The sequence below is a fragment of the Eubalaena glacialis genome, chromosome 11 (genome assembly GCF_028564815.1).
Source record: "Eubalaena glacialis isolate mEubGla1 chromosome 11, mEubGla1.1.hap2.+ XY, whole genome shotgun sequence".
Lineage (NCBI taxonomy): Eukaryota > Metazoa > Chordata > Mammalia > Artiodactyla > Balaenidae > Eubalaena > Eubalaena glacialis.
In genome coordinates this window covers 43,996,208-44,051,697 of record NC_083726.1, presented here as the reverse complement: position 1 = coordinate 44,051,697, position 55,490 = coordinate 43,996,208, and the positions used below count along the sequence as shown (strand labels likewise).

Genomic DNA, 55,490 nt, shown 5'->3' with positions numbered 1-55,490 from the left:
TTTGTCTGGTTTTGGTATCAGGGTGATGGTGGCCTCATAGAATGAGTTTGGGAGTGTTTCTTCCTCTGCAATTTTTTGGAAGAGTTTGAGAAGGATGGGTGTTAGCTCTTCTCTAAATATTTGATAGAATTCACCTGTGAAGCCATCTGGTCCTGGACTTTTGTTTGTTGGAAGATTTTTAATCACAGTTTCAATTTCATTACTTGTGATTGGTCTGTTCATATTTTCTGTTTCTTCCTGGTTCAGTCTTGGAAGGTTATGCCTTTCTAAGAATTTGTCCATTTCTTCCAGGTTGTCCATTTTATTGGCACAGAGTTGCTTGTAGTAGTCTCTTAGGATGCTTTGTATTTCTGCGGTGTCTGTTGTAACTTCTCATTTTTCATTTCTAGTTTTATTGATTTGAGTCCTCTCCCTCTTTTTCTTGATGAGTCTGGCTAATGGTTTATCAACTTTGTTTATCTTCTCAAAGAACCAGCTTTTAGTTTTATTGATCTTTGCTATTGTTTTCTTACTTTCTATTTCATTTATTTCTGCTCTGATCTTTATGATTTCTTTCCTTCTGCTAACTTTGGGTTTTGTTTGTTCTTCTTTCTCTAGTTCCTTTAGGTGTAAGGTTAGATTGTTTACTTGAGATTTTTCTTGTTTCTTGAGGTAGGCTTGTATTGCTATAAACTTTCCTCTTAGAACTGCTTTTGCTGCATCCCATAGGTTTTGGATCGTCGTGTTTTCATTGTCATTTGTCTCTAGGTATTTTTTTTTTAATTCATTTATTTTATTTATTTATTTTTGGCTGTGTTGGGTCTTCGTTGCTGCGTGTGGGCTTTCTCTAGTTGCGGTAAGCGGGGGCTACTCTTCATTGCAGTTCGCGGGCTTCTCATTGCGGTGGCTTCTCTTGTTGTGGAGCATGGGCTCTAGGCGCACGGGCTACAGTAGTTGTGGCACGTGGGATTCAGTAGTTGTGGCTCGCGGGCTCTAGAGTGCAGGCTCAGTAGCTTTGGCTCATGGGCTTAGTTGCTCCGCGGCATGTGGGATCTTCCCGGACCAGGGCTCGAACCCTGTCCCCTGCATTGGCAGGCAGATTCTTAACCACTGCTCCACCAGGGAAGCCCTCTAGGTATTTTTTGATTTCCTCTTTGATTTCTTCAGTGATCTCTTGGTTGTTTAGTAACGTATTGTTTAGCCTCCATGTGTTTGTGTATTTTACGTTTTTTTCCCTGTAATTCATTTCTAATCTCTTAGTGTTGTGGTCAGAAAAGATGCTTGATATGATTTCAATTTTCTTAAATTTACTGAGGCTTGATTTGCGACCCAAGATGTGATCTATCCTGGAGAATGTTCCATGCACACTTCAGAAGAAAGTGTAATCTGCTGTTTTTGGATGGAATGTCCTATAAATATCAATTAAATCTATCTGGTCTATTGTGTCATTTAAAGCTTCTGTTTCCATATTTATTTTCATTTTGGATGATCTGTCCATTGGTGTAAGTGAAAGTCTCCCACTATTCTTTTGTTACTGTCTATTTCCTCTTTTAGAGCTGTTAGCAGTTGCCTTATGTATTGAGGTGCTCCTATGTTGGGTGCATATACATTTATAATTGTTATATCTTCTTGTTGGATTGATCCCTTTATCATTATGTAGTGTCCTTCCTTGTCTCTTGTAACATTGTTTATTTTAAAGTCTATTTTATCTGATATGAGTATTGCTACTCCAGCTTTGTTTTGATTTCCATTTGTATGGAATATCTTTTTCCATCCCCTCACTTTCAGTCTGTATGTGTCCCTAGGTCTGAAGTGGGTCTCTTGTAGACAGCATATATATGGGTCTTGGTTTTGTATCCATTCAGCAAGCCTGTGTCTTTTGGTTGGAGCATTTAATCCATTCATGTTTAAGGTAATTATCGATATGTATGTTCCTATGACCATTTTCTTAATTGTTTTGGGTTTGTTTTTGTAGATTCTTTTCTTCTCTTGTGTTTCCCACTTAGAGAAGTTCCTTTAGCATTTGTTGTAGAGCTGGTTTGGTGGTGCTGAATTCTCTTAGCTTTTGCTTGTCTGTAAAGCTTTTGATTTCTCCATCAAATCTGAATGAGATCCTTGCTGGGTAGAGTAATCTTGGTTGTAAGTTCTTCCCTTTCATCACTTTAAGTATATCATGCCACTCCCTTCTGGCTTGTAGAGTTTCTGCTGAGAAATCAGCTGTTAACCTTATGGGAGTTCCCGTGTATGTTATTTTTCATTTTTCCCTTGCTGCTTTCAATAATTTTTTTGGTCTTTAGTTTTTGCCAATTTGATTACTGTGTGTCTCAGTGTGTGTCTCCTTGGGTTTATCCTGTATGGGACTCGCTGCGCTTCCTGGACTTGGGTGGCTATTTGCTTTCCCATGTTAGGGAGGTTTTCGACTATAATCTCTTCAAATATTTTCTCGGGTCCTTTCTCTCTCTCTTCTCCTTCTGGGACCCCTATAATGTGAATGTTGTTGTGTTTAATGTTGTCCCAGAGGTCTCTTAGGCTGTCTTCATTTCTTTTCTTTCTTTTTTCTGTATTCTGTTCCACAGCAGTGAATTCCACCATTCTGTCTTCCAGGTCACTTATCCATTCCTCTCCCTCAGTTATTCTGCTATTGATTCCTTCTAGTGTAGTTTTCATTTCAATTATTGTATTGTTCATCTCTGTTTGTTTGTTCTTTAATTCTTCTAGATCTTTGTTAAACATTTCTTGCATCTTCTTGATCTTTGCCTCCATTCTTTCTCCGAGGTCCTGGATCATCTTCACTATCAATATTCTGAATTCTTTTTCTGGAAGGTTGCCTATCTCCACTTCATTTAGTTGTTTTTCTGGGGGTTTATCTTGTTCCTTCATCTGGTACATAGCCCTCTGCCTTTTCATCTTGTCTATCTTTCTGTGAATGTGGTTTTTGTTCCACAGGCTGCAGGATTGTAGTTCTTGTTGCTTGCTGTCTGCCCTGGAAGAGCACTTCTGATGGCTTCTGTCTCCACCCAAACTGCGGCCAAGTCATGAGATGTTATTTCTAGCATGTAATGAATGTTGTGGACTAATAGATCCATGTCTACCATGTTAGCTTTTGTGCTACCAAAAAGAATTGAACCCACCTCCCACTTCTCTCATTTTTAAGGATGATTATTTCCAACTCCAATTATCATCACTTCTCTTTTGGTTAGTGGTATTAGTGGCTATGGCGTTGCTTATACAAAATCACAACATAGTGGAAAGCGAAGAATAAATTGATCAAATTCAGCCCATAGTCAAGGAGAGAGGAAAGAGATGTGTAAATAAGTTGTTAGTATTTAAGCTCCATGCAGGTGAGGACCAAGTCTACCTTGGAGCCCAGGTGATAACAGACATAAGTATCTGAATGGAACCTGGGGTCATTCCTAATTTCAAAACAATCAGAGTAATTGCCCCCAATTCACTCCCCCAAAAGTTGATATTATACTTAAGCACACCTGCAATGTACTAGCACCCTCTTCCTACCTGGGATTCATGGACTAGGGTGGGACACAAGCGGCAACCAACCTGAATTGACCCAACAATCTGGGTAAAGACTAAGTCCAAAATGAGAGGGCTGGAAAAGGTATAAACTGAAGCAATTCCACCGAGAGAACTCCCTTGAGATGGCTTCAGACAGGACGAGCAGGAAGGAGACAGTTCCCAGCAAAGGCTCTGGCCAGCCCAGGCCCGCGTCTGCAGGCTGCCGGGCAACAGGTGTCTCTACGCTGGGCCTCCGAGCCCTCTCTCACTTCCAGGGAAAAAAAGGTCGTAGGCGAGTCCCCCTCTCCTTTCGCCCCAGCTCCCGGCCCCCAGCTGCCATTCCTTCTGCCAGTCCTTCTGCGGCCGGGCCTTCGCCGCAGGAGCTCCCGCTGCCCCAGCAGTACTCGCGGAAAAGCCCGAGGCATGAACTCTTCTAAGTCAGGGCCTCCGGAGCCTTCTAGGGTACCAGAGCTCCACAGTGCCTCTAAACCTCGGCACGGATCTGGAGCGGACTCACTCATCTGCGCTTGTCCTGCGCAGGGAGAGAGACAAAGCCCGGCCCGGATCCACGGCAGTTGTGCAATTCTTCATTTAAGTGAATTCTATTTAACATATTTTATAGGGCACATTACCGGGTGTTCAGGTCCCAGCTGGATGTTTTGAGAAGGAAAGAAATTAAGGCGTATGCCGTGATGTCCACTCTCCAGGAGCTTGCAATTATTTAAAAAGACAAGACTGCAGTATATATAGAGAGAGAGAAAGAGAGGGAGATAAGAGAAATATATTACTTTAAATATATGCACATTTACACATATACATAAATGATCACATATATAATTATATATATAATTACAAATTAAAATACTGATAGAATGGAAAGGGGAAAAGCCTGGGAATCAGGAAAGCTTCCTTTTCTTCTTTGCTCTGCACACAATGTCTTCAGGCATCAACTCTTCATCAGTAAAAGGAAAGGTCTGGTTTGAGATATTTCTAAGGTTCCATTCTACTCTAATATGCTGTAACTTTCCTGAACTACTCATCCAAGTGTCAGATACCCAAATTAGAACTAAGATCTTTTGAAGCCTAATCCAGTTCTCTTCCCACAAAATCAAGTTGTTTTTCTAATCTGCTGTTGTTTTCAAAATTAACTCCTGTCAAAATGTGTGTATCAAAATATATAAACAGCTCATGTAGCTCAATATCAAAAAAACAAACAATCCAATCAAAAAATGGGCAGAAGACCTAAATAGACGTCTTTCCAAAGAAGACATACAGATGGCCAAGAAGCACATGAAAAGCTGCTCAACATCACTAATTATTAGAGAAATGCAAATCAAAACTACAATGAGGTATCACCTCATACCAGTTAGATTAGGCATCATCAGAAAATCTACAAACAACAAATGCTGGAGAGGGTGTGGAGAAAAGGGAACCCTCTTGCACTGTTGGTGGGAATGTAAATTGATATAGCCACTATGGAGAACAGTATGGAGGTTCCTTAAAAAACTAAAAATAGAATTACCATATGACCCAGCTATCCCACTACTGGGCATATACCCTGAGAAAACCATAATTCAAAAAGACACGTGCACCCCAATGTTCATTGCAGCATTATTTACAATAGCCAGGTCATGGAAGCAACCTGAATGCCCATCAACAGATGAATCAATAAAGAAGATGTGGTACATATATACACAATAGAATATTACCCATAAAAAGGAACAAAATCAGGTCATTTGTAGAGACGTGGATGGACCTAGAGACTGTCATACAGAGTGAAGTAAGTCAGAAAGAGAAAAAAAATTATTGTATATTAATGCATATATGTGGAATCTAGAAAAATGGTACAGATGAACCAGTTTGCAGGGCAGAAATAGAGACACAGATGCAGAGAACAAACGTATGGACACCAAGGGGGGTAAAGTGGTTGGGGGATGGTGGTGGTAGTGCTGTGATGAATTGGGAGATTGGGATTGACATGTATACACTGATGTGTATAAAATAGATAACTAATAAGAACCTGCTGTATAAAAAATAAATTAATTTAATTAAATTTTTAAAAAAGTGTATCTAAATTTGCAAATTGGAACCAGTTTTTGGAGTGAGAATACAAATGCATTTTTAAAGCATAAAATGAGTGAAGTCAATGGGTATAAGGTAATCACTCCTACTTCTTCCCTATACTCTATAAAATTTCATCCACCTATTACCCCCATACAGAGAGAAAAGCAAAAATAAACTGAAAAAAAATGAAACCAAAAACTTTAAAAAAGTAATCAAAGACCTTAAAAACTTCTAGTGCCTGACTAATTCTGCCCATTCCACAAATAGATATTCAAGAAAATAACATTAAGATATATCCTTCCCTGCTCCTGGCACTTAGGTTTAGTACACCTAAATTGCTTCAGCATTTCTGAATACAGAAAACATCTAGTGTAGAAGCAGTAATCTTGGATGATGTGTTGATCATATAAATTGTACTTTTTTGCCAATTTTCAAAACAATTCATTACAAAAGTTCTTTTGTTATTACTGCCAATTAATTTCTCTATACACAAAGTAAAACTAAATAGCCATATGTTAACCTCGACTATTTGCAGATCCAAAGTAAATTGTATTTGAAGCTCAAAGAGCATCCATTGAACACCTACTATTTGCAAATATAACCAGTGTTAGAAAAAGTAAAGAATATATGCCTAGCCAGTATTGCCTTCTAAATTATTTATTGAGTCTAAAATATTTAGTGAGGCCCTAGTATGTCTATGACAAATAAGATATGGTTTCTAAAGAAGCTTACAGTTGTATACAACATTTTTAGAAAGTAAAAGAGTGATCGTTTCTTCATTAATTCATTCAACAATATTTACTGAGGGTATAAGGGTTCAGTACCTGCTCTAGGTGCTATAAATATTAGCAGTGAAGGAAACAAAGCCACTCTTTTATTGAAGGTTACAATCTAATAGAGGTGACAAACATTAAATAAATAAATAATGTCAGGTAGCAATTAATACAGTGAAGAAAAATATAAGAGGTTAATGGGATAGACACTGACAGTAGGAGATGTTGTATGATCAGGTATGGTTTCCTTGAGGGGAATTCGCAGGCAAAGGGAACAGCAAGTGCAAAAGGCCTGAGGAGAGAGCATCCTTGTCAAGCTGATGGATGTGGCTGAAGCAGAGTGAGCCAGGGGAGAATGTAGGATATGGGCCAGAGATTAGCCATGGTCAGATTAAGCAGTGCCTTGTGAGCCACATCTAGACTTTCAATTTTATAAGTGTGACAGGAAGTCATTAGAGGGTTTTGAAAAGAGGGGCACTTATGTTTTAAAAGGAATAATCTAGCTTTTCTATTGAAAATAATTTGTAATGAAGCAAGAATGAATATAGAGAAACTGAGAAGGATACTACCGCCTTTGTTCCAGTAAGAGATGATGGTGATTCTAACCAGGGTGTTGGCTGTCCACAGCATGGGAAGAAGTGTTTGGATTATTTTAAAAGTAGAGCCAACAGGATTTGTAAATTGACTGAATGCAGTATATGAGGGGAAAAGAAGAATAAAGTAATAAGATAGGTACATGAAGTGTTTAGAGGAATAAGAGGGTGTGATGGTTAATTTTATGTGTCAACTTGGCTAGACAGTGATGACCAGTTGTTCGGTCAAACACCAGTATAGATGTTTCATGAGGATAGTTTTTAGATGTGATTAACACTTAAATCAATAGACTTTGAGTACAGCAGATTACTCTTCATGGTGTGGGTGGGCCTCATTCAACTAGTTGAAGGCCTTAAAAGCAAAGGCTGAAGTTTCCCAAAGAAGACTGGATGTAGAGGCAAAATAGAAATTCAGTCCAATATAAAAATTCAGCCTGAGTTTCTAGCCTGCAGACTGAAGACTGCAAAATCAACTCTTAACTGAATCTTCAGCCTGTCAGCTTGCCCTACAGATTTGGGGCTTGCCAGCCCCCGCAATTGTGTAAGCCAATTCTTTAAAATGTGTATGTGTGTGTGTGTGTGTGTGTGTGTATGTGTATAAAGAGAGGTTGGGGATATATGTTCTATTGGTTCTGTTTCTCTGAACAACCCTGACTAATACAGAGGGGAAAAGAGAAATAAAATATTGTAATAAGATATAGGAAGCTAAAGTGTTTTAATGATTGGAGATTCCTTCTAATTAGAGGACTTCATAAAAGGAACTAACATTTAATTGGAGTCTTAAAGGGTTTGTCTATTAATTTTCTCAGCAAATATTGAACTCCTCTGTTGAGATGCTGGGGATACAGTAGTAGAAAATAATAATAATATGCAACCCCTGCCTATTCAATTGAGGGGGAACATGATAACAATATAGATAAATAAATTATATCACAAAATGTGAGGGTAAGGGTTATGAAGAAATATAAAACAGAAAAAGGCCAATAGGAAGTGATAGGTATAGGATGGGTAATATAAAATACCACTCTCAAGTATTTTGAAAAGATGTAAATTGAGCAAATATTTAATAGACCCATGTAACTTTCTGGGGAAAAGAATTTAGGCAAATGAAACAAGAGCAAATGCCCTGGAACAGGAGCATCTTAGCTTTTTCCAGGAGTGACAAAGTAGCCAAAGTGTCTGAAAGAGAGAAAAGGAAGGGGAGAGAAGTAGGAGATGAGATCAGAGAGGGGCTGCATTGTTTAGGACCTTGAAGTTTAATGTGAGGACTTGGGATTTTGCTTTGGATGCCATAGGAAGCCATCAGTTCGAAGGTTTTGAGCAGTGGAGTGACACGATCTGACTCACATTTAACAGAATCACTCTGGATGCTGTGTTGAGAATAGTATTTAAATATTTGAATATGAAGATAAGTATACATAGAGGCAACGGTATGAGGTCCTAGAAATACTCAGAAATACTCTCTTATTTTCCTGTAGAGATTTTTTTTCACATTTAAGTCTTAATATGGAATTTATTTTTGTGTAAGAAAGAGATTAAATCTTACATTTTTCCATAGGGATAAGTAATTATATAAGAATATTTTTAAAAAGTCCTTATCACCTAACTCATCAGAAATGCCATCTCTATTATACACAAGTTCTGGGATGTATATGTGGATACTTCTTGACTCTTTTTTCTCTTTATTTTATCTATTTCTTCATCTGTGTTCCAACAGCAAAGGTTTTATATCACATAGTTCATATTCTCTGACCACAAATGTAATGAAATATAATCAATAACCAAAAAAATGGCTTAAAAACCCATCTGGAGAAATCTAAGGAATTTAAGGAATCAAGGAATAAGTCATAATGGAAATTTTGAAATATTTATAATTAAATAGCAATAAAAGCAATACACTCTCAAACCTTATGAGTTGCAGCTAAGTTGTAATTGAAAGAACATGAATAACCTTAAATACATACATGAAGACAGGAAAAAAGTACAAATTCTTTCTGATTTCTTGACTTCTCTTGGAATGATTATTCTTCATCTGTCATTTTCCCTCTACTGGTTTGGTATTCTTTCTTTTAATAGTCATTCTTAAATATTTAATGTGTGCATTACTTAACGAAGTCAAAAGTTGCTCATTATCTCTCCTCTTCTCCCAGTAATACAAGTACCTTAGAATAGTTCAATTATAATCACTAAGCTCTCCCATATTCCACATGATTATTGCCTATATTATAGTTCTACCTTTATTTTTTTTTGCTTTGTTTTTTGGTTTTTTTTTTAATTAATTTTTATTGGAGTATAGTTGCTTTACAAGTTCCACCTTTATTTAAAGTTCTTCCTTGAACACTCTTCCTCCAGTATCCACATGCTTCCGTCTTGCATCCCCTTCAAGCATTTTCTCAAAAGGCACCTTCTCAAAGACATCCACACTGATCACCCCGTTTGAAATCACCATCACCCCCACCCTCACCCCAGTGTTCCCAAACTCCTTAGCCTAATTTATTTTTTCCATAGACATAATCACCATTTTATCATACTGTAGAATTTATTTATCATGCTTATTATTTATTGTCTGTCTCCCTTCACTAGAATTCCAGGAAGGCAGATTGCTTTGTTTTATTTTTTATGGTTGTAATCTCAAGGACCAAGAAGAATGCCTGGTACATAGTAGACACTCAAAATATTTAAGTATACTAAAGACTATATAAAATCACTCTGACTGCAATCTTGGGAGAAGACTACAGGGGATTAAGAGTGGGAGTAGGAATATCCACTAGGAAGTCATTGTAATTATCCATGAAATCAAGGAGGTGCCATTTCAAATGGTGATCAGTGGTCAAAGTCTGAAAACATAAAGACAAAGCCAACAGAATTTACTAAGGGACTAAATGCCTCCAAAGTCTGGGGCCTAAGCAGTCAGCAAAATGGAGCTGCCATTAACTGAATTAGGGAAGATTATGGGAGGATCAGGATTGGGGTGTGGATATCAGAAGCTCAGTTTGGACTATGTAAATAATGCTAAAGTCACATATATTGCAATTTTCCATTGGCATATAGTAGACCAGAAGTATTTTCTGTATTGCTCCATAGAATTTCCAATAGGATCCTTTTATTTTTCCCCATTTTATAATTTAATTTTCTGCTTTCTATTAAAAAAATGACTAGTTGTATCAATTTTTTTTTCTTTTAGAGGCAAGGTTAACTGACTACTAGAATTGGCTAGAATATCAGTAAATGTAAATATATATGTTCATTTGAATTAAATGACATTGTAAACAACCTCAAATAATCAAAGACATTTATTTGAAACACAGAAATACTGAAAAAATGTCATTTAATGTCACAGGGAAAAAATGCTGTTTTTTATTGAATAACAATATTACATATAATAGATTTAAAACATTAAGCCAAATGAAGTTGATTCATATTGCAGTGTCGGTAAAATAAGCAATCAAATGTACTCTGTCCTAGTCTTTAGCATCCCAACTAAAGCAGTCCTTTAACTGAAGTTTACTAGTCACCAAGCAGTAGGTCTGTTCCAAATTTAAGTATCAAGAAGGAAAGATTTTGCCCACTTTTCCACACGTCTATGTTTATCTTTCTAGGCAGTCTGTCTCTTCAACTGAGACCACAGAAGCAAATTATTAAATAATTAAATGTTTGACAAGGTAATAATTAAGGATCTCTATGTCATCGAGTATACAAAATGCCTATTCTTGCTTTATTCCCAGTCTCTGAGGAAACGCACAACATGATGCTGCGGTTTATTTAAAACAATGAATTTTTTAAAAGCTATACACGGAAGCTGAGTCTATGAAACTACTCTATAGGGCTTTGCCCAGGCTCGGTCCATTGTCAGCATCCTACACGTGTTGTCCTTTTATACACATGTGCTGCCTGCATGTTGCAATTTGGATTACAATCCAGGTGCCCTCTGCAGTGGTTCCAGATTGGATCCACAGTAAGCACCTTGGATGGTTAAAACTGCACCACAAAGAGACTCAGGGCTTTATCCCTCAGCCCAGGGCTTTGTGGCGGGCCAATCCTGCAGCCTGCCCAGCCTCCCTGCTTGGAGCCCAGTATTCCGTGCATCCCCGCGCTGGCCTCGAGGCCACGCAGGAAACTAGAGCCAGCGGAAGAGCGTGGTCCCCAGGAGCCGGGAAAGCCAGACTGAGCCGTTACCGGTCCGTGCAGTCACGGCGTTCTCTGCGTCCCACCATGATTTTAGGGAAGAAATTGAGCTGCTTATGGACCTTAGGTCTTTGTCTGGTAGCCAGTAAATCGCCTCCCAAAGTCCCCTCCATCACAAATCAGACGTTTATAGACGAGTCCGTGAAAGCTCACAACGAAGCGCGTGGCAGAGTCCAGCCCACTGCAGCCAACATGAAACACATGGTGAGGAAAAACCCGGGCTAGAATCTTACTTCTCTGGTTCATCCTAAGGTATCTGGGCGATAAGTTTCATGGACTCATTTGTATGAATTCAGTCTGGACCTTTTGCATGCAGCTAGAAATCACACCTTGGCTGGGCTATCTCCTCCAAGGTAGTGATAAGAGTGGATGAGAAAGGAAAACTTGGAGCTGTTCCTGGCCTAGACTTAGCTCCCTTTTACGCAGGTTTGCTGGGGCCAGTGGGGTGGCAATCGTTGTGGATACTCTTAGCCTAGTGACTGTCCCACACATAAACAATATGCAATGGTAACACATAGACAAGACAACTATAACAAACACTTCTAATCAGAAAGTGGAAGAATGGGAGCTACACAGCAATCATTGGTTCAGAGCAATTCTGAAATCTTTAGGGTAGATATTATGAAGACCTGCTATACTGGGAGTCAGAAAAGTTATTTGATTAGAGGTGATAGGCGTTCCCTTGTCCATTGTTTTCTGTGATCACTATCTTCTCCCTTAAAAATGTTCTTCCTTATCCCTCATTCTTCTTGGACCAGTCTGAAGTGGGCCTTGGGAAATATGCCATCTTTGAGGGCTACACAGCCTTCTCAGACTGCTTTCTGCCCACAGAAGTTTAAGGTCTAAGAGTCATTAAAATATCTTGCATTCATTGCTTTTTCATAACAGGTTTACAGTATCTTTGGGAATACACCTCTCTCCAAAACTCTGAAGGTCTTTCAGCTATATACCTCCAGTCAGTTCCAAGTACCAATACCCATGCTTAAAGTATAGTTTGGAGAAATTTTCAAATCTTTATTTCTTTGTTTTCTCACCCTGGTGCTTTTCTTTTTCATCTTAATGCCAGTTACCTTGAAACATGAATTTTGGGGAAATGGGTACAGTCTTAAACTGTTCCATTTGCTGAGGCAATTTTTAATCAATTAAGAGGATTTCCTTGGAATCACATACTTCATCTTCTCTTTGCCCTGAGGCTTTTAATCACATGAAAGTTTTACAACATTGGTCTCAAAGCCTTTTATATAGAAGCAGCTCCTTTTCCATTTCTCAAAAGCCCCACATTTCTTGATTCTCTCTTTCTGCTTCCAAACTGGCCGGTGTTTTAAATACTTTTATAGTATCTTCTTGAACCCACACTACAACCTACAAATACTATTAATTATCTGTTTTCCAACCTCTGCTTAGAGCTTCAAGTTCAATGGACTCATGATCTTCCCCCTGAGTAATAGATCACATTTTTTCAGATATTTTGGCTCTGAATCACATGGTTTGCCAACATTCCTCTGACATAAGTTTCCTCACTGCTCGCCAACTAACTGGTAATCTCTACCACATAGCTAAGGCAAGCTTGCCACTAACATTTGTGGGCTAGAAGAAGTACAAAAATGGAAGCCCACATATAGTCTCATTGTTGGCTCAGTAGTTAAATTTTTATTTAGTAAAGAATATGTGGTTTCAGAGATTTCATCTAATCTGCTCAGATCTGGATTCGGTCAGGATAATTTTCCTCATTTTCATTGATGTTATTAACTAAATTTCCATTTCTTCTAAAATAATCAAAACTGTCCATTAAAATTATAGCTACAATTTTATAGTTATAACTACAGGGTTAGGGTTAGGGTTAAAGTTATAACGAATGGTCATCAATTTTAGTATTTTAAATATTTTTTAATTTTTTGGAAAATTTAATTGTCTTCTTAAATATTTTTATAAGAATAAGATTATTTACTACTCTAGTGCTCATATCCATCTACTGGCCAATGTGAAGAACTGATGTCATGCTTCACTTAGGTGACATAAAAAACTACATTTATCCCTACTTAACAGTAATAGAAACTTGTTACCATTGCAAAATGTCTCCTTATCCCTGAAATGGGAATATGAAGAGAGAAGTGAGGAAACAGATCTTCAGTAGTACTTCTAAACAATATTATATTATGCATGAATCTACTGCTTTCATGCTGAAATGAAAGATTTGACAAGTTGAGCTTTTCTCTTAACCTAAGAGCTTCCATGGTTCAAATCTTTCTTGGACTCTGAAGCAGTGTCTGTCTCCAGTGTCATCAGCAACAATATTCACAAGCCTTTTTACTATTCAGATACAGACACCTTTTGCTTTAAAAACATGTGGCAAAAGATGCAGACATTCAGTGTTGCAGGTCTCATTGAACCCGTGCTAAGGTTATAATGAGGAGAATCTTTCTCCTCATTTTAAAATAAAGTGTGTATGTGTGTGTGTGTGTGTGTGTGTGTGTGTGTGTGTAATATGTGATGTCCTATAAAGTCTGGACCCAGAGCAGGGATCCTTCCTACCTAGGTCTCAAATGGTATGAGCTTGGATTTTTATTATGGCTGCACTGCACTTCCAGCAATAAGTTTTACAGGAGGCTAGGCTGAGCTCTGATATGAAATAAACCCTGAAATCTCAGTGGCTTAATGAAACAAAGTTTAATTTCATACTTAACACAGGTTGTAGAGAAAATGAGTTAGGATTCAGCCTCTCTGGCTGGGGCAAATGAGTGCCCCCAAACTCAGCTAGCTCAGTGACAGGCAGTATAACAAGAGCTCCCAAGGTCATTCATTGGATAATTGCTTTACCAATGTGAAGAATAAGAGGGTATCTACTGATCCTCTTGCTATTCTAATGTAAGAGCTTTAGCATTCTTTTGCTTTCTTTTCATCCCCATTTTTTATTAAATTAATGACTCATTCAGATTGTTATTCTTCTGAACTGCAAATGTTTGTTATGCTGGTGGTAACTAATTATAACACAAATAAATTTTAAGATAAGTTTTGGTGAGGTTGTGGAGAAATTGGAACCATGGTACACTGTTAGTGGGAATGTAAAATTGTGCTGCAGCTATGGAAAAAAGTATGGAGGTTCCTCAAGAAATTAAAAAATAGAACTATGATATGATCCAGAAATCCCACTTCTGGGTATCTATCCAAAATAAATTGAAAACTCAGGATCTTGAAGAGATATCTGCACTTCCATGTTCATTGCAGTACTATTTGCATTAGCCAAGATATAGGAACAACCCAAGGGTCCATCAAAAGATGACTGGATAAAGAAAATGTTGTATATACATACAATGGAATATTATTCAGCCTTAAAAAAGAAGGAAATCCTGCCATTTGTGGCAACATGGAAGAATCTGAAGGACATTATGCTAAGTGAAATAAACCAGTCACAGAAGGACAAATACTGTATGATTCCAGTTATTGGAGGTATCTAAAATAGTCAAACTCATAGAAGCAGAGAATACGGTAGTGGTTGCCAGGGGCTTGGAGGTGGAAAAATTGGGGAATTGTTATTCAAAGGGTACAAAGTTTCAGTTACATTAGATGAATAAGTTCTAGAGATCTGCCAAATAGCATGGTGCCTATTGTTAACAATAAGGTATGGTGCACTTCAAAATTTGTGAAGAAGGTAGATCTCATTTTTTAAGTGTTTTTACCATAAAAACAAACAAAACACAAAGGGAGGGACTTCCCTCGTTGCACAGTGGTTCAGAGTCCACCTGCCAATGCAGGGGGCGTGGGTTCGAGCCCTGGTCCGGGAAGATGCCACATGCCACGGAGCAACTAAGCCAGTGAGCCACAGCTACTGAAGCCCACGCACCTAGAGCTGTGCTCCGCAAAAAGAGAAGCCACCACAAGGAGAAGCCTGTGCACCACAACGAAGAGTAGCCCCCGCTCACTGCAACTAGAGAAAGCCCCCACGCAGCAATGAAGACCCAAAGCAGCCAAAAATAAAATAAATTAATTTATTTTAAAAAAAAGAAGCACACAAAGGGATATAAGTAAATACTGGGAAGTGTTGATTATGTCTGTTACCTTGATCGTGGTGATGGTATCATGAGTGTTTGCATATGTCCAAACTCATCAAATTGTACACATTTAATATGTACAGTTTTTTTGTGTATCAATTATACCTCAATAAATCCATTTTAAAGTATTATTTTTGTCATTTGCATTATTTAGTATATTCCTTTCAGGAATTTTGAATAGTGACTACTATGCTATATATTTTTATTGCTGAACATTTTTTTTATCCTCTCTGTGTATAGAATAAATTCTTCAGTAGCATACAATACATCCCAGTATCCTCCTGCTCTCAACCCTATGCACAATATAATGTTTCTTGCCACAGCATAAGCAGAAGCATCATGATTATCTGAGCATATCCTTAAAAAGTAGTGTGGGAACTCTCCATCAGATGAAACTATTATAAATATCTTTGTGTTTAGTTTCTATTTTGAAGAATTTCTTGGTAGGCTTTCTTCTTCTTCCTTGTGTAGAGGAACTTGTTATATAGGTGTGATTCATAGTATGAGTGTTTGTGATTACAAGATCTTCTAGAATGTACTTGAATTATTAGTTACTAGGCATAAGACAAGTGATTAGGCTTTTTAAAGAGATTCATGTCTATAAGTCAAATTCTTCCATTTACAAGTTAAGGCAGAATACTGCTCAATAAAAAATTTCCCTTAGGGCCAGAGACTTAATAGCAATTAAGTTTTAAGTGAAAGCATTGCCAGATCTGAGAGGTCGTTAAACTTTTTTCTAGAAAAAATTTTAATTACATTGTTCAATCAAAACAAATGAGCTATAATTATAGACTCCTTGGGAATTTTAAAATGCAAATATATGTTTTTAGTTATACATACATCTAGGGAATTATAATTTGTACATGTTATGTATGTTTGAACTGGTTTGAAATACATGTTCTGAATAAATATAATTCCTTAGCCATCAGATATTAATTCTTACTTTTTCAAGACCATAGTCTTTACCATTTGGATAGTAACAATTCTATATCTTAATTAGAATGACAGAATAGTTTTCTTTTGTACCACACTTTGGATAGAGGATGACTTGGTACAAGCTATTTCATGGTAGAACTGTACTTTAATTAATATTTTTTCTTTTAAAATATATACCAGATTAAAGCTAATCATTTTTCCCTTTTAAAGCAGAGAAATCTCCCAATGATCCAGGCAAAAGACTAGGATTCTCACAGGCTTAATGGGAGGTAAAGTTTTCTAGAGGCTATAGATATGCTGAGATATCTTGGAAAAGAAATGAATTGCATAAAAACTATAGCTAAGAATATGTTAGGTGAAAAGAACTGGCTTGAAAACATTTCTTTGCTGTTGTTGATTTCTTGGTTTGGTTCTGAACTGTATCTGCGAGAAAAAAATGGAGGCTCTGTCTTTGTGGTATTTTACCTGTTTCAAGTTCATATAATTTTGGTGGAGGTTGGTATATCAGAACTCATCACTCAGTCTATTCATTTTTCAGAAGAGTAAATTATATACCATCCTCTGAAAACTACTGAAGTCTCTCTTGAATACTGAAAACAAAATTTTTGATACGACAATTTTTGCAGTTTGAAAGAAAATTAGTGATTAAAATGTCAAAAGAAGAATATAGGAAATTAACCAATGAGATTAATAGCATGAATTTAAATCTACAATCCTAAAATGGAAACATAATGGCATTTATTTATTTTCATTAAATCAACTTCAGTGTAATTTTTAGTCCTCACATTGACAAGGGAGTTAAAAATGTGATCTTTAACATTTTTGGACTTATCTTCCCCCATTGTTACACACACACACAAAATCTGAAGTCTTTGTTCCAAACGATAAAGGAAGCATCTTTAGGAATCAAGTCAATAATAATTATTATCCTTCCAAACTAGTGACCACTGGGATGCCAGTGACATTGTCCTTCCAGGTTTGGACATGCTACTGCTTCCATGGTAGTCCTATGCCACAGAAATCATGACGAAGGCTGGAAGAACCATATTAGATACCCTACCTTCCGAGTCCAATGTCCTACCATTCCCTCTGAGATCTTTTTGTATGCTCAAGGCTACGATTCTGATACTGGTAGCAGCCTTTATTTTTAGCTGCTCAAGGTTTCTGCCATGCCAAAATTCTTGAGTCAAGGAATTATAGGGTATCTATCTATCTATTGGGAATGCCTTCTTTTAGAGTTGTGGAGTTAGGAATGGGAAATACAATGAGCAAAAAACTTTAAAAAATTACCTTCCCAACAAGTTGGAGTAGATCCATTTGCCCTATTCTCCCCATTAAGTATAGCTAAAAACCTTGGATATTCTATATAAAACAAATATCAGAAGACTTAAAGTTGGAGAAAAGAAAGCAGACAGATCCACTAGAGACTCCAAGACTCAAGGAATGACACAAGGTGAGTTCCCTGGATTTCCTTTTTGACTCTTGTAAATCCTGGACTGGGTATTAAAGAAGCCTGAAATCCAGAAATGTCAGTGGATGACGGAAACAAAAGCCTCAAGAAAAACCTGCCCTCTCTTGCCAGAGAATAAGGAAAGGGACAGCGTAGTAAGGCAGAAATGTTTTTTGTTTGTTTTATTTTCTACAGTAACCATCCTCTTCTGGACAAACAACATGGGGAAAAAACAAGCCTCTTATCCTTTTCAACAAAGGCCAAGTAGAGGACTTAGACTATCGTCCTTGCCTGACACTTATGAAGCACCCCTCCCACCACCTCTCCACCAGTGATGTGTCAGAGGAGAGTGAGGAGACTTCCAGCCCCCACCAGGCAGTAATGAGGTGCCCCTCTCCCTCCCAGCCAGGGTGGGGTCAGAGGAGGCCAAGCATGGAGCATACACTTTCACTACCACCCAGCAATAATGAAGTGCACCTCACAACAACCCCCCCCAACAGTGTCAATGGAGGCCATATGGGGAAACAGGACTTTCAGCCTCATCTGAGGCAATAGATACCCCTTCCTTTCCTGAGGTGTCAGCAGAGGTCAAGTGGGGAGCTTAGACTTTCATTCCCGCCTGGTCATAACAAGGTACCCCTTTCTCTCCCCATGAGATGATGTCAGCAGAAGCAAAGAGGGAGCCTGGATGTTTATCTCCTTCCAGTGGTAACAAGAAAACCCTCCCCACAGCAGGGCTAATAAAAGTGAGTAGGGATCCTGGACTTTTGCCCACCAACCAGTGATAAGTAGGACTTCCCCCCACTGGAGTAGTGTCAGTGAAGACCTGCTAAAACTGGAAGATTTACTAAGATCTAGAATCTCATAATATAAAACTCAAAATGTCAAGGATACAATTTAAAAAATTGGTCACATACCAAGAACCAGGAAAATTTCGATGTGAATGAGAAAAGACAACAGTTGTCAACACCCAAATGGCACAGATGTTAGGATTATCTGACAAGGATTTAAAAGTAGACATCATAAAAAGAATATATACATACATATATATAACTTTGCTGTACACCTGAAACATTGTAAATCAACTATACTTCAATTAAAAAAAGATATCAAAAAAATAGTCATAAAAATGCTTAAAGGTGCTATTACAAAAATGCTTAAGAGGAATGAAAAAAAATAAAATCTTAGCTAGGAAATGAAAGTTACACATTCAAATGGAAATTTTAGAACTAAAAAATAGACAAACCAAAATTAAAAATTCACTGGATGGGCAATGAAAATGGGAAAGGAAAAGACCGGTGAACTTGAAAATAGAACAGTAGGAATTACCAAATCTGAACAACAGAGAGAAAATGGACTGAAAAAAAAAAATGAACAGAACATCAGGGATCTACGAGACAATAACAAAATATTATATCTAATATTCATGTCATTGGAGTCCCAGAAGGAATTGAGAAAGATGGGGAGGGCCAGAAAAAACATTCTAAGAAATAGTGGCTGAGAACTTCCAAAATTTGGATAAAGATATAAACAATTCTGAGTAAAGGCCAAATATGATAAGCCCAAAGAAATTCATGCCAAGATACATCATAATCAAACTTCAGAGACCCTAAGACAAAAAAAGCTTAAAAGTAACTGGAGAGAAACAATACATTACAGATAGGAGAACAACAAATTCAGTGTCTTCAAATTTCTCTACCAAATCCAAGGATGCCAGAGAAAGTGGCACAACATTTTCAACTTTAATTTCAATTTCGAAAAAGAGTCAAGAATACTACATAGAGAAAATATACTTTAGGAATGAAGATTGAAATTAAGACATTCTCAGATTCAGAAAAACTAAGATGATTTATCATAATCAGACGCACTCTAAAAGAATACCTAAAGAAAGATCTTAAAATAGTATGATAATGATAAATCAAGGATTCCTGGAACATTAGGAATGAAGAAAATGCAAGGCAAAGAGTAAAACTATGAGTAAACATAACAAACTATTCCCTTATCTTTTCTAAATTATGTTTGAGAGTTAAAGCAAAAATTATAACATTGGTTATGGTGATATTCATTATATTATATTGGTTATGGAACATATATGGTTCTTGATATAGAAGAAATATTTAAGACAATTGTATTATTGGTGGAGTGAGTGGCAAAGGGACCTAAATGGAAGTAATATTTCTACACTTCATTCAAACTGGTAAAATGGTGACACCAATAGTTTGTGATAAGTTACACTTATATATTATGTAATACCTATAGCAACCACTAAAACATCTATATAAAGATATATACTGAGATAGCCTCATCCACCAGAGGGCAGACAGCAGAAGCAAGAAGAACTATAATCCTGCAGCCTATGGAACAAAAACCACATTCACAGAAAGATAGACAAGATGAAAAGGCAGAGGGCTATGTACCAGATGAAGGAACAAGGTAAAACCCCAGAAAAACAACTAAATGAAATGGAGATAGGCAATCTTCCAGAAAAAGAATTCAGAATAATGATAGTGAAGATGATCCAGGACCTCGGAAAAAGAATGGAGGCAAACATCGAGAAGGTGCAAGAAATGTTTAACAAAGACCTAGAAGAATTAAAGAACAAACAAACAGAGATGAACAATACAATAACTAAAATGAAAAATACACTAGAAGGAATCAGTAGCAGAATAACTGAGGCAGAAGAACGGATAAGTGACCTGGAAGACAGAATGGTGGAATTCACTGCTGCGGAACAGAATAAATAAAAAAGAATGAAAAGAAATGAAGAGAGCCTGAGACACCTCTGGGACAACATTAAACGCAACAACATTCGCATTATAGGAGTCCCAGAAGGAGAAGAGAGAGAAAAAGAACCCAAGAAAATATTTGAAGAGATTATAGTTGAAAACCTCCCTAACATGGGAGAGCAAATAGCCACGCAAGTCCAGGAAGCACAGAGAGTCCCATACAGGGTAAACCCAAGGAGAAACACGCTGAGACACATAGTAATCAAATTGGCAAAAATTAAAGACAAAGAAAAATTATTGAAAGCAGCAAGGGAAAAACGACAGGTAACATACAAGGGAACTCCCGTAAGATTAACAGCTGATTTCTCAGCAGAAACTCTACAAGCTAGAAAGGAGTGTCATGATATACTTAAAGTGATGAAAGGAAAGAACCTACAACCGAGATTACTCTACCCAGCAAGGATCTCATTCAGATTCGATGGAGAAATCAAAAGCTTTACAGACAAGCAAAAGCTAAGAGAATTCAGCACCACCAAACCAGCTCTACAACAAATGCTAAAGGAACTTCTCTAAGTGGGAAGCACAAGAGAAGAAAAGGACCTACAAAAACAAACCCAAAACAATTAAGAAAATGGTCATAGGAACATACATATCAATAATTACCTTAAACGTGAATGGATTAAATGCTCCAACCAAAAGACAGACGTGCTGAATGGATACAAAACCAAGACCCATATATATGCTGTCTACAAGAGACCCACTTCAGACCTAGGGACACATACAGACTGAAAGTGAGGGGATGGAAAAAGATATTCCATGCAAATGGAAATCAAAACAAAGCTGGAGTAGCAATACTCATATCAGATATACTACAATTTAAAATAAAGAATTTTACAAGAGACAAGGAAGGACACTATGTAATGATAAAGGGATCAATCCAAGAAGAAGATGTAACAATTATAAATATATATGCACCCAACATAGGAGCACCTCAATACGTAAGGCAACTACTAACAGCTATAAAAGAGGAAATCGACAGTAACACAATACTAGTGGAGGACTTTACCACCTCACTTACACCAATGGGCAGATCATCCAAACAGAAAATTAATAAGGAAACACAAGCTTTAAATGACACAATAGACCAGATAGATTTAATTGATATTTGTAGGACATTCCATCCAAAAACAGCAAATTACACTTTCTTCTCAAGTGTGCATGGAACATTCTCCAGGACAGATCACATCTTGGGTCACAAATCAAGCCTCAGTAAATTTAAGAAAATTGAAATCATATCAAGCATCTTTTCTGACCACAACGCTATGAGATTAGAAATGAATTACAGAGAAAAAATGTAAAAAACACAAACACATGGAGGCTAAACAATATGTTACTAAATAACCAAGAGAACACTAAAGAAATCAAAGAGGAAATCAAAAAATACCTAGAGACAAATGACAATGAAAACACGATGATCCAAAACCTATGGGATGCAGCAAAAGCAGTTCTAAGACGGAAGTTTATAGCAATACAAGCATACCTCAAGAAACAAGAAAAATCTCAAGTAAACAATCTAACCTTACACCTAAAGGAACTAGAGAAAGAAGAACAAACAAAACCCAAAGTTAGCAGAAGGAAAGAAATCATAAAGATCAGAGCAGAAATAAATAAAATAGAAACTAAGAAAACAATAGCAAAGATCAATAAAACTAAAAGCTGCTTCTTTGAGAAGATAAACAAACTTGACAAACCATTAGCCAGACTCATCAAGAAAAAGAGGGAGAGGACTCAAATCAATAAAATTAGAAATGAAAAACGAGAAGTTACAACAGACACTGCAGAAATAAAAAGCATCCTAAGAGACTACTACAAGCAACTCTATGCCAATAAAATGGACAACCTGGAAGAAATGGACAAATTCTTAGAAAGGTATAACCTTCCAAGACTGAACCAGGAAGAAACAGAAAATATGAACAGACCAATCACAAGTAATGAAATTGAAACTGTGATTAAAAATCTTCCAGCAGGGCTTCCCTGGTGGCACAGTGGTTGAGAATCTGCCTGCCAATGCAGGGGACACGGGTTCAGGCCCTGGTCTGGGAGGATCCCACATGCTGCGGAGCGGCTGGGCCTGTGAGCCACAATTACTGAGCCTGCGCGTCTGGAGACTGTGCTCCACAACAAGAGAGGCCGCGATAGTGAGAGGCCAGCGCACCGCGATGAAGAGTGGCCCCCACTTGCCGCAACTGGAGAAAGCCCCCGCACAGAAATGAAGACCCAACACAGCCATAAATAAATAAATAAATAAATAAAAATTAAAAAAAAAAAAACCTTCCAACAAACAAAAGTCCAGGACCAGATGGCTTCACAGGTGAATTCTATCAAACATTTAGAGAAGAGCTAACACCCATCCTTCTCAAACTCTTCCAAAAAATTGCAGAAAAAGGAACACTCCCAAACTCATTCTATGAGGCCACCATTACCCTGATACCAAAACCAGACAAAGATACTACAAAAAAAGAAAATTACAGACCAATATCACTAATGAATATAGATGCAAAAATCCTCAACAAAATACTAGCAAACAGAATCCAACAACACATTAAAAGCATCATACACCATGATCAAATGGGATTTATCCCAGAGATGCAAGGATTCTTCAATATACGCAAATCAAGCAATGTGATACACCACATTAACAAATTGAAGATGAAAAACCGTATGATCATCTCAATAGATGCAGAAAAAGCTTTTGACAAAATTCAACACCTATTTATGATAAAAACTCTCCAGAAAGTGGGCATAGAGGGAACCTACCTCAACATAATAAAGGCCATATACGACAAACCCACAGAAAACATCATTCTCAATGGTGAAAAACTGAAAGCATTTCCTCTAAGGTCTGGAACAAGACAAGGATGTCCACTCTCACCACTATTATTCAACATAGATTTGGAAGTCCTAGCCACTGCAATCAGAGAAGAAAAAGAAATGAAAGGAATACAAATTGGGAAAGAAGAAGTAAAACTGTCACTGTTTGCAGATGACATGATACTATTCATAGAGAATCCTAAAGGTGCCACCAGAAAACTACTAGAGCTAATCAATGAATTTGGTAAAGTTGCACGATACAAAATTAATGCACAGAAATCTCTTGCATTCCTATACACTAATGATGAAAAATCTGAGAGAAATTAAGAAAACACTCTCATTTATCATTGCAACAAACAGAATAAAATACCTAGGAATAAACCTACCTAGGGAGACAAAAGACCTGTATGCAGAAAACTATTAGACACGGATGAAAGAAATTAAAGATGATACCAACAGATGGAGAGATATACCATGTTCTTGGATTGGAAGAATCAATATTATGAAAATGACTTTACTACCCAAATCAGTCTACAGATTCAATGCAATCCCTATCAAATTACCAATGGCATTTTTTACAGAACTAGAACAAATCATCTTAAAATTTGTATGGAGACACAAAAGACCCCAAATAGCCAAAGCAGTCTTGAGGGAAAAAAACGGAGCTGGAGGAATCAGACTCCCTGACTTCAGACTATACTACAAAGCTACAGTAATCAAGACAATATGGTACTGGCACAAAACAGAAATATAGATCAACGGAACATGATAGAAAGCCCAGAGATAAACCCACGCACCTATGGTCAACTAATCTATGACAAAGCAGGCAAGGATATACAATGGAGAAAAGACAGCCTCTTCAATAAGTGGTGCTGGGAAAACTGGACAGCTACATGTAAAAGAATGAAATTAGAAGACTCCCTAACACCATACACAAAAATAAACTCAAAATGGATTAGAGACCTAAATGTAACACCGGGCACTATAAAACTCTTAGAGGAAAACATAGGAAGAACACTCTTTGACATAAATCACAACAAGATTTTTTTTTATCCACCTCCTAGAGTAATGGAAATAAAAACAAAAATAAACAAATGGGACCTAATGAAACTTAAAAGCTTTTGTACAGCAAAGGAAACCATAAACAAGACGAAAAGACAACCCTCCGAATGGGAGAAATTATTTGCAAATGAATCATCGGACAAAGGATTAATCTCCAAAATATATAAAAAGCTCATGCATCTCAATATTTAAAGAAACAAACAACCCAATCCAGAAATGGGCAGAAGACCGAAATAGACATTTCTCCAAAGAAGACATACAGATGGCCAAGAAGCACATGAAAAGCTGCTCAACAAAACTGATTATTAGAGAAATGCAAATCAAAACTACAATGAAGTATCACCTCACACCAGTTAGAATGGGCATCATCAGAAAATCTACAAACAACAAATGCTGGAGAGGGTGTGGGGAAAAGGGAACCCTCTTGCACTGTTGGTGGGAATGTAAATTGATACAGCCACTATGGAGAACAGTATGGAGGTTCCTTAAAGAAATAAAAATAGAATTACCATATGACCCAGCAATCCCACTACTGGGCATATACCCTGAGAAAACCATAATTCAAAAAGACACATGCACCCCAATGTTCATTGCAGCACTATTTACAATAGCCAGGTCCTGGAAGCAACCTAAATGCCCATCAACAGACGAATGGATAAAGAAGATGTGGTGCATATATACAATGGAATATTACTCAGCCATAAAAAGGAACAAAATTGGGTCATTTGTAGAGACATGGATGGACCTAGAGAGTGTCATACAGAGTGAAGTAAGTCAGAAAGAGAAAAACAAATATCATATATTAATGCACGTATGTGGAACCTAGAAAATGGTGCAGATGAACCGGTTTGCAGAGCAGAAATCGAGACACAGAAGTAGAGAACAAACATATGGACACCAAGGGGGGAAGTAGCTGGGGGTGGGGGTGATGGTGTGTTGAATTGGGAGATTGGGATTGACATGTGTACACTGATGTGTATAAAATGGATGAGTAATAAGAAAATAAATAAATAAATAAACTTTTTAAAATTAATTTTAAAAAAAGATATATACTGAAAAGCACTATGGATAAATCAAAGTAGAATTCTAAATAATGTTCAGATAATTCACAGGAAATCAGGAAAAATAAAACAGGAATGAAAAAGAGAGGGAGCAAATAAAAAATAAACAATAAAATGGTAGACATGCTTGAATTTATATCAATAAGGGTATTAAATGTAAACAGTTAAATACATAAATTAAAATAACAGAGATTGGCTGAGTGGATTAAAAACAAACAAACAAAAATGAGCCAACAATGTGCTATAACCAAGAAACTCACTTCAAATATGATATAGGTATGTTGAAAATAAAAGGGTGGAGAAAGACACATCAGATAGACATTAATCAAAATAAAATAGAAGTGGCTTTATTAATATCAAATAAAGTAAATTTCAGAGAAAAAAATTACCAGAGACAGAAAATAAGATTAAATAATGATAAAACCATCAATCCATCACAAATAAATTGTAATAAAAAATTTGTATTTCTCAAACAACAGACCTTTAACATACAGGAAGGAAAGGTGATATAACTGAAAAGAGAAATAGAAAAGTCCTCAATTACATTTGGAGATTTCAACACTCTTGTCTCAACAATCAGACACAAAGTCAGCAAGGACATAGAAGAACTTAACAATACCATTAACCAACTAGGATCTAATTGACATTTATAAAACAATAACTAGAGAATACACATTCTTATCAAGTGTCTATGAAACATTAACCAAGATTGACCATATCCTGAACCATAAAATTGCTGTAGAGCAGAAATTAATACAACATTGTAAATCAACCATACTTAAATTTTAAAAAATAACAATGAAAAAAAAATCTCAACAAATTTAAAAGAATTTGGAATATATAGAGTATATTCTCAGAACACAATGAAATCAATCCAGAAATCTACAGCACAAAGATAACAAAAAACTTTTTAAACACTTGGAAATTAAACACACTTGTAAATAGTCCATGGGTCAAAGAGGAAGTCTCAAGGAAATAGAAATATAAATATATCAATATAGATAGATATATAGATACAAATACACACACACACACACACACACACACACACACACACCAATGCAATTCAGCAAAGGCAGTGCTGAGAGGGAAATGTATAGCACTAAAGGGTTTCATTAGAAAAAAAGGAAAGCTCTTAAATGGATAACCTAAGTTTTACCTAAAGAAACAAGAAAAGAAAGCAAAATAAACATGCAGAAGGAAGAAAATAATGAAGAGGAGAAATCAATGAAGTTGCAAGCTGAAAAATAATAGAAAAATATCAGTGGAGTAAGAAGCTGATTCTTTGAAAAGATCAGTAAAATAGACAACACAAATTACCAATATCAGGAACAAATCAAGGATATTATTACAGACACTGCTCACATATACTATAAACAACTCTACACACATTTAACATCCATAAGTAAAAAAAAAAAAACAACAGTGAACTTTGATCTAAACTTTACACCTTATAATACAAAAATTAACACTAAATGAATCACATTAATTAAATGCAAAACATAAAACTGTAAGACTTTTAGAAGAAAAGTGGAAAAAATCCTCAGAATCTACAGCTAGATGAGGCTTCCTAATATGTTTGATTACTTTGATTACATATGACACCAAGATCACAAACTATAAAAGAAAAAGTCAATAAATTGAACTTCATAAAATTAAAACCTTCTGCTCTTTAAAATACCCTGCTAAGAGATGAAAAGACAGCTACAGGCTAGGAGAAAATACATACATACAACAAACAGTGTGGATGGATCTCAAGGGAATTATGCTGAGTGAAAAAAGCCAACCTCAAAATGGTTACATACTGTAGGATTCTATCTATATAATATTTTTTAAATGACAAAATTATAGAAATGGAGAACATATTAGTGATTGCCAGGGATTAGGAATAGGATGGGGGAGTGAGTGAGTATGACTTTAAAGGGTTAGCATGAGGGATAATTGTGGTGATGAAAGAGTTATGTATCTTGATTGTGGGATGGTTACTTCAATTTACATATGTGATAAAATTGCATGAAAACACAAACACACACACACAAATGAATGCATGTAAAACTATTGAAATCTTAAGGTCTGTTGATTGTACCAATGTCAATTTCTTGATTTTGGAATTGTGCTATATTTACATAAAACATTACCAATCCAGAAACTGTGTGACATTTACACAGGACCTCTGTGTACTATTTTTGTAACCTCTTGTGAATCTACAATTAATTTAAAATAAAAATATTTTTTAAAAATCATCTTGCCAATAATACCTATACTAAGACTAAACTATACCTATACTTCTGTCAAAAATTATTTCTAGACTCTGTTTTGTTCCATTGGGCTATTTGTCTACCCTCCTGCCAATATTGCAATGTCTTAACGTAGCTTTATGATGCCTTGATGTCTGGTGGAGTAAGTCCTCTAGCTTTGTTTTACTTTTTAAAGGTTGCCTTAGCTATTGTTGCTTCTTTGAATTTCCATATAAATCTTATAATCAATTTGCACCCCCCTAAAAAACCTACTTAGATTTTCATTAGGAATGTATTCAAATCAAGACCAATATTTTTTACAATATGGACTCTTTCAGCACATGAACATTTAGTATCTCTCCATTTATTTAAGTCTTTTAAAATTTCTCTTAGTGATGTTTTATAGTTTTCAGTGTAGAGATAGTTTTTATATCATTTATTAGATTTAATTATATATATTTGATATTTTTGAAGCTATTGGTTTCTGGAGTGTAAATGGAAATACAATTTTGTATCTATTCCTGGTATCTGACAACTTTGATAATTTTGCTTATTTCTAATAGTTTCATTTGTGTATTCATTTGAATTTTCTAACCCAGTCATGTCATCTGTGAATAATGAGAGATTCCAATCATTATACGTTTTATATCTTTTGTCATATATTTATAGCTCCCTATTTTATTATACTACCTAACCTCCAGAACAATTTTAAGCAGAAATAATTAGACATCTTGTTTCATTCTCAATCTTAGGGGAAAGCTTTCAATATTTTACCACTATACATTAATGCTTATTGTAGGGTTTTGATTTTCTTTTGTAGATACTCTTGATCAAATTAAGGAAATTGTATTCTTAGTGTGCTAAGAGGCTTTTTCTCTTTTTAATTATAAATGGGTTCTCATGATTTACTTATGATATATTTGCGTAACCTTCTGAATTACTAGACTGTGAACTCTGACTTATTTATATCACATTCAGATATATTTGTTGAGTGTCTCTACTGTACCAGGCCATCTGCTAGGTACTGGAAATACAAAAATGAACTGTCATAGAGTGGGTACTAAATAAGTGCTTCTGAAACAGAACTAAAGAGAAATGACTCACTGTGAACATAATAAATACCAAAGAAAAACTATATTTCATTAAATAATAAATTTAAATAAAAATTAATTTATTAGAATAACTTTAATCTGAACAAATATGCACAATTCAATGTAAATTATTTTTATCTTTCAGAGTTGGGATGAAGGTTTAGCGAAGACTGCTAAAGCATGGGCGAACAAGTGCAAACTCGGACACAACCCCTGTTTATCAAAATCATATCAATGCCATCCAACATTTCAATTTGTTGGAGAAAATATCTGGTTTGGTGCATTAATTATATTTACACCAAAATCTGCTGTTGACTTGTGGTATAATGAAACTGAATTTTATGATTTTAATCGTCTATCATGTTCCAAAACTTGTGGTCATTATACACAGGTAAATATTTCAGATTTTATTGATTAGTTCTTACGTATGCATAATTCAATCACAAGACAATTTTTTAGCATTTTCTTTAGAGTTTCTTTTGTGTATCTGAAAAACTCACCTTCGTTTGGAAGATTTTCACTGGGAATAGAATTCTATGTAGTGAGGTTTTTTTTTTCTTTAACTTTAAAATCTTACTCCACTGTCATCTCACTTGCCCTATTACCAACAAGAAATCTACTGTAATCCTTTTATTTATTCCCCTGTATGTAATGTGTCTTTTTTCTCTGACTGCCTTTAAATTTTTTCCTTCATTACAGGTCTCAAGCAATTTCATAATAATGAAACTATTCTTTTCACGTCGGGTAAATTTTATTATATTCCCAACTTTGTAAATCTTGCCCTGTTGGACGCTGGATTTCTTTATATACCTATAAATATTCTTAACTGTCTTCTGGGATGTAGTTATCTGGAATTTGTTTGTCCCTTTTGGTTCCTGCTTTTAAAATATGTTAGATGGAATTAAAGTAGTATTTAGTCTAGGGCTAATTATCTCTCACCAGTGAGGCAAGATTCTTCTACCGGATGCCCCAGAAATGATTAAATTTTCCAGTCTGGCCAGCGGGAACAGGCCCACTATCCCTATTCCTGGCCCTGTGTAAGCCTCTGTATTCTTTCCTCTAGTTTTTATAGGTGATTCTTTTCCAAGCCTGGGGTAGTTTTCACACATGCATGCTCTGATTAGTGCTCTGCTGAACTGATGACGAGTACCCCCTGCAGACCTCCACAGTTGTGTCACTTAGAAGATTTTCACCTCTCCCCTACTCCTGCTTCCTTGGTCTCCCCAGACTCTCAGCTCTGTCTCTCAACTATGTGACTCCATCAAGCTTCTCCTGACTTCTCCACCATCTCCACCCCCAGACACAGTCTGGAAACTCACTCAGTACAATAAACTGAGACAATTGTACAGCTCGCATCTTTTCCCTCCAACTCTCGGGAACATTATACATTGTTGCCTGATGTCCAGTATCTTGAAAAACATTATTTCTTATAATTTTTCCAATCTTTTGGTTGCTTTGGGTGGGAGTTTTTGGTAAGAAGAGGAAGTCACTTTTTAGCTAACCTAATCCTCGACATGGCATTGAGCTCTTAGAAAGGTCTATTTAAGCAACAGAAAGAGCTAACTTTATTCTCCAAACTGACTCATCTGCATAAGTCGAATGAACATATAGTGTCTTAAAGCAAGTCATTTTTATCAGAAATTAGCAGTTTCTATGCTCCCCTTCTAATCACTCTTTGTCCGATAACAGAATGCTATAAGTGTAGAAATCCTTCTCAGGATAGAAGTCGTTTGCAAAGAACATGGTTTGGCTTCTGCTAGGAAAACTGAGAGAATGAAATCACACCTCATGGGCTAATTTACACATATGCTTAAATAATTAGGAATTGGTGCATTCTTCCTATTGGTTCAACAACTATATCTTGCTTAATTTTCTAAACAAAATGAGCTAAAATTTCTTGCATTTACCATTTGCAGATAGTCATGTTGAAGTGGCAACCAATGTTCATATTAATGTTAAATCTAGTCACTTTAATGAAAGCAATACATTCAAACCTATACATAGTATTTATTTTTACCATTCCCAAAGCCAAAAAAGGATCAATTTAAGTATATTAAGCAAATAAAATTTCACAGTGTAGTCAGTTGTTCATGAACCAACTTTTTAAACATGATTAATTTAAAATATATGTACTTGTGGTCATATAGTTTATCAACTTTCTAAAACATCCAAAAGGAAAAGGATCTTTCAAGGATCTAGCTTAATCTCATTATATTAGGTGGGAAATGAGCTCAGAATTGATCTGTCACTCTCAGAAGCCACACACATGGTTAGAAGCAAAACTCATCTATTAGTTCTCGGTTCACTGTGCTTTTTATTGCACTTTGCTGCCTCTCAGGCAATCAAAGAGCATTAAAATATATTTTCAAAACTGTTGATTCTGGCTACACCCCGGCCCTCGAAAATAGTGACTAATACATTGGTTTATAAAATATGTTAGTACATTTTGTTAATTGAATTGTAAAATAAATGAGTTCAGAAAATTCATTTATGTTGTCAAAATCAACCTTCCTTAGATTATTTTGTTTTCCAAATGGAGTAGATCAGTATTTTCCCCTTTGTTCATCTGGGAAGTAGAGAAATTTTTCATTCTGTCATGTCACAAAGGAATAGTTATGTACTTCACTTCTTTCTCTCTCTCGCCATGGCTAATTTTCCACAGGGGTCTTCTTCCTTTCAAATAACTTTGCTATTCTTTGCAAATAGACAAAAATTAAGATTCACCATCCCTATGGCAGGCATTTTTTTTTTTTTTTGCAATAAGCTCAGTATGTTCTTAATCTCTATCCCTATCTGTCTCTTGTGATTTGACAAAGGTAAGAATATGGTTAAGACCACAAAATTTAAAATGTGATCATAAATTTAGTAGAATTTTTCTGAGAAAAAGAAATAAAAGTTAATTATTGTTTTCATTTATAATCTGGTTTTAATGCTCTTTGTATGATATACCCATGGAGAAAATAAAAATATATTTCATAAATCATCTAGGAGAAATTATGATTTTGGCTATATATTATAGCCTCCTTTTGATTTATGAGAATTATCAGTGAGGAAAGACTAGTTAGGTAGCCCTCATGAATGCAGCCTTAACAAAATAATTGTTTTAAACTAAATATTAGAAATTAAGAAAAAAATAGACAATAAATATTTATGTATATTCATTTTTTGTAGCATGACAAAGATTATACCTGTTCCCATAATGCACTGTTTGTGTAGAGTTGTTTTGCATATTTTATTTTAAAATTCCTTTCTTTATAGGTAGTTTGGGCCAATTCATATAAAGTTGGTTGTGCAATTACAATTTGTCCTAAACTTGGGAGACCTGACGCTGCAATATTTGTATGTGACTATGGACCTACGTAAGTTATTTTGCTATTAAAAATATTTTAAATTGAAATATATGTTAAGTATTGTTTCCAAAAATAGGATCTTATACTAAAGAGACAAGTATATTTTTTATAAGTGGAGTCTCCCTCTATAATGCTAATCAGAAGAAATAAATGAAATAAAAGTTAGTAAGAGAATGTGTGAAAAATTATGCCTGTCATGAATTATTTAATCTTGAGAGGGAAAATGATGGAGATCATTTGTTAAGTAAAAAAAAAAAAAATAGATAATATAAAATACATTGTCACAATAATATTTAAATACTGGAATACAAAATAGGTTGGCAGATGTGAATATAATATAATATAATATAATATAATACAATACAATATAATATAATATAATTGGAATGGGTAAATGATTGAGAATGATGGTGAAAAGCACATTCTTCTAAGAAAAGAATACTATAAATTTTTGACTGCCTTGCTGGTAATTGCATATCTAGATGAAATATAACAAAAGCCTAATGGGAGTCTCCAAAAATGAAATTCTGGAACTCAAATCCCAATATATCTGTACAAGGAAGAAGATTAAATCAGTTAATAATCCAACTCTTTAACAAACAAAGATGTAAAAATAAAATGTAGAAAAGATGAAAACATTGGCAAAGAATAAATATACAGATTTGGCAAAAGGGACGACATATGTCAAAATTGCTATGGAGAGGTACAAATGTGTGTATCTCTTTCTGTATTTTCTTTCATTTCCTCTCAGTCAGAAGTAAAACCAAGAATGACAAATATATAGTCTAAAAGCTTGGGGCAGAGTACAATTTTTATAAATAGCAGAGAAATTGTAGAACACTTATTTATTACCATCCAAAGTAGAATACACAGAGGAAAAAAAGAATCCAAAAGAGATAAAAAGAGAATCCAAAAAGAGATAAAAAGAGCTGTGAGATAACTTAAGAGGGAATTGATTTCCTGAATGAGGCAGGGACAGAAAAATATTTGAAGAAATATGGCCCAAAACTTTGTATGCTTAAGGAAAATTATAAACTCACAGAACCAAGAAACCTAACAAGCCCCGATCACAAGAAACATGAAGTAAACTACACCAACTCGCCTTATAATCAAACATTTCAAAACCAGTAATAAAGAGAAAATCTTAAAGCTAACCAGAAAACAAAGACATGTTACATACATACAGAAGAACAAAGATAAGGATGACAGCAGATTTCTCACTTGAAACAATGCAAGAGAGAAGACAACCATATCTTTAAATACTGAAAGAGAAAAAAAAAACAAACTGTTGACCAAGAATTCTATTTCCTGTGAAAATATTTCTCAAAAATAAAAGATAATTGTTTAATCAAAGATAATAGAAATGTATTGTGAGGGTTATCATATATGTAAAGTTAAAATCTGTGATAATAGCATAAAGGCTGAGAGGGGAAAATGTAAGTCTATTACCTTAAGGTTCTTCTACTCAATGTTAAGTGGAATAATTTAACTTGAATGAGATAAGTAAAAGATGCATACTATAAACCCTAAAGTTACTACTAAAATAACAAAAGCAACAGTAATAGCAAATAAGCCAACAAAGCAGGTAAAATTAAATCTTAAAAAAATATTCAATTAATCCAAAGGAGGACAGAAAAAGAAAAAAGGAACAAAGGGTTAATGGGACAAATAGAATAAGATTTGATAGCCTTAACTCTATGTCAGTAATCACATCAAATGTAAATAGTACAAATACCCAAATAAAGAGGCAGAGATTGGAAGATTGGATAAAAAATCAAGAACCAAGGGACTTCCCTGGCAGTCCAGAGGTTAAGACTTTGCCTTCCAATGCAGGGGGTGTGGGTTCAATCCCTGGTCAGGGAGCTAGGATCCCATATGCCTCGTGGCCAAAAAACCAAAACATAAAAAAACAGAAGCAATATTGTAACAAATTCAATAAAGACTTTTAAAAAAATGGTCCACATCAAAAAAAAATCTTTAAAAAATAAAAGAACGAATTATATGCTTCCTACAAGAAGAATATTTTAATTAAAAGACACAAATAGATTAAAAGTAAAAGAATGGGAAAAGGTTTACTATGCTAACATTCATCAAAAGAAAGTGGCAGGATCTATGTTAATATCAGATAATGTAGATTTTATAGCAAAGAATATTACCAGGGATAAAGAAGGTTATTTCAAAATAATAATGGAATTAATTAATCAAGAGGCAACTAGGAGGAAATGGAAAAATTCCTCAAGAGACACAAATTACAAAGGAGAAATAAAATGAAAACTACAGAGCAATATCTCTTTTTTTAATCTGTGCAGAAGTAATTTAATTATTTTTATAGAAGTATAGTTGATTTACAATGTTGTGTTAGTTTCAGGTGTACAGCACAGTGATTCAGATATATATATACATATATATATATATATATATATATATATTCTTTTTCAGATTATTTTCCCATATAGGTTATTACAAAATAATGAGTATAGTTCCCTGTGCTATACAGTAGGTCCTTGTTGTTTTATCTATTTTACATATAGTACTGTGTATATGTTACTCCCAAATTCCTAATTTATCCCTCCCCTCACATTTCCCCTTTGGTAACCATAAGTTTGTTTTCTACATCTGTGAATCTGTTTCTGTTTTGTAAATAAGTTCATCTGTATCATTTTTTTAGATTCCACATATAAGTGACATCATATGATATTTGTCATCATATGATATCTGACTTACTTCACTCAGTATGATAATCTCTGTGTCCATCCATGTTGCTGCAAATGGCATTATTTCATTCTTTTTTATGGCTGAGTAGTATTCCATTGTATCTATATATATCACACCTTCTTTATCCATTCATCTGTTGATGAACATTTAGGTTGCGTCCATGTCTTGGCTATTGTAAACAGTGCTGCAATGAACATTGGGGTGCATGTATCTTTTTTTTTAATATTTTATTTATTTATTTATCTGGTTGCGCCAGGTCTTAGTTGCAGCAGGCAGGCTCCTTAGTTGTGTCTCCTTAGTAGGCTCCTTAGTTGTGTCATGTGAACTCTTAGTTGTGGCATACATGTGGGATCTAGTTCCCTGACCAGGGATCGAAGCCGGGCCCCCTGCATTGGGAGCACGGAGTCTTAACCACTGCGCCACCAGGGAAGTCCCTGCATGTGTCTTTTTGAATTACGGTTTTCTCCGGATATATGAACAGGAGTGGGATTGCAGGATCGTATGGTAGCTCTATTTTTAGTTCTTTAAGGAACCTCCATACTGTTCTCTATAGCGGTTGTACCAATTTACATTCCCACCAACAGTGTAGGAAGCTTCCCTTTTTTCCACACCCTCTCCATCATTTATTGTTTGTAGACATTTTGCTGATGGCCATTCTGACTGGTGTGAAGTGATACCTCATTGCAGTTTTGATTTGCATTTCTCTAATAATTAGTGATATTGAGCATCTTTTCATGTGCCTGTTGCCATCTGCATGTCTTCTTTGGAGAAATGCCTATTCAGATCTTCTGCAGTATCTCTTATGACATAGGTACAAAGATTCTAAACAAAATTTAGCAACTGAACCCAATAGAGTAAAAGCATAATATATCTTGTCCAAATGGATTTTGTTCCAGTAATTTAGGGCTGTTTTAACATTCTAAAATCAATGTAACTCACCATATTAATCAACCTTTAAATAAAGATTATACCATCATCTCAATAGATTGAGAAAAAGTCAAGCATTCATTCTTGATAAAAGTTCTCAGAAAACTAAAAATACAAGGGAACTTCTTAAACCTAATAAAGCATATCTATGAAAAGCCTACATGTAACATTATACCAGTACTAAAAAATTTTTCTGTAAAGTACTAGACAGTCAGTAAATTAGGCTTTGCATGACACATACATTCTGCTACATATTCATCTTTGTTTTGTATTGTTTTAAATAACCCCTTAAAAATATATTTAAAAAAAAATTCTTTGCTCACAGACTGCACAAAATCAGAGCACAGGCCAGATACGACCTATGGTTCATACTTTACTGACTGCTGGTCAGTAGGTCTATATAGAAATCCAATGGAATCTATGAAAACTCTTCTACAACTAATAAATAAGTTTAGCAATTTTTCAGGATATAAGATCAACATTCAAAACTTAATTACATGTGCATATACCAGCAATGAACAATCATAAATTGAATTAAAATAAAAATACCATTTATAATGGCATCAAAAAATATAAATTATCTAGGGATAAATCTGGCAGAAAACATGGAAGACCAATACACTGAAAACTACATAATAGTCACAAGAGAAATTAACAAAGACACAAATAATTAGAGCGATATACCTTGTTAATGGATTAAAAGACTCAACATTGTTAAGATATAATTTTTCACTGAACTGACCCATGGAGTCAATACAATCCCAATAAAAAATCCCAGCAAGCTTTTATAGTAGAAATTGACAAACAGATCATAAAATTCATAAGGAAATTCAAATGACTTAGAATAGTCAAAACAACTAGAACAAATTTGAAGTAGCTAACACTATTGTTTTCAAAAATTATTAAAATAGAATAACCATGACATTGTGATATTGATGTAAAGTTAGACAAATAGATCAGTGGAATAGAATACAGAGTCCAGAAATAACCACACACAGTTGACCACATATGTTCAACTGATTTTTCACAAATGCACAAAGGCAACACAGTGGAAAAAAGATTTTTCAACAAATGATGCTGGAACAATCTGTCACCCACATATAAAAAACAAAAGTAAACTTGGATCTACAAAACATACAATCTATGATCTAAATGTACAAAACATACAATCATAGATCTACATGTAAGCCTAAAACTTTAAAACTTTTTGAAGAAAACATAGATGAAACCTTTGTGACCTTCAGATAGCCAAAGATTTTTTAGCTACCAAACCAAAAGCATGATCCATAAAAGAACAAGTTGATAAGTTGGATTTTATTAAAATTAAAAATGACTGCTATTCAAAGAAACTGGTAAGAGAATGAAAAGACAAGCCACAGAATGGAAGAAATTCTTTTGCAAAACAAAGACCTTACACCAAGGATATAGGAAGAACTCTTAAAAATCAATACTTACAAAAACTTAAAACTCAATTAGAAAAATGGACAAAAGATTAACAAGATATGCAAATGGCAATTAAGCCCACGAAAAAATGTTCAAAATCATTAATCGTTAGGAAAATACAATTAATACCACAATGAATACCACCACACAACCATTATAATGACTAAAGACTGGCCATTCTCACACACTGCTGGTGGGAATATAAAATGCTACAGCTACTTTGTAAAAAATATTGTGGCAGTTTCTTAAAAAGTTAAATATGCACCTACCATATGATCTATTCATTCCACTCCTAGGTATGTATCCAAGAAAATGTATGTCCATATAAAGACTTATATATGAATGTTCAAAATGTGCATAGTAACTTTACTAATAATACCCCAAAACTGGAACAACCCAAATATCCATCAACAGATGAATGAATAAATTGTGGCATATTCTTTAATGGAATACAACTCATATTATTAATGTTTTTCTTTGTGTACTCCAGGTAAGTAACACTTTTTAAAGTCTTCCACAGACACAGAGATGGGAAAAGAAAAAAAGAGGTTCGTTAACATGTATCAGCTTATATTATTGAAAGTCAGGCATAATAGCTGCCAAATCTTTCTGCTATATCATCAAATAGAACTAGATAACGACTATGGTATTGTATTTTAAATTAAACTATAAAACATATGTTTCCATTTGCGATTTAAATTTCTGTTTAAAAAAATCAAGAGATAATCATAGTGTTTACAACAAAAACTTTGGCTGTCACATGCATAATTATATTGGATTCGCATCTAATTTGTGTTCTAGAGAACATTCAAGAATACAGCTGCCACAGGGATTGGGGACATCCTGTAAAGTATAATTTTAATAGTTACTTTAATAGTTGAATAGTTTCTTTTGTAAAAAAAAAAAGAAAAACAAACAAAAAAAACAAAAGAAATAAGCATAAAATTGGGACCTAAGTTGTTATTTTTTTCCTTTTCAACATTCATGATTAGGGACCAAAACAACTTGCATAAATGCATGCACAAAATAGAGAAATTGATAGTTATTTAGCTAATCACTGTTTCTCTTTTTCACAGAGGAAATTATCCAAATATGCCCCCTTACACTAATGGAACACCCTGCTCTATGTGTGAAGGAGATACTTGCGTAAAGAAACTCTGCCGTAAGCAAAAAGGAAACCAAATAATCATGGCATTCTATTTGGAAAGCAAAGTTTCCAAAAATTCATTATATTTTAAAATTTGGCTCCTCGATTTTATAGAGAAGACAAGATTTGATTGCTGCTATATAATGATATACAATAAATCGTTTGTCATAAATGATCATATTTAAATCCAGAGGATCCCTCCCTTCTTCACTGATTATTTTCTCTCTCAGGCTAAAGGACAGGAAGGAGTAAAGCATAACTGATCCAGTTTGCTGCAACACTCGAAATAACTACTGGCTGACATGTTTTTCTTATTTGTATTTGCTTCCCTTTCATCTCTTTTTACTAGTTATTATTAAAATAGTGACTTGCTCAGAAGTAATACATTAATCAATGTCCAAATTAATTGTGGTTTAAAACTAATATGTGTTTCTTCATCATCAGCCTTTTGGTTCTCAGGACAAAGACTTTTTAAGTATAAATATAAATTTTTGATTCTCAGAGCAGACGGGTTCTCAGTACAAAGTTACTTTTTAAGGATAAGCATAAATTCTTGATTGAGGACAGAGTGAAGGAGGTGAAGAGAGGAGATAATTTGAAAATTGTGAAAGATGTGTGATGCCATGAAAGAAGACAGACACACTCCAAAAATGTATATTAAATGATTCCATTTATATAAAGTTCAAAACCAGACAAAACTAATCTAGGTTTAGAGTCAGGATAGTGGTTACCTTTGGAGAGGAAAGAGGGGTTAGTGTTTAGAAAAGGGTACCAGAAAGACTTTCTGGACCTATGCTATGGTTATCTAGGTGTGTTCACTTTGTAATAGCTCATCAGTCTTTCCAGTTGTGAGGTATGCATGTTTCCATATTCATGTCATACTTCAATTAAAATATAAATTGCAAGCCTCTTCTCTCTAATAAGAGATTTCATTCAAAGTGGTTTAAAAAATAAATTTCCTGTATACCTTCTATTTGCAAACTACTGTTTTCTAGACAAAGGGATATAAAGATAACAGTGATACACTCTTTTTTTTTTTCACTTCCCCTTCCTACCCAGTATCCAGATCACTACCATTTCTTGCCTGAACTAGTGCAGACTCCCCACTTCTCTTCCCACTCTATTCAAAGCTGTTCTACACGCACACACACACACACACAAATTAGATCAAATCACTTCTTTTCTTAAAATTCCTCAACTGCTTCTTATTGCAACTAAAGGAAAATCTGACTCTATTCAATGAGGCCAACAAGCCCAGGTGTGATCTGCCTCTTGCCTCTCTCTCCTACCACATTTTTGGTTAGTCTCCCTTTGACACAGTCAGCTCCATCATCACCATGCTCAAATACTCCAACCTCTTTTTAAAAACTCCAGCATCCAGATCACCTGCGAGCCTGTTTTTAGTTTCAAGATTGTTTTTTCTCTTGGTTTTGGTAACATGCTCTGTATCTTGGTATGGGGTATTGTCCTTAAAGATGACCATCAATGATTCCTCCTTCCACTCCATGCACGCCACTCTTCCCATCAAGAAGTCCAGACTATTTCTCCTCCCCTTGAATACAGACTTGATGTTGTGCCAGTTCTGGACCTAGCCTTTAAGACACTTGGCAGATTCGGCTTTTGCTCCATTGAAAGCTGTCCAGCATATCAAGAAATCCATGCTTTCCTGCTGGAGTGGTCACACTGAAAAAGCCCTGGAAGAGGAGAGGTCATCTTTCTGTTTAAACCCCAACTGAGCTCCAGCTAAATGCACCCACGTCCTTGAACCCTGATGACACTAGATACAGCAGAGAAATTGCCTAGTAGAACCATCCAACCTGGGTAATTGTGAGAAATAATAATAAATTGTTACTGTTTTAAAGTTTGTTCCACAGTAGTAGATTGTAGAAACACTTGGTGTGCCTAATAAGTTAAACACCTAACAACATGGTGTGAAACAAAAACATAGAGTTCTACCTTTTCCTCTGCTGAACAGATAGAGTCAGGGTGGTTCACCTTAATCTAAACACAACTTAGTCAAGGCTGGGTTAGAATTTACCTAAGGCATGGTCTACCTCTGTTTGCTCTGTTCCAAGGGTATAGACTTCAGGGGCTTTCCACTGGGAGACTGGTGTGTTTATTGTTGCCTTTCCCTAGTGGGTTCTGAACTCCAATCCTTATTGCTTTAACACACAGAAATTACTGAAACATCTACTTTGATTTCCAAAGGCTTTCAGCCTAGGTTTTTAGCCTCCTACCCCTCATAGTTTCAAAATTAAACAAATAGCTTGAGGACAAAATGGGCATTTCTTGGGCTTATTTCCTCCACCTTTACCTTCCACCTGGATCTTGAACTACTCAATACTCCAGTTTTATCTCTCTAGTTCTGTAAGGCCAACCAAAACTCTGCCAGTTTCTCTGTTTCCCAAAAAATGGCCTCTTCCTGGGCAAAGCCCAGTTTTTCAGCCCTACACCTGGGCCCAAAATCAACAAATGGCCCCAAGGAAAGAGCAGCGTTCATAACATCAGCCCACCTCTTTATGGATCTCCTGCTCTGAAATCTGGACCCTCCAGTCTTTGCTGCTTTTTCAAATCTCTGATGCTCTTAAACATTGTTTTTGTTGTATTTTATTTGGATTTTCTAGTTGTGCTTGATGAGAGATTTTGTCCATCACAAACCTTTCCATCCTGGAGACTTAAACAGCTGTTGACAGTGGGTCTCCAAGATAGCACCATACAAGCTACCAACACTACAATAAGCTTTGATACTTGGTAGGAGGTAACTTGTTCCTTTTCCAAATTGTTCAGAAATTATTTGGCTATTCTTGGCCCTTTGCTCTTGCAAATTAATGTTAGGATAAGCTTATCAATGCCACAGAAAACCGTGAAATTTTGATTGGAATTACATTGAATTTATAGATAAATTTGGGAAGAAATAACATTTTTACAGCGTTGACTATTTCCATTAATAAAGATTGTTTATTTGGGTCTTTTTATACATCTTTTACATTTTGAAATTTTCTCAGTAAGGTCTTGCATCTTAAATTAGATTGCTTGGTAATCTGTAGTTGATATTATAAATGGTATTTTTAAATTATACTTCCTAATTGATTTTTTTGTTGATCGTAGAAATATAAATGCAAGTTTTGTTCTTTCTTCTAATCTTTATATCAGTTATTTATTTTATTAATATTAATAGTGAACTCTCCACTGCAGTGTTGAACATAAGCTATAACAGTAGCACCATTCTCTTATTCCTGACTTTAAAGACAATGTTTGGCCATTATGCATATTTGGTTTAGATTGTTTTTAATTAGTCCTCATTGCCAGGTTATGGAAGTTTTCTCTTTTCCTCATTTTGCTGGTGAGCTTTTATCTTGAATAAATGTTTAATTTTACCAGATTTTTTTCCTGCATCTCTTGAAATGATCCCCAATTTTTTTCCTTTAATGTCTTAATGTTGTAAACTACATCAAATGATGTTTTTCTTTTCTTTTTTTTTTGGAAACTGTTTGGAAATAATATTTTGTAACTTTTTAAAAAATTACTTGTGATTTAAATTCCTCTTTGAGTAAATGCAATTTTTTAAATTGGCCCATTTCACACATATTTTCAAGTTATTGTACATGATGTTTTTAAAAAATTTTTATAATCTATCTTTTATTATATTCTATATCCTGTTTCCATTTTGTTTATTGTTTCTCTTATTATGTTTTAAACCTTTTTTTGAACTATGATTGACATACAAAAGCTGTGTATATATTTAGTGAACACAACTTAACCAGTGAGATTTATATTTTCATATAGATATTGGGAGTTAAGTGATAGCTCAGTAATCTAATTTTAAACTATTCTTTCATTCCCATGATAAATCCAACTTAGTCATGAGGTTTCTTTTATAGATGGCTAAATTCTTGTTAACATTTTACTTGTAATTTTTGCATTTAATTTCAGAATTATGATTGGCCTGTAGTTTTCCTTCTTCATTTCTCCTCATATGATTTTGACTTCAAGGTTGTACTAGCCTCATAAAAGAAGTTGAAAGTTGGGAACATTACTTCTATTAAGATTTTGGTTATAGTTTGTGTAAGATTCTCACTTATTTTTTGAATGTTTGGGAGAAATTTTCTGTAAACTATTTTGTTCTGGTGTGTGTGTGTTTGTAAATGTTTAATTACTGATTTAACTTCTTTAAGTGTTATGTGATAGTCAGGTTTTGGGGGGGGAATTAGCAAATTTTTGTTTTATTCAAGTTTTAATGATATTCTCTTATATTTTTATCTCTGCTATATCTATTACATTCCACTTCTTTAAGTCCTATGACTTTTGACTTTTATTGATCAATTTCTATAGAAAGCCAACTTTTATCTTTTTTACTTCCTTTTTGAGGACAGGAGATATAGCACAATGGTTAAATATATAGGCCTTGGAATCAGAGGGCTTAACTCAGGAGGTGATTAAGAGGATTAAATATGATAAACCATGCAGAGTGACTTGGGCCCCCAAAAAAGTAGGTTCTCAATAAATTTTAACTATTAACATAGTTAAGTTCCTCTTTATTTTCTATCATTTGAACCTTTTTATCACACTAATCACTCTGAAATGATATTTTTTAATCACTTTTATTCATTTATTCAATTTTAAAATTGTTGATAGATTTTCTCCCCTTACTCTTCTGTAAGGAAAAGAACTTTATTTTTTTCCCAATCCCATTATATCCAAAGCCTAGAATCATGCTCAATACATAGTAGACACACAAAAATGAATAAATGAATAAAAACAAATGAAATAAATAAACTCTTAATAAACTGCAGAATCCTGGTACCCAAACTCAATATGAAGGAATTATGATCTTTTTCGGGGACTTTAAATGGGTATGACAGAGTGCCAAAAATAAAATTAACTACTATATATACTTTTATCTATTTCAGGCCTTTGTGTCTTCAGTATGAGAGATGTTCTAGAAATATTTGTTGACATGGCATCATTGTCAGGGGACATCATACAGATTTTTAAGTAGTGTGGGATTTGCAGAGAAAGCTTTAGTTTTCTTAAATTAAAAAGCCAAGCTAAGTTTCCTAAGTTGATTATCTTATTCAAAAAGCCACAAAAGCAAATGAGTGATTTTAATTTGTAATATTATTTTTTTTCTATTTTAGAAAATAAAGAACGTGATAAACCTCAAAGTACGTATCAGAATATTTCAGTATTAATTCAATTACTTCCTCTCCTTGAAACTAAATTGAGCTCTTAACTATTGTTTTTTATGGACAGCATATCCAAATTGGAATCCACCGGGGACAGCACCTCAGCTGATAGCATGTACTCCATTGTACCTGATTTCTGTTTTTCTGAGACTATTTTAATTGTCATTTATGTACAAGGGAAATTCTCAGACATGACAACAAAGGAATAGTTTATGGTTAAATGTAACTCTTATCTATTTAATTATTAAAACTTCTAAATTCTTATTTGTTATCTAAGTTTAATGTCTGTTTTTAATTCAAAAGATGTACTGTAGTATAGAAGAAGGGTAGCAGTTAACAAAAAGAAACTTAAGGTGATTTAAAAAAATTTTACATGTATCAAAAGATTCCTGTTCTCTAATATTCTAGATTGTCATTTTAGTTAGAGTAGACTTAAAGAATTAAACATTACAGATATTAGATATTTTCCTTATATGCCAATAGTTCCCTTTAAGAATTCCATCAACATTATTCAGAAACAAAACGTTATTAAGTTTCAAATAGCATGTAATGTTATATTATGGTCATAGTCAACAGTTGGGGAAATGGATGAGAACAGATTAAACTCAAAAGGGAAATCAATTAAATTTTAAACCTTTGAAAGGTAAATGTGTGTTCTGAAATTAAAATCACACTCCTTTAGGATTAAGAGATTTTAATCTGTTTTAGGAGATTTTATTTTAAAATGTACCCTGTATAAAATAACAGGATGCAGGTATACCTTTTAAAACCCTGTACAGAATTATATATAGTATAGTTAACAACACCTCTACAAACCAAAGAACTGGTGAATTCTGGCATTTCTTTTGTCTGAAGACCAAAAAAAAAAAACAAACAGATTATTCAATTAATTCAGTTTTTAAAATCGCTTATGTTGAATGGTTGACTCCTATGGACGAAATTATCTAAATCTTTTTCTTCTCAACTAAAGCAACCACCAACTTCCCTCAGCTATAAATATTTAAAATCATAATATTTTTATGATGCAAATGTATTTTTATGATGGTAAAATGTAAATGTGTTTTCAATGTATTTTTAACATGATTGAGAGTTACTTTGTATATACTGCCAAATACCTAGGAATTTCCACATAGTGGAATGATTGATGTTATTCTTCAAAGAGAAGCCAAGTAATTTATATTTCAAATCTGCTTGTATTACTCAAGGTTTTCCAGAGAAACAGAACCAACAGGAAAGGGGGTGGGGGACACGGGTGAAGAGAGAGAAAGGAGAAATTTTAAGGAATTGGCTTACATGATTGTGGTGGCTAGCAAGCCCAAAATTTGTAGAGCAAGGTGGCAGGATGGAGACTCAAGAGTTGCCGCTGCAGTCGTGAACCTGAAATCTGGGAAATCAGGCAGAATAACTACGTTGCAGTATAAAGGCAGAATTCATTTTTCTTCAGGAAATCTGTCTCTGCTCATAAGGCCTTCAACAGATTGGATGCAGCCCACTCACACTGTGGAGGGTAATCTGCTTTACTTAAAGTCAACTAACTCTAAGTGTTAATCACATCTAAAAAATACCTTTACAGCAATATCTACACTAGTGTTTGACCAAATATCAAACAGCATAGTCTAGCCACACTGACACATAAAATTAATCATCACACTGCTATTCAGCATCATGTACATAGAGTCACTATCTTTTTAGTAAAATAAACTATTGCTGTTTGCTTAACTATTGCATTGTTAAAATTTAAGTTCATGATTAATTACTCCTTAGCTTGCAGTTTGAAACAGGCTAAAGGTAAATTGACATATACATAGCATACTTTTCTACCTGTTTTATTGTTTATTGTTTATTGTTGTATTGTCTTCATGGATTTTTTTTTTTCTTTTTGCTGCATTGGGTCTTCATTGCTGCGCGTGGGCTTTCTCTAGCTGCGGCAAGCAGGGGCTACTCTTCGTTGTGGTGCACGGGCTTCTCATTGCGGTGGCTTCTCTTGTTGCAGAGCACGGGCTCTAGGCGCGGGCTTCAATAGTTGCAGCACACGGGCTCAGTAGCTGTGGCTCGCAGGCTCAGAAGTTGTGGTTCATGGGCTCTAGAACGCAAGCTCAGTAGTTGTGGCGCACGGGCTTAGTTGCTCCGTGGCATGTGGGATCTTCCCGGACGAGGGATCGAACCCGTGTCCCCTGCAATGACAGGTGGATTCTTAACCACTGCACCACTAGGGAAGTCCCTTCATGGATTTTTAATTAAACTTTTTTGAATAATTAAAATCTTCTGATTTTTAATATAATTACTCTATTACTTCTTTAGATTCCTTAATCATCCAGGACCATATAAGTTTCCTTAGGTGAGATGAATTGAAATTCTACAGGCCACATTAAAAAATGAATTTTTATAGAATTATATTCTCTGATTTTGAAGAAATATTTGTCAGAGAGTATTATATTAGCACTGCTACAGGAACTTGCAAGTAGTGGCATTTCTCAGATAAAGGGGTCTCTACATGCAGAGATTTCCATCTACTCTGAAGCTGTGAGCAGAGGCTGGGCAGGTGGAGTGCCTCTGCCTTATCAGTGGGGTTTCCTGCCATTAGCAAGAAGAGAAAATTCTGGACCAAGAAGATGTCTTTTCCTTGTGATCATAACCACAGTCTCTTGACAGGATATCTTAGGAGGCCTGGCATCACTTTGATTCTTTTACTCTGAGCAGATCTTGCTCTTGATAGTGACCATAAGTAACCCTCGTATTTCACTCAGTTTGGAATTACTAGACAAACAGGTCTGGATTTGGCCTTTTCAAATTACTTGAGGCCAGTGAACTCAGGATTTGAAAAGTGCATTTTTCTGGGTATCCTTTTGTCCTACTAGGCTATGTTTGAAGTTTCTAGAAATTGCCTAATCATATGGAGGTAAAGTGATCAGACTTATCAGTCTTAACTGGGCCTGGTGTATCCCATTCTTACCGCTTGAAGGATGGTGAAAAGATGATTTAAACAGTAGTCTCTGTAGTTTTTTTGATTATGCATCGCTATTAGTAAAAAAATATTGTAGAGTGACAAACATTCCTGGTTTGCCTGGGCCTGAGGGGGTTACTAGGACATAGGAAAACATGATAAACCCAGGACATTCCCTAACAAACCAAGAAGTTGGTGACCCTAAGCTTCAACCAAGAGTATGTATGTACCATTAAATTATATGTATTATGTGTGGTTTTATAATAGAGTAATATTGTTTAGCCTCCATGTGTTTGTATTTTTTACAGTTTTTTTTCCTGTAATTGATATCTACTCTCATAGCATTGTGGTTGGAAAAGATATTTGACGACGATTTCAATTTTCTTAAATTTTCCAAGGCTTGATTTATGACCCAAGATATGATCTATCCTGGAGAATGTTCCATGAGCACTTGAGAAGAAAGTATATTCTGTTGTTTTTGGATGGAATGTCCTATAAATATCAATTAAGTCCATCTTGTTTAATGTATCATTTAAAGCTTGTGTTTCCATATTCATTTTCATTTTGGATGATCTGTCCATTGGTGAAAGTGGGGTGTTGAAGTCCCCTATTATGATTGTGTTACTGTCGATTTCCCCTTTTATGGCTGTTAGCATTTGCCTTATGTATTGAGGTGCTCCTATGTTGGGTGCATAAATATTTACAATGGTTATATCTTCTTCTTGGATTGATCCGTTGATCATTATGTAGTGTCCTTCTTTGTCTCTTGTAATAGTCTTTGTTTTAAAGTCTATTTTGTCTGATATGAGAATTGCTACTCCAGCTTTCTTTTGATTTCCACTTTCATGGAATAGCTTTTTCCATCCCCTAACTTTCAGTCTGTATGTGTCCCTAGGTCTGAAGTGGTTCTCTTGTAGACAGCATATATATGGGTCTTGTTTTTGTATCCATTCAGCCAGTCTATGTCTTTTGGTTGGAGCATTTAATCCATTTACATTGAAGGAAATTAAATATTCAAGAGATCACTGAAGAAATCAAAGAGGAAATCAAAAACTACCTAGAAACAAATGACAATGAAAACATGATGACCCAAAACCTATGGGATGCAGCAAAAGCAGTTCTAAGAGGGAAGTTTATAGCAATACAATCCTACCACAAGAAACAAGAAAAGTCTCAAATAAACAACCTAACCTTACACCTAAAGCAATTAGATAAAGAAGAACAAAAAAACCCTCAAAGTTAGCAGAAGGAAAGAAATCATAAAGATTAGATCAGAAATAAATGAAAAAGAAATGAAGGAAACAAGAGCAAAGTTCAATAAAAGTAAAAGCTGGCTCTTTGAGAAGATAAACAAAATTGATAAACCATTAGCCAGACTCATCAAGAAGAAAAGGGAGAAGGCTTAAATCAAACAGAATTAGAAATGAAAAAGGAGAAGCAACAATGGACCCTGCAGAAATACAAAAGATCATGAGAGATTACTACAAGCAACTATATGCCAATAAAATGGACAACCTGGAAGAAATGGACAAATTCTTTAAAAAGCACAACCTTCCGAGACTGAACCAGGAAGAAATAAAAAATATAAACAGACCAATCGCAAGCACTGAAATTGAAACTGTGATTAAAAATCTTCCAACAAACAAAAGCCCAGGACCAGATGGCTTCACAGGCGAATTCTATCCAACATTTAGAAAAGAGCTAACACCCATCCTTCTCAAACTCTTCCAAAATATAGCAGAGGGAGGAACACTCCCAAACTCATTCTACAGGGCCACCATCACCCTAATACCAAAACCAGACAAAGATGTCACAAAAAAAGAAAACTACAGGCAAATATCGCTGATGAACATAGATGCAAAAATGCTCAACAAAATACTAGCAAACAGAATCCAACAGCACATTAAAAGGATCATACACCATGATCAAGTGGGGTTTATCCCAGGAATGCAAGGATTCTTCAATATACGCAAATCAATCAATGTGATACACCACATTAACAAATTGAAGGAGAAAAACTATATGATCATCTCAATAGATGCAGAAAAAGCTTTCGACAAAATTCAACACCCATTTATGATAAAAACTCTCCAGGAAGTAGGCATAGAGGGAACTTAGTCAACATAATAAAGACCATATATGACAAACCCACAGCCAACATCATTCTCAATGGTGAAAAACTGAAACCGTTTCCTCTAAGATCAGGAACAAGACAAGGTTGCCCACCCTTGCCACTATTATTCAACATAGTTTTGGAAGTTTTAGCCACAGCAATCAGAGAAGAAAAAGAAATAAAAGAAATCCAAATTGGAAAAAAAGAAGTAATACTGTCACTGTTTGCAGATGACATGATACTATACATAGAGAATCCTAAAGATGCTACCAGAAAACTACTAGAGCTAATCAATGAATTTGGTAAAGTAGCAGGATACAAAATTAATGCACAGAAATCTCTTGCATTCCTATACACTAATGATGAAAAATCTGAAAGAGAAATTAAGGAAACACTCCCATTTATCATTGCAATGAAAAGAATAAAATACCTAGGAATAAACCTACTGAAGAAGACAAAAAACCTGTATGCAGAAAACTATAAGACACTGATGAAAGAAATTAAAGGTGATACAAACAGATGGAGAGATATACCATGTTCTTGGATTGCAAGAATCAACATTGTGAAAATGACTATACTACCCAAAGCAATCTACACATTCAATACAATCCCTATCAAACTACCAGTGGCATTTTTCACAGAACTAGAACAGATAATTTCACAATTTGTATGGAAACACAAAGGATCCCAAATAGCCAAAGCAATCTTGAGAAAGAAAAACGGAACTGGAGGAATCAGGCTCCCTGACTTCAGACTATACTACAAAGCTACAGTAATCAAGACAGTTTGGTACTGGCACCAAAACAGAAATATAGATCAATGGAACAGGATAGAAAGCCCAGAGATAAACCCATGCACATATGGTCACCTTATTTTTGATAAAGGAGGCAAGAATATACAATGGAGAAAAGACAGCCTCTTCAATAAGTGGTGCTGTGAAAACTGGACAGCTACATGTAAAAGAATGAAATTAGAACACTCCCTGACACCATACACAAAAATAAACTCAAAATGGATTAAAGACCTTAAATGTAAGGCCAGACACTATAAAACTCAAGGAGGAACACTCTTTGAAATAAATCACAGCAAGATCCTTTTTGACCCACCTCCTAGAGAAATGGAAATAAAAACAAAAATAAACAAATGGGACCTAATGAAACTTAACAGCTTTTGCACAGCAAAGGAAACCATAAACAAGAGGAAAAGACAACCCTCAGAACGGGAGAAAATATTTGCAAATGAAGCAACTGACAAAGGATTAATCTCCAAAATATACAAGCAGCTCCTGCAGGTCAATGTCAAAAAAACAGCCCAATCCAAAAATGGGCAGAAGACCTAAATAGACATTTCTCCAAAGAAGATATACAGATTGCCAACAAACATATGAAAGGATGCTCAACATCAGTAATCATTAGAGAAATGCAAATCAAAACTACAGTGAGGTATCACCTCACACCGGTCAGAATGGCTTGCATTAAAAAAATCTACAAACAATAAATGCTGGAGAGGGTGTGCAAAAAAGGGAAGCCTCTTGCACTGTTGGTGGGAATGTAAATTGATACAGCCACTATGGAGAACAGTATGGAGGTTCCTTAAAAAACTAAAAATAGAACTGCCATATGACCCAGCAATCCCACTACTGGGCATATACACTGAGAAAACCATAATTCAAAAAGAGTCATGTACCACAATGTTCATTACAGCCTTATTTACAGTAGCCAGGTTATGGAAGCAACCTTAGTGTCCATCAACAGATGAATGGATAAAGAAGATGTGGCACATATATACAATGGAATATTACTCAGCCATAAAAAGAAATGAAATTGAGTTATTTGTAGTGAGGTGGATGGACCTAGAGTCTGTCATACAGAGTGAAGTAAGTCAGAAAGAAAAAAAGAAATACCGTATGCTAACACATATATATGGATTCTAAAAAAAAATGGTTCTGATGAACCAAGGGGCAGGACAGGAATAAAGACACAGACGTAGAGAATGGACTTGAGGACACGGGGAGGGGGAAGGGTAAGCTGGGACAAAGTGAGAGAGTATCATTGACATATAAACACTACCATATGTAAAATAGATAGCTAGTGGGAAGCAGCCACATAGCACAGGGAGATCAGCTCCATGCTTTGTGACCACCTAGAGGGGTGGGATAGGGAGGGTGGGAGGGAGATGGAAGAGGGAGGGGATATGGGGATATATGTATACATATTGCTGATTCACTCTGTTATACAGCAGAAACTAACACAACATTGTAAAGAAATTATACTCCAAGAAAGATGTTAAATTAAAAAATATATAGTAATACATATTTTAAAATACACAAAAATTGAACCTGAAAAGGATGACATAAAAGTGAATTTAAAAATAACTGCTAAAGAGATGTTTTACCAGGAAGATGAGTCAAACAATCAATAGTGTGTGCTTGCACTTGTATCTTTACAACTATTACTGATCTGCAATATCCTTTCAGCTATTTTTGCAAGACATATCATTTTGGGATGGTTGGCTTGGTTAAAACTAGGTAATATAATCTGTAATTCAATTCACCTGAGTTCACATACTGCAGCAAAAGAAACAAGCAAATCCCCTAATCGTCACTCACAGGGGAACTCCCATTTTCCCTCAGGAAATCTCCATACCACTTGACAATTCCCCCTAGTCAAAAACCACCAGAAACCCCCCTGGAGGTGTATACATTGTGCTTGCTCCTTGTAGCTAGTGAGACCACACTGATTATCATAAGAATAATTCTATAAATATGTATTAAGAATGCATACTGTGTCTGGTAAAATGCTAAGTGCTAAAAATGTAATTTAGTCCTTGTCCATATAATAAGTGAAAATGAGATAGTGTTTATTAACAGTATTAATTTCATAATAGTAATAACTAACACTAAGTAACATTTCCAATGTGCCAAGCACTTAGTGCTTCACATATAGTAATTTATATAATCCTGTCAACAATTCTGTGAGGTAGATGCTATTAATTTTCATTTCTTGAGCTACTAGTAGATCTAAACATTTTCATAAACAACATTCAGATTTACAAGTATGTATTTTGAGAGTTATTAAGATAGTCTGGGGGAATGCTATCCTTTGGTGGAAGAAGTCCTAGGAGTTGTTGCATACATACAACCATGCTAAATAAATATTAAGCTCCAGAATACAGGAGTAATGTAAATTGAGGAGTCAAAATTTTATTTAAAAAAAATTTTTTTTAATATAAATATTCCCAAATTTATACTCAATTTTATGACTTTGACTTTCAGATAGAGTAGTTCCTAAGACTCAAATTCATGCTGGAATCTGGATGCATACAATCCATCTTATCAATATATGACAAGAATAGATGCAGTATGAATATTTCCACTACACAGTTTTGCCTCTTTTGTGTTTTTTGGTGGGTTTTTTGTTGTTGTTGTTGTTGTTTTCTTTTTCTGGTGGTCAATTGCCTGTTCATCTCCTTCATTCATTTTTCTAATGGTGCTTGTTCATTTTCTTAGAAATTTTAAATGATTCTTAAATGTGCCTTAATAGCACATCAGTGACTTTAATCCCTTGATATTTATCTAGCAAGTATCTTTCTCAGTTGTCCTTCATTTACATTTTAATAAAGTCCATCTTTCCACTCTTGAATATTGGATTTTATTTGCAGCATCATTTTGGTTTTCTCTTGTAATGCTTCTCATGCACCATTTTCATAATTTGAATTTCTGAATTATAGGAAAGATCAATCAAATGAGGACTGGTAGAAAAGTGAAGAAAAGTAAGAAAAAGAGTCAATAAAGTAAAAAACAATGTATCTTCCCAATAACATCTATACAGAGAACAAACTTACACCGATCAGTATCTTTAGCCTTATTTCATGATCATTCTCCTCACATACACATTAAAATAACATATTTTTGAACTTGCTAGCTTTTATCAAAATCAGAAAGGGTATAGAATTAGAGTATTATTTCCTTAAAATTTCAGGCACAGTGTACAGAAACTGAAAACTTAAGGAAGTCTAAAATCAACTGAGATAAGCAAGGTGCTTAAAGTCTATTTACTAAAATTGCCCTTATTTTTTAAGTGAAAGCAATAGTTTTGTTAGACACAACAGAAAAGTAAATTGGTGTTCAAAAAGTACATTGGCAGCAGAACTTTAATGAAAGAACATAGTGACATTTAATTTTCACAATGCTTATAAAAAACAATACATGATTCTGTTGATATCCTCCAACAATTCCAATGCCTTCAAGAAACTTAATGTGTAAATTATTTCATCACTTTAAAAATTAAGAAAGTTAAAACTTCTTTGAGCTGAATAGCCCCAAACTTCAAAGTTTAAAAAGTCACAAGCTATAAAAACTTATGAGGAAACTAACACATCTTTTGGTACTGATGTATAATCTGTGATTTAAGACATAAGATGTCAAACAGTGACTAAATAATCCTCAAATGTTATATGCATCTTTAAAGTTTTTGAAAAAAATATATTTTAAAATGTAATACATTTAAAATATTTTTTGTATGAAGTACATGATGTCAGCCAATTCACTGACAGATCTGGAAGGTTGAATGTTTGCAAAACATCTTCAGCAAGCTTGGCCTCTTTCTACACAAACCAAACTAGACGTCTTCATTTCCTGTTCCTCTGTACTCCTGTATTAGTCACCTGAGTTTGAAAACCAGCTCTAACACTTACTGGCTGGGTGACTTTAGACAAATTACTTTACTTCGCCTTTTCTCAGCTTTTCTATCTGTAAAATGGAGATAATAATATCTGTTTCTTAACAATGAGGTACCATCTCACACCGGTCAGAATGGCCATCATTATAATAATAATTGTCTACAAATAATAAATGCTAGAGAGGGTGTGGAGAAAGGGAACCTTCTTACACTGTTGGTGGTAATGTATATTCGTGCAGCCACTATGGAAAACAGTATGGAGATTCCTCAAAAACTAAAAATAGAGTTGCCATATGATCCAGCAGTCCCACTCCTGGGCATATATCCAGATAAAACTCTAATTTGAAAAGATACATGCACCCTATGTTTATAGCAGCACTATTTACAAGAGCCAGGACATGGAAACAACCTAATTGTCCATCAACAGATGAATGGATAAAGAAGATGTGGTATATATATACAATGGAATATTACTCAGCCATTAGAAAGAATGAAATAAAGCCATTTGCAGCAACATGGATGGACCTAGAGATTATCACAGTAAGCAAAGTCAGAAAGAGAAAGACAAATACCATATGATATTACTTATATGTGGAATCTAAAATACGACACAAATGAACATATCTACGAAACAAAAACAGACTCACAGATATAGAGAACAGACTTGTGGTTGCCAAGGGGATGGAGAGGTGTGGGAGAAAAGGATTGGGAGTTTGGGATTAGCAGAGGCAAACATATATAGGATGGATAAACAACAAGGTCCTACTGTATAGCACAGAGAACTATATTTAATATCCTGTGATAAACCATGATGGAAAAGAACATGAAAAAGAATATTTATATATAAATAACTGAGTCACTTTGCTGAACAGCAGAAATTAAACACAACATTGTAAATCAGCTATACTTCAATAAAAATTTTAAACATAATATCTGTTTCTTAAGGTTTTTATGATTTAAATGAGTTGATATTTTCCAAACATTTAAAATCTCACCCGATAGTTCTGGAAACAACACAGTGAATGTAATTGACACTGAATTTTCCACTAAAAATGGTTAAAATGGTAAATTTTATGTTATGTATATTTTACCACAATAGAAAACAAAATAGCTCCTGACACACAGCAAGAACTTTTTAAATTTTAAAATAGCACTTATTACTCTGTATTATAGTTATTTGATGATTTGTATCACCTTTAACTAAAAGCTTCATGTGGATAGACTACGAATCTAATTTGCTGAGAATTTGTAGCTCTAACACCTAGCATGGGTCTGACACATAGAGGTCCTAAAGAAATACTTATTAAATTAATGAGTAAGATGTCCAGCAATGGAATGGGCTGCCTAAGAGGTGGTGACTTCCCTGCTAACATAATTAGTTAAGCAGAGGATATGGTGATCACCTGTCAGTGATGTGTCAGATATGTCTAATACACTGGGACAAGTAAAAGGCTAAAATTTCTTCCTAATCTAAGTCTGCATTATTGTATTTATCTTGTGCTTTAATATAGCAGTTTTCATAGTCTAACAACAGTACCAACATAATAAAGGAATTCCATCTTTCAGCACTTGCCACCTTGACCCCCCACAATACGCTCTGGTCATACGAAAACACTTTTAGCCTTTTTCGATCTCCTAGCATACTACATGCTTTTTCCTTTGTTTAGAATGCACTCTTTAACTTGTGTGCTTCACTTTCTTGATGTCACACTCCCCAAACAGGCTTACCTGGTCCTCAAAAAGGGTGTTAGTTGCCCCACAGGTTATGCCATAGCACTTTGGCTTTATATTTATCCATGGTATAAAGTCACCGATTTGCTAGTTCTCTAGACTGTAAGCTACTTGGAAGAAGGGTTTGTGTCTTGTCCACTGGCCTTTCTCATCCACCTAACACACTACCTGGTAATAAATATTTATTAAAAGAATTAAGGCATGAATGAAACCATCTTGTGAGGTCTACTGCTTTCAATTGTGTACATCATAGATAATCTTTAAAAGCACATTTATTTTTAGATATTTTTTGGTCAAGCAGTTGCAATGCTTTCTTTGTGGCAAAATTCTGTTCCTGTGTCAATGATTCTGAATATCTCCTTAATGCTATCCAGCACAATATGTGATATGCAAATATGTACCCCAAAACGAATATGTGTTTTTATTTTGTGCCTACAACTTACATTCTTCAAAGCAAGTTTTCTTGAGCCAAATACTTGAAGCTAAAGAAACCAGGCCAAAATCTGCTAGGACACTAGCCATTTTTGTCTGAAAGGAATGAAAACCAAAAAAATGAGTTCTTACCTACTGTTAACATGACAATTTGTCAGAGAAGATGAATATTGATATTCCAGACATGCTGATCAAAGAAAAAAATGAAAATATTTTAACTTTATGAGAATTTGATG

At 35.0% G+C, this 55,490-nt stretch overlaps 1 protein-coding gene across 1 annotated transcript; it reads left to right on the top strand.

Annotated features, from left to right (window-relative positions):
* Positions 1 to 11,131: 11,131 nt before the first annotated feature.
* GLIPR1L1 (GLIPR1 like 1) lies at positions 11,132 to 43,514 on the top strand. Its single transcript, XM_061205233.1, has 6 exons — positions 11,132 to 11,308; positions 28,733 to 28,978; positions 31,846 to 31,946; positions 38,099 to 38,184; positions 43,308 to 43,334; positions 43,423 to 43,514. The coding sequence occupies exons 1-6, from the start codon at positions 11,132 to 11,134 to the stop codon at positions 43,512 to 43,514; spliced, it is 729 nt and encodes a 242-aa protein (XP_061061216.1).
* Positions 43,515 to 55,490: the final 11,976 nt, after the last annotated feature.

What these genes read in the sequence shown, in the direction of transcription:
- GLIPR1L1 (XM_061205233.1), top strand. Translation starts at nt 11,132, where the DNA reads ATGATTTTAGGGAAGAAATTGAGCTGCTTATGGACCTTAGGTCTTTGT. An exon ending in CAGCCAACATGAAACACATG is followed by an intron (nt 11,309 to 28,732) that starts GTGAGGAAAAAC and finishes TTTATCTTTCAG; the next exon opens with AGTTGGGATGAAGGTTTAGC. An exon ending in GTATGTGACTATGGACCTAC is followed by an intron (nt 31,947 to 38,098) that starts GTAAGTTATTTT and finishes TCTTTTTCACAG; the next exon opens with AGGAAATTATCCAAATATGC.